This window comes from Diceros bicornis, chromosome 40, assembly GCF_020826845.1.
Source record: "Diceros bicornis minor isolate mBicDic1 chromosome 40, mDicBic1.mat.cur, whole genome shotgun sequence".
Classification (NCBI taxonomy): Eukaryota; Metazoa; Chordata; class Mammalia; order Perissodactyla; family Rhinocerotidae; genus Diceros; species Diceros bicornis.
The window spans coordinates 3,504,023-3,564,970 of NC_080779.1; the positions used below are offsets into that span (position 1 = coordinate 3,504,023).

At 40.5% G+C, this 60,948-nt stretch overlaps 1 long non-coding RNA gene across 2 annotated transcripts; it reads right to left on the reverse strand.

Moving 5' to 3' along the window:
- Window positions 1–39,605: 39,605 nt before the first annotated feature.
- On the reverse strand, window positions 39,606–60,615 carry LOC131399812 (uncharacterized). Of its 2 annotated transcripts, none has more exons than XR_009217238.1 (2): window positions 59,382–60,615; window positions 39,606–40,105 (listed from the first exon to the last, which is right to left on the reverse strand). It is a non-coding gene; the product is annotated as an uncharacterized LOC131399812 (long non-coding RNA). The 2 variants fall into 2 exon arrangements; XR_009217237.1 differs by lacking the exon at window positions 59,382–60,615 and adding an exon at window positions 41,402–41,419.
- Window positions 60,616–60,948: the final 333 nt, after the last annotated feature.

A 60,948-nucleotide genomic window follows, 5' to 3' on the forward strand; every position in this document is an offset into this window, starting at 1 on the left:
GAATGCCCGAATTGGGAATCTGTGTCAAAACTTTGTTAGGAATTATGTGATCCTTACTAGCTGGAAGTAAGGGAGATGGGGCATGAAGTTATTTCTAGGAGTTGGACACATACCAAGTTTAGCTCAGTTCTGGGCATCTTTGAAATACCTATACAAACTTGTTCCTACATAGTAACTTGCCACTTTGAATGAAAATGTGCTTGCTTACAGCAACGTGCTATATGTTCTGAATGCCCGAATTGGGAATCTGTGTCAAAACTTTGTTAGGAATTATGTGATCCTTACTAGCTGGAAGTAAGGGAGATGGGGCATGAAGTTATTTCTAGGAGTTGGACACATACCAAGTTTAGCTCAGTTCTGGGCATCTTTGAAATACCTATACAAACTTGTTCCTACATAGTAACTTGCAACTTTGAATGAGAATGTGCTTGCTTGCAGCAACGTGCTATATGTTCTGAATGCCCGAATTGGCAATCTGTGTCAAAACTTTGTTAGGAATTATGTGATCCGTACTAGCTAGAAGTAAGGGAGATGGGGCATGAAGTTATTTCTTGGAGTTGGAGACATACCAAGTTTAGCTCACTTCTGGGCATCTTTGAAATACCTATACAAACTTGTTCCTACATAGTAACTTGCATCTTTGAATGAGAATGTGCTTGCTTACAGCAACGTGCTATATGTTCTGATTGCCCGAATTGGGAATCTGTGTCAAAACTTTGTTAGGAATTATGTGATCCGTACTAGCTGGAAGTTAGGGAGATGGAGCATGAAGTTATTTCTAGGAGTTGGACACATACCAAGTTTAGCTCAGTTCTGGGCATCTTTGAAATACCTATATAAACTTATTCCTACATAGTAACTTGCAACTTTGAATGAGAATGTGCTTGCTTACAGCAACGTGCTATATGTTCTGAATGCCCGAATTGGCAATCTGTGTCAAAACTTTGTTAGGAATTATGTGATCCGTACTAGCTAGAAGTAAGGGAGATGGGGCATGAAGTTATTTCTTGGAGTAGGACACATACCAAGTTTAGCTCAGTTCTGGGCATCTTTGAAATACCTATACAAACTTGTTCCTACATAGTAACTTGCATCTTTGAATGAGAATCAGCTTGCTTACAGCAACGTGCTATATGTTCTGAATGCACGAATTGGCAATCTGTGTCAAAACTTTGTTAGGAATTATGTGACCCTTACTAGCTGGAAGTAAGGGAGATGGGGCATGAAGTTATTTCTAGGAGTTGGACACATACCAAGTTTAGCTCAGTTCTGGGCATCTTTGAAATACCTATACAAACTTGTTCCTACATAGTAACTTGCATCTTTGAATGAGAATCTGCTTGCTTACAGCAACGTGCTATATGTTCTGAATGCCCGAATTGGGAATCTGTGTCAAAACTTTGTTAGGAATTATGTGATCCTTACTAGCTGGAAGTAAGGGAGATGGGGCATGAAGTTATTTCTAGGAGTTGGACACATACCAAGTTTAGCTCACTTCTGGGCATCTTTGAAATACCTATACAAACTTGTTCCTACATAGTAACTTGCAACTTTGAAGGAGAATGTGCTTGCTTACAGCAATGTGCTATATGTTCTGAATGCCCGAATTGGGAATCTGTGTCAAAACTTTGTTAGGAATTATGTGATCCTTACTAGCTGGAAGTAAGGGAGATGGGGCATGAAGTTATTTCTAGGAGTTGGACACATACCAAGTTTAGCTCACTTCTGGGCATCTTTGAAATACCTATACAAACTTGTTCCTACATAGTAACTTGCAACTTTGAATGAGAATGTGCTTGCTTACAGCAACGTGCTATATGTTCTGAATGCCCGAATTGGGAATCTGTGTCAAAACTTTGTTAGGAATTATGTGATCCGTACTAGCTGGAAGTAAGGGAGATGGGGCATGAAGTTATTTCTAGGAGTTGGACACATACCAAATTTAGCTCAGTTCTGGGCATCTTTGAAATACCTATACAAACTTGTTCCTACATAGTAACTTGCAACTTTGAATGAAAATGTGCTTGCTTACAGCAACGTGCTATATGTTCTGAATGCCCGAATTGGGAATCTGTGTCAAAACTTTGTTAGGAATTATGTGATCCGTACTAGCTGGAAGTAAGGGAGATGGGGCATGAAGTTATTTCTAGGAGTTGGACACATACCAAGTTTAGCTCAGTTCTGGGCATCTTTGAAATACCTATACAACTTGTTCCTACATAGTAACTTGCAACTTTGAATGAGAATGTGCTTGCTTACAGCAACGTGCTATATGTTCTGAATGCCCGAATTGGCAATCTGTGTCAAAACTTTGTTAGGAATTATGTGATCCGTACTAGCTAGAAGTAAGGGAGATGGGGCATGAAGTTATTTCTTGGAGTTGGAGACATACCAAGTTTAGCTCAGTTCTGGGCATCTTTGAAATACCTATACAAACTTGTTCCTACATAGTAACTTGCAACTTTGAATGAGAATCTGCTTGCTTACAGCAACGTGCTATATGTTCTGAATACCCGAATTGGGAATCTGTGTCAAAACTTTGTTAGGAATTATGTGATCCTTACTAGCTGGAAGTAAGGGAGATGGGGCATGAAGTTATTTCTAGGAGTTGGACACATACCAAGTTTAGCTCACTTCTGGGCATCTTTGAAATACCTATACAAACTTGTTCCTACATAGTAACTTGCAACTTTGAATGAGAATGTGCTTGCTTACAGCAACGTGCTATATGTTCTGAATGCCCGAATTGGGAATCTGTGTCAAAACTTTGTTAGGAATTATGTGATCCGTACTAGCTGGAAGTAAGGGAGATGGGGCATGAAGTTATTTCTAGGAGTTGGACACATACCAAATTTAGCTCAGTTCTGGGCATCTTTGAAATACCTATACAAACTTGTTCCTACATAGTAACTTGCAACTTTGAATGAAAATGTGCTTGCTTACAGCAACGTGCTATATGTTCTGAATGCCCGAATTGGGAATCTGTGTCAAAACTTTGTTAGGAATTATGTGATCCGTACTAGCTGGAAGTAAGGGAGATGGGGCATGAAGTTATTTCTAGGAGTTGGACACATACCAAGTTTAGCTCAGTTCTGGGCATCTTTGAAATACCTATACAACTTGTTCCTACATAGTAACTTGCAACTTTGAATGAGAATGTGCTTGCTTGCAGCAACGTGCTATATGTTCTGAATGCCCGAATTGGCAATCTGTGTCAAAACTTTGTTAGGAATTATGTGATCCGTACTAGCTAGAAGTAAGGGAGATGGGACATGAAGTTATTTCTTGGAGTTGGAGACATACCAAGTTTAGCTCAGTTCTGGGCATCTTTGAAATACCTATACAAACTTGTTCCTACATAGTAACTTGCAACTTTGAATGAGAATCTGCTTGCTTACAGCAACGTGCTATATGTTCTGAATGCCCGAATTGGCAATCTGTGTCAAAACTTTGTTAGGAATTATGTGATCCTTACTAGCTGGAAGTAAGGGAGATGGGGCATGAAGTTATTTCTAGGAGTTGGACACATACCAAGTTTAGCTCAGTTCTGGGCATCTTTGAAATACCTATACAAACTTGTTCCTACATAGTAACTTGCATCTTTGAATGAGAATCTGCTTGCTTACAGCAACGTGCTATATGTTCTGAATGCCCGAATTGGCAATCTGTGTCAAAACTTTGTTAGGAATTATGTGATCCTTACTAGCTGGAAGTAAGGGAGATGGGGCATGAAGTTATTTCTAGGAGTTGGACACATACCAAGTTTAGCTCAGTTCTGGGCATCTTTGAAATACCTATACAAACTTGTTCCTACATAGTAACTTGCATCTTTGAATGAGAATCTGCTTGCTTACAGCAACGTGCTATATGTTCTGAATGCCCGAATTGGGAATCTGTGTCAAAACTTTGTTAGGAATTATGTGATCCTTACTAGCTGGAAGTAAGGAAGATGGGGCATGAAGTTATTTCTAGGAGTTGGACACATACCAAGTTTAGCTCAGTTCTGGGCATCTTTGAAATACCTATACAAACTTGTTCCTACATAGTAACTTGCAACTTTGAATGAAAATGTGCTTGCTTACAGCAACGTACTATATGTTCTGAATGCCCGAATTGGGAATCTGTGTCAAAACTTTGTTAGGAATTATGTGATCCTTACTAGCTGGAAGTAAGGGAGATGGGGCATGAAGTTATTTCTAGGAGTTGGACACATACCAAGTTTAGCTCAGTTCTGGGCATCTTTGAAATACCTATACAAACTTGTTCCTACATAGTAACTTGCAACTTTGAATGAGAATCTGCTTGCTTACAGCAACGTGCTATATGTTCTGAATGCCCGAATTGGGAATCTGTGTCAAAACTTTGTTAGGAATTATGTGATCCGTACTAGCTGGAAGTAAGGGAGATGGGGCATGAAGTTATTTCTAGGAGTTGGACACATACCAAGTTTAGCTCAGTTCTGGGCATCTTTGAAATACCTATACAAACTTGTTCCTACATAGTAACTTGCAACTTTGAATGAGAATGTGCTTGCTTGCAGCAACGTGCTATATGTTCTGAATGCCCGATTTGGCAATCTGTGTCAAAACTTTGTTAGGAATTATGTGATCCGTACTAGCTAGAAGTAAGGGAGATGGGTCATGAAGTTATTTCTTGGAGTTGGAGACATACCAAGTTTAGCTCAGTTCTGGGCATCTTTGAAATACCTATACAAACTTGTTCCTACATAGTAACTTGCATCTTTGAATGAGAATGTGCTTGCTTACAGCAACGTGCTATATGTTCTGCATGCCCGAATTGGGAATCTGTGTCAAAACTTTGTTAGGAATTATGTGATCCGTACTAGCTGGAAGTAAGGGAGATGGGGCATGAAGTTATTTCTAGGAGTTGGACACATACCAAGTTTAGCTCAGTTCTGGGCATCTTTGAAATACCTATACAAACTTGTTCCTACATAGTAACTTGCAACTTTGAATGAGAATGTGCTTGCTTACAGCAACGTGCTATATGTTCTGAATGCCCGAATTGGGAATCTGTGTCAAAACTTTGTTAGGAATTATGTGATCCGTACTAGCTAGAAGTAAGGGTGATGGGGCATGAAGTTATTTCTTGGAGTTGGACACATACCAAGTTTAGCTCAGTTCTGGGCATCTTTGAAATACCTATACAAACTTGTTCCTACATAGTAACTTGCATCTTTGAATGAGAATCTGCTTGCTTACAGCAACGTGCTATATGTTCTGAATGCCCGAATTGGCAATCTGTGTCAAAACTTTGTTAGGAATTATGTGATCCTTACTAGCTGGAAGTGAGGGAGATGGGGCAAGAAGTTATTTCTAGGAGTTGGAGACATACCAAGTTTAGCTCAGGTCTGGGCATCTTTGAAATACCTATACAAACTTGTTCCTACATAGTAACTTGCAACTTTGAATGAGAATGTGCTTGCTTACAGCAACGTGCGAAATGTTTTGAATGCCCGAATTGGGAATCTGTGTCAAAACTTTGTTAGGAATTATCTGATCCTTAATAGCTGGAAGTAAGGGAGATGGGGCATGAAGTTATTTCTAGGAGTTGGAGACATACCAAGTTTAGCTCGGTTCTGGGCATCTTTGAAATACCTATACAAACTTGTTCCTACATAGTAACTTGCAACTTTGAATGAGAATGTGCTTGCTTACAGCAACGTGCTATATGTTCTGAATGCCCGAATTGGGAATCTGTGTCAAAACTTTGTTAGGAATTATGTGATCCTTACTAGCTGGAAGTAAGGGAAATGGGGCATGAAGTTATTTCTAGGAGTTGCAGATATACCCACTTTAGCTCAGTTCTGGGCATCTTTGAAATACCTATACAAACTTGTTCCTACATAGTAACTTGCTACTTGGAATGAGAAAGTGCTTGCTTAAAGCAACGTGCTATATGTTCTGAATGCCCGAATTGGGAAACTGTGTCAAAACTTTGTTAGGAATTATGTGATAATTTCTAGCTGGAAGTAAGGGAGATGGGGTATGAAGTTATTTCTAGGAGTTGGAGACATAACCAGTTTAGCTCAGTTCTTTGCATCTTTGAAATACCTATAAAAACTTGTTCCTACATAGTAACTTGCTACTTGGAATGAGAAAGTGCTTGCTTAAAGGAACGTGCTATATGTTCTGAATGCCCGAATTGGGAATCTGTGTCAAAACTTTGTTAGGAATTATGTGATCCTTACTAGCTGGAAGTAAGGGAGATGGGGCATGAAGTTATTTCTAGGAGTTGGAGACATACCAAGTTTAGCTCAGTTCTGGGCATCTTTGAAATACCTATACAAACTTGTTCCTACATAGTAACTTGCAACTTTGAATGAGAATGTGCTTGCTTACAGCAACGTGCTATATGTTTTGAATGCCCGAATTGGGAATCTGTGTCAAATCTTTGTTAGGAATTATGTGATCCTTACTAGCTGGAAATAAGGGAGATGGGGCATGAAGTTATTTCTAGGAGTTGGAGACATACCAAGTTTAGCTCAGTTCTGGGCATCTTTGAAATACCTATACAAACTTGTTTCTACATAGTAACTTACTACTTGGAATGAGAAAGTGCTCTCTTAAAGCAATGTGCTATATGTTCTGAATGCCCAAATTGGGAATCTGTGTCAAAAGTTTGTTAGGAATTATGTGATCCTTACTAGATGGAAGTAAGGGAGATGGGGCATGAAGTTATTTCTAGGAGTTGGAGACATACCAAGTTTAGCTCAGTTCTGGGCATCTTTGAAATACCTATACAAACTTGTTCCTACATAGTAACTTACTACTTGGAATGAGAAAGTGCTCTCTTAAAGCAATGTGCTATATGTTCTGAATGCCCAAATTGGGAATCTGTGTCAAAAGTTTGTTAGGAATTATGGGATCCTTACTAGATGGAAGTAAGGGAGATGGTGCATGAAGTTATTTCTAGGAGTTGGAGACATACCAAGTTTAGCTCAATTCTGGGCATCTTTGAAATACCTATACAAACTTGTTCCTACATAGTAACTTGCAACTTTGAATGAGAATGTGCTTGCTTACAGCAACGTGCTATATGTTCTGAATGCCCGAATTGGGAATCTGTGTCAAAACTTTGTTAGGAATTATGTGATCCTTACTAGATGAAAGTAAGGGAGATGGGGCATGAAGTTATTTCTAGGAGTTGGAGACATACCAAGTTTAGCTCAGTTCTGGGCATCTTTGAAATACCTATACAAACTTGTTCCTACATAGTAACTTGCATCTTTGAATGAGAATCTGCTTGCTTACAGCAACGTGCTATATGTTCTGAATGCCCGAATTGGGAATCTGTGTCAAAACTTTGTTAGGAATTATGTGATCCTTACTAGCTGGAAGTAAGGAAGATGGGGCATGAAGTTATTTCTAGGAGTTGGACACATACCAAGTTTAGCTCAGTTCTGGGCATCTTTGAAATACCTATACAAACTTGTTCCTACATAGTAACTTGCAACTTTGAATGAAAATGTGCTTGCTTACAGCAACGTGCTATATGTTCTGAATGCCCGAATTGGGAATCTGTGTCAAAACTTTGTTAGGAATTATGTGATCCTTACTAGCTGGAAGTAAGGGAGATGGGGCATGAAGTTATTTCTAGGAGTTGGACACATACCAAGTTTAGCTCAGTTCTGGGCATCTTTGAAATACCTATACAAACTTGTTCCTACATAGTAACTTGCAACTTTGAATGAGAATGTGCTTGCTTACAGCAACGTGCTATATGTTCTGAATGCCCGAATTGGGAATCTGTGTCAAAACTTTATTAGGAATTATGTGATCCGTACTAGCTGGAAGTAAGGGAGATGGGGCATGAAGTTATTTCTAGGAGTTGGACACATACCAAGTTTAGCTCAGTTCTGGGCATCTTTGAAATACCTATACAAACTTGTTCCTACATAGTAACTTGCAACTTTGAATGAGAATGTGCTTGCTTGCAGCAACGTGCTATATGTTCTGAATGCCCGAATTGGGAATCTGTGTCAAAACTTTGTTAGGAATTATGTGATCCGTACTAGCTAGAAGTAAGGGAGATGGGTCATGAAGTTATTTCTTGGAGTTGGAGACATACCAAGTTTAGCTCACTTCTGAGCATCTTTGAAATACCTATACAAACATGTTCCTACATAGTAACTTGCATCTTTGAATGAGATTGTGCTTGCTTACAGCAACGTGCTATATGTTCTGAATGCCCGAATTGGGAATCTGTGTCAAAACTTTGTTAGGAATTATGTGATCCTTACTAGCTGGAAGTAAGGGAGATGGGGCATGAAGTTATTTCTAGGAGTTGGACACATACCAAGTTTAGCTCAGTTCTGGGCATCTTTGAAATACCTATACAAACTTGTTCCTACATAGTAACTTGCAACTTTGAATGAGAATGTGCTTGCTTACAGCAACGAGCTATATGTTCTGAATGCCCGAATTGGGAATCTGTGTCAAAACTTTGTTAGGAATTATGTGATCCGTACTAGCTAGAAGTAAGGGAGATGGGGCATGAAGTTATTTCTTGGAGTTGGACACATACCAAGTTTAGCTCAGTTCTGGGCATCTTTGAAATACCTATACAAACTTGTTCCTACATAGTAACTTGCATCTTTGAATGAGAATCTGCTTGCTTACAGCAACGTGCTATATGTTCTGAATGCCCGAATTGGCAATCTGTGTCAAAACTTTGTTAGGAATTATGTGATCCTTACTAGCTGGAAGTAAGGGAGATGGGGCAAGAAGTTATTTCTAGGAGTTGGAGACATACCAAGTTTAGCTCGGTTCTGGGCATCTTTGAAATACCTATACAAACTTGTTCCTACATAGTAACTTGCAACTTTGAATGAGAATGTGCTTGCTTACAGCAACGTGCTATATGTTCTGAATGCCCGAATTGGGAATCTGTGTCAAAACTTTGTTAGGAATTATGTGATCCTTACTAGCTGGAAGTAAGGGAGATGGGGCATGAAGTTATTTCTAGGAGTTGCAGATATACCCACTTTAGCTCAGTTCTGGGCATCTTTGAAATACCTATACAAACTTGTTCCTACATAGTAACTTGCTACTTGGAATGAGAAAGTGCTTGCTTAAAGCAACGTGCTATATGTTCTGAATGCCCGAATTGGGAAACTGTGTCAAAACTTTGTTAGGAATTATGTGATAATTTCTAGCTGGAAGTAAGGGAGATGGGGCATGAAGTTATTTCTAGGAGTTGGAGACATAACCACTTTAGCTCAGTTCTTTGCATCTTTGAAATACCTATAAAAACTTGTTCCTACATAGTAACTTGCTACTTGGAATGAGAAAGTGCTTGCTTAAAGGAACGTGCTATATGTTCTGAATGCCCGAATTGGGAATCTGTGTCAAAACTTTGTTAGGAATTATGTGATCCTTACTAGCTGGAAGTAAGGGAGATGGGGCATGAAGTTATTTCTAGGAGTTGGAGACATACCAAGTTTAGCTCAGTTCTGGGCATCTTTGAAATACCTATACAAACTTGTTCCTACATAGTAACTTGCAACTTTGAATGAGAATGTGCTTGCTTACAGCAACGTGCTATATGTTCTGAATGCCCGAATTGGGAATCTGTGTCAAAACTTTGTTAGGAATTATGTGATCCGTACTAGCTGGAAGTAAGGGAGATGGGGCATGAAGTTATTTCTAGGAGTTGGACACATACCAAGTTTAGCTCAGTTCTGGGCATCTTTGAAATACCTATACAAACTTGTTCCTACATAGTAACTTGCAACTTTGAATGAGAATGTGCTTGCTTGCAGCAACGTGCTATATGTTCTGAATGCCCGAATTGGGAATCTGTGTCAAAACTTTGTTAGGAATTATGTGATCCGTACTAGCTAGAAGTAAGGGAGATGGGTCATGAAGTTATTTCTTGGAGTTGGAGACATACCAAGTTTAGCTCACTTCTGAGCATCTTTGAAATACCTATACAAACATGTTCCTACATAGTAACTTGCATCTTTGAATGAGATTGTGCTTGCTTACAGCAACGTGCTATATGTTCTGAATGCCCGAATTGGGAATCTGTGTCAAAACTTTGTTAGGAATTATGTGATCCTTACTAGCTGGAAGTAAGGGAGATGGGGCATGAAGTTATTTCTAGGAGTTGGACACATACCAAGTTTAGCTCAGTTCTGGGCATCTTTGAAATACCTATACAAACTTGTTCCTACATAGTAACTTGCAACTTTGAATGAGAATGTGCTTGCTTACAGCAACGAGCTATATGTTCTGAATGCCCGAATTGGGAATCTGTGTCAAAACTTTGTTAGGAATTATGTGATCCGTACTAGCTAGAAGTAAGGGAGATGGGGCATGAAGTTATTTCTTGGAGTTGGACACATACCAAGTTTAGCTCAGTTCTGGGCATCTTTGAAATACCTATACAAACTTGTTCCTACATAGTAACTTGCATCTTTGAATGAGAATCTGCTTGCTTACAGCAACGTGCTATATGTTCTGAATGCCCGAATTGGCAATCTGTGTCAAAACTTTGTTAGGAATTATGTGATCCTTACTAGCTGGAAGTAAGGGAGATGGGGCAAGAAGTTATTTCTAGGAGTTGGAGACATACCAAGTTTAGCTCGGTTCTGGCCATCTTTGAAATACCTATACAAACTTGTTCCTACATAGTAACTTGCAACTTTGAATGAGAATGTGCTTGCTTACAGCAACGTGCTATATGTTCTGAATGCCCGAATTGGGAATCTGTGTCAAAACTTTGTTAGGAATTATGTGATCCTTACTAGCTGGAAGTAAGGGAGATGGGGCATGAAGTTATTTCTAGGAGTTGCAGATATACCCACTTTAGCTCAGTTCTGGGCATCTTTGAAATACCTATACAAACTTGTTCCTACATAGTAACTTGCTACTTGGAATGAGAAAGTGCTTGCTTAAAGCAACGTGCTATATGTTCTGAATGCCCGAATTGGGAAACTGTGTCAAAACTTTGTTAGGAATTATGTGATAATTTCTAGCTGGAAGTAAGGGAGATGGGGCATGAAGTTATTTCTAGGAGTTGGAGACATAACCACTTTAGCTCAGTTCTTTGCATCTTTGAAATACCTATAAAAACTTGTTCCTACATAGTAACTTGCTACTTGGAATGAGAAAGTGCTTGCTTAAAGGAACGTGCTATATGTTCTGAATGCCCGAATTGGGAATCTGTGTCAAAACTTTGTTAGGAATTATGTGATCCTTACTAGCTGGAAGTAAGGGAGATGGGGCATGAAGTTATTTCTAGGAGTTGGAGACATACCAAGTTTAGCTCAGTTCTGGGCATCTTTGAAATACCTATACAAACTAGTTCCTACATAGTAACTTGCAACTTTGAATGAGAATGTGCTTGCTTACAGCAACGTGCTATATGTTTTGAATGCCCGAATTGGGAATCTGTGTCAAAACTTTGTTAGGAATTATGTGATCCTTACTAGCTGGAAATAAGGGAGATGGGGCATGAAGTTATTTCTAGGAGTTGGAGACATACCAAGTTTAGCTCAGTTCTGGGCATCTTTGAAATACCTATACAAACTTGTTTCTACATAGTAACTTACTACTTGGAATGAGAAAGTGCTCTCTTAAAGCAATGTGCTATATGTTCTGAATGCCCAAATTGGGAATCTGTGTCAAAAGATTGTTAGGAATTATGTGATCGTTACTAGATGGAAGTAAGGGAGAAGGGGCATGAAGATATTTGTAGGAGTTGGAGACATACCAAGTTTAGCTCAGTTCTGGGCATCTTTGAAATACCTATACAAACTTGTTCCTACATAGTAACTTACTACTTGGAATGAGAAAGTGCTCTCTTAAAGCAATGTGCTATATGTTCTGAATGCCCAAATTGGGAATCTGTGTCAAAAGTTTGTTAGGAATTATGGGATCCTTACTAGATGGAAGTAAGGGAGATGGTGCATGAAGTTATTTCTAGGAGTTGGAGACATACCAAGTTTAGCTCAATTCTGGGCATCTTTGAAATACCTATACAAACTTGTTCCTACATAGTAACTTGCAACTTTGAATGAGAATGTGCTTGCTTACAGCAACGTGCTATATGTTCTGAATGCCCGAATTGGGAATCTGTGTCAAAACTTTGTTAGGAATTATGTGATCCTTACTAGATGAAAGTAAGGGAGATGGGGCATGAAGTTATTTCTAGGAGTTGGACACATACCAAGTTTAGCTCAGTTCTGGGCATCTTTGAAATACCTATACAAACTTGTTCCTACATAGTAACTTGCAACTTTGAATGAGAATGTGCTTGCTTACAGCAACGTGCTATATGTTTTGAATGCCCGAATTGGGAATCTGTGTCAAAACTTTGTTAGGAATTATCTGATACTTACTAGCTGGAAGTAAGGGAGATGGGGCATGAAGTTATTTCTAGGAGTTGGAGACATACCAAGTTTAGCTCAGTTCTGGGCATCTTTGAAATACCTATACAAACTTGTTCCTACATAGTAACTTGCAACTTTGAATGAGAATGTGCTTGCTTACAGCAACGTGCTATATGTTCTGAATGCCCGAATTGGGAATCTGTGTCAAAGTTTGTTAGGAATTATGTGATCCTTACTAGATGGAAGTAAGGGAAATGATGCATGAAGTTATTTCTAGGAGTTGGAGACATACCAAGTTTAGCTCAGTTCTGGGCATCTTTGAAATACCTATACAAACTTGTTCCTACATAGTAACTTGCAACTTTGAATGAGAATGTGCTTGCTTACAGCAACGTGCTATATGTTATGAATGCCCGAATTGGGAATCTGTGTCAAAACTTTGTTAGGAATTATGTGATCCTTACTAGATGGAAGTAAGTGAGATGGGGCATGAAGTTATTTCTAGGAGTTGGAGACATACCAAGTTTAGCTCAGTTCTGGGCATCTTTGAAATACCTATACAAACTTGTTCCTACATAGTAACTTGCAACTTTGAATGAGAATGTGCTTGCTTACAGAAACGGGCTATATGTTCTGAATGCCCGAATTGGGAATCTGTGTCAAAACTTTGTTAGGAATTATCTGATCCTTACTAGTTGGAAGTAAGGGAGATGGGGCATGAAGTTATTTCTAGGAGTTGGAGACATACCAAGTTTAGCTCAGTTCTGGGCATCTTTGAAATACCTATACAAACTTGTTCCTACATAGTAACTTGCAACTTTGAATGAGAATGTGCTTGCTTACAGCAACGTTCTATATGTTCTGAATGCCCGAATTGGAAATCTGTGTCAAAACTTTGTTAGGAATTATGTGATCCTTACTAGCTGGAAGTAAGGGAGATGGGGCATGAAGTTATTTCTAGGAGTTGGAGATATACCCACTTTAGCTCAGTTCTGGGCATCTTTGAAATACCTATACAAACTTGTTCCTACATAGTAACTTGCTACTTGGAATGAGAAAGTGCTTGCTTAAAGCAACGTGCTATATGTTCTGAATGCCCGAATTGGGAAACTGTGTCAAAACTTTGTTAGGAATTATGTGATAATTTCTAGCTGGAAGTAAGGGAGATGGGGCATGAAGTTATTTCTAGGAGTTGGAGACATACCCACTTTAGCTCAGTTCTTTGCATCTTTGGAATACCTATAAAAACTTGTTCCTACATAGTAACTTGCTACTTGGAATGAGAAAGTGCTTGCTTAAAGGAACGTGCTATATGTTCTGAATGCCCGAATTGGGAATCTGTGTGAAAACTTTGTTAGGAATTATGTGATGCTTACTAGCTGGAAGTAAGGGAGATGGTGTATGAAGTTATTTCTAGGAGTGGGAGACATACCAAGTTTAGCTCAGTTCTGGGCATCTTTGAAATATCTATACAAAGTTGTTCCTACATAGTAACTTGCATCTTTGAATGAGAAAGTGCTTGCTTACAGCAACGTGCTATATGTTCTGAATGCCCGAATTGGGAATCTGTGTCAAAACTTTGTTAGGAATTATGTGATCCTTACTAAATGGAAGTAAGGGAGATGGGGCATGAAGTTATTTCTAGGAGTTGGAGACATACCAAATTTAGCTCAGTTCTGGGCATCTTTGTAATACCTACACAAACTTGTTCCTACATAGTAACTTACTACTTGGAATGAGAAAGTGCTTGCTTAAAGCAATGTGCTATATGTTCTGAATGCCCAAATTGGGAATCTGTGTCAAAAGTTTGCTTGGAATTATGTGATCCTTACTAGATGGACGTAAGGGAGATGGGGCATGAAGTTATTTCTAGGAGTTGGACACATACCAAGTTTAGCTCAGTTCTGGGCATCTTTGAAATACCTATACAAACTTGTTCCTACATAGTAACTTGCAACTTTGAATGAGAATGTGCTTGCTTACAGCAACGTGCTATATGTTCTGATTGCCCGAATTGGGAATCTGTGTCAAAACTTTGTTAGGAATTATGTGATCCTTACTAGCTGGAAGTAAGGGAGATGGGGCATGAAGTTATTTCTAGGAGTTGGAGACATACCAAGTTTAGCTCAGTTCTGGGCATCTTTGAAATACCTATACAAACTTGTTCCTACATAGTAACTTGCAACTTTGAATGAGAATGTGCTTGCTTACAGCAACGTGCTATATGTTTTGAATGCCCGAATTGGGAATCTGTGTCAAAACTTTGTTAGGAATTATGTGATCCTTACTAGCTGGAAATAAGGGAGATGGGACATGAAGTTATTTCTAGGAGTTGGAGACATACCAAGTTTAGCTCAGTTCTGGGCATCTTTGAAATACCTATACAAACTTGTTTCTACATAGTAACTTACTACTTGGAATGAGAAAGTGCTCTCTTAAAGCAATGTGCTATATGTTCTGAATGCCCAAATTGGGAATCTGTGTCAAAAGTTTGTTAGGAATTATGTGATCCTTACTAGATGGAAGTAAGGGAGATGGGGCATGAAGTTATTTCTAGGAGTTGGAGACATACCAAGTTTAGCTCAGTTCTGGGCATCTTTGAAATACCTATACAAACTTGTTCCTACATAGTAACTTGCAACTTTGAATGAGAATGTGCTTTCTTACAGCAACGTGCTATATGTTTTGAATGCCCGAATTGGGAATCTGTGTCAAAACTTTGTTAGGAATTATCTGATACTTACTAGCTGGAAGTAAGGGAGATGGGGCATGAAGTTATTTCTAGGAGTTGGAGACATACCAAGTTTAGCTCAGTTCTGGGCATCTTTGAAATACCTATACAAACTTGTTCCTACATAGTAACTTGCAACTTTGAATGAGAATGTGCTTGCTTACAGCAACGTGCTATATGTTCTGAATGCCCGAATTGGGAATCTGTGTCAAAGTTTGTTAGGAATTATGTGATCCTTACTAGATGGAAGTAAGGGAAATGATGCATGAAGTTATTTATAGGAGTTGGAGACATACCAAGTTTAGCTCAGCTCTGGGCATCTTTGAAATACCTATACAAACTTGTTCCTACATAGTAACTTACTACTTGGAATGAGAAAGTGCTTGCTTAAAGCAATGTGCTATATGTTCTGAATGCCCAAATTGGTAATCTGTGTCAAAAGTTTGTTAGGAATTATGTGATCCTTACTAGATGGAAGTAAGGGAGATGGGGCATGAAGTTATTTCTAGGAGTTGGACACATACCTAGTTTAGCTCAGTTCTGGGCATCTTTGAAATACGTATGCAAACTTGTTCCTACATAGTAACTTGCAACTTTGAATGAGAATGTGCTTGCTTACAGCAACGTGCTCTATGTTTTGAATGCCCGAATTGGGAATCTGTGTCAAAAGTTTGTTAGGAATTATGTGATCCTTACTAGCTGGAAGTAAGGGAGATGGGGCATGAAGTTATTTCTAGGAGTTGGAGACATACTAAGTTTAGCTCAGTTCTGGGCATCTTTGAAATACCTATACAAACTTGTTCCTACATACTAACTTACTACTTGGAATGAGAAAGTGCTCACTTAAAGCAATGTGCTATATGTTCTGAATGCCCAAATGGGGAATCTGTGTCAAAAGTTTGTTAGGAATTATGTGATGCTTACTAGCTGGAAGTAAGGGAGATGGGGCATGAAGATATTTCTAGGAGTTGGAGACATACCCACTTTACCTCAGATCTGGGCATCTTTGAAATACCTATACAAACTTGTTCCTACATAGTAACTTGCAACTTTGAATGAGAATGTGCTTGCTTACAGCAACGTGCTATATGTTATGAATGCCCGAATTGGGAATCTGTGTCAAATCTTTGTTAGGAATTATGTGATGCTTACTAGCTGGAAGTAAGGGAGATGGGGCATGAAGATATTTCTAGGAGTTGGAGACATACCCACTTTAGCTCAGTTCTGGGCATCTTTGAAATACCTGTACAACTTGTTCGTACATAGTACCTTGCTACTTGGAATGAGAAAGTGCTTGCATAAAGCAACGTGCTATATGTTCTGAATGCCCCAATTGGGAATCTGTGTCAAAACTTTGTTAGGAATTATGTGATCCTTACTAGGTGGAAGTAAGGGAGATGGGCCATGAAGTTATTTCTAGGAGTTGGAGACATGCCAAGTTTAGCTCAGTTCTGGGCATCTTTGAAATACCTATACAAACTTGTTCCTACATAGTAACTTGCAACTTTGAATGAGAATGTGCTTGCTTACAGCAACGTGCTATATGTTCTGAATGCCCGAATTGTTAATCGGTGTCAAATCTTTGTTAGGAATTTTGTGATCCTTACTAGCTGAAAGTAAGGGAGATGGGGCATGAAGTTATTTCTAGGAGTTGGAGACATACCCACTTTAGCTGAGTTCTGGAAATCTTTGAAAGTCCTATACAGACTTGTTCCTAGATAGTAACTTGCAACTTGGAAGAAGAAAGTGATTGCTTAAAGCAACGTGCTATTGTTCTGCATGTCCGAATTGGGAATCTGTGTCAAAACTTTGTTAGGAATTATGTGACCCTAACTATCTGGAAGTAAGGGAGATGGGGGATGAATATATTTCTATGAGTTGGAGGCATACCCACTTTAGGTCAGTTCTGGGAATCTTTGAATGTCCTATACAAACTTGTTCCTAGATAGTAACTTGCAACTTGGAATGAGAAAGTGCTTGCTTCAAGCAACGTGCTATATGTTCTGAATGCCCGAATGGGGAATCTGTGTCAAAACTTTGTTTGGAATTATGTGATCCTTAGTAGACGGAAGTAAGGGAAGGGGGCATTAAGTTATTTCTAGGAGTTGGAGACATACCCACTTTAGCTCAGTTCTGGGGATCATTGAATGTCCTGTACAAACTTGTTTCTACACAGCAGCTTGCAACTTGGAATGAGTAAGTGCTTGCTCAAATCAACATACCATATGTTCTAAATGCCCGAATTGTGAGTCTGTGTCAAAACGTTTTTAGGAATTATGTGATCCTTAGTAGATGGAAGTAAGGGTATGGGCCATGAAGTTATTCCTAGGAGTTGGAGACACACCTACTTAAGCTCATTTCTGGGAATCATTGCAAGGCCTATTCCAACTTGTTGTTAGATAGCAACTTGCAACTTGAAATCAGAAAGTGCTTCTTCAAAGGAAAGTGCTATTTCTTCTCAATGCACCAAACATGAATCTCTTCCAAATCTTCTTTAGGATTTATGTGATCCTTAGTAGCTGGAAGTAAGGGAGATGGAGCAAAAAGTTATTTCCTGGAGTTGGAGTCATAGCAAGATTTTCTCAGCTGTGGGCATCTTTGCATGTCCTATACAACTTGCTAGACAGCAACTTGCAACTTGGAATCAGAATGTGTTTCTTCAAAGGAACTGGCTATTTCTTCTCGATGCCCAAAAAGGGAATCTGTGCCCAATCTGGTCAGGAAATGTGTGATCCTTACCAGATGGAAATAAGTGAGATGGGGCATGAAGTTATTTCCAGGAGATAGACACATACCCACTTTCGCTCAGTTCTGGCAATCATTGCAAGTCCTATATAAACTTGTTTCTACACAGCAGCTTGCAACTTGGAATGAGAAAGTGCTTGCTCAAAGCAACGTTCTATGTGATCTGAATGCCAGAATTGGGTATCTGTGTCAGAACTTTTTTAGGAATTATGTGAACCTTTCTAGATGGAAGTAAGGGAGATAGGGCATGAAGTTATTTCTAGGAGTTGGAGACATACCCCCTTAATCTCAGTTCTGAGAATCTTTGCAAGTCCTATGCAAACTTGTTGCTAGACAGCAACTTGAAACTTGGAATCAGAAAGTGCTTCTTCAAAGGTACGTGCCATTTCTTCACAAAGCACCAAACATTAATCTGTGCCAAAACTTCTTTAGTAATTATGTGATCCTTACGAGATGGAAGTAAGGGAGACGGAGCATGAAGTTATTTCCAGGACTTGCAGTCATACCCAGTTTTTCTCAGCTGTGGGATTCTTTGCAAGTCTTATACAAACTTGTTACTAGACAACAACTTGCAACTTGGAATCTGAAAGTGTTTCTTCAAAGGAACTTGCGATTTCTTCTCAATGCCCAAAAAGGGAATCTTTGACAAACTTTTTTAGGAATTATGTCATCCCTTCTAGATGGAAGTAAGGGAGATAGGGCTGAAGACATTTCTAGGAGTTGAAACATGCCCACTTTAGCTCATCTCTGGGAATTTTTGCAAGTCCTATACAAACTTGTGGCTAGACAACAATTGCAACTTTGAATCCGAAAGTTCTTCGTCAAAGGAACATGCTATATCTTCTCAAGGCACCAAACGTTAATCTCTAGCAAAACTTCTTTAGGAATTATGTCATCCTTACTAGCTGTACGTAAGGGAAATGGGGCATGCAGTTATTTCCGGACATAGAGACCTACTCACTGTAGCTAAGTTCTGGCAATCTTTGCCAGTGCTATACAAACTTTCTTCTACACAGCAGCTTACAACTTCGAATGAGAAAGTGCTTTCTCAAGGGAACGTGTTATTTCTTCTCAATGTCCTAATTGGGAATCTGTGTCAAACCTTTATTAAGAATTATATAAACCTTACTAGATGGAAGAAAGGGAGATGGGGCATGAAGTTATTTCTAGGAGTTGGATACAGACCCACGTTAGTCCAGCTCTGGGAATCTTTGCCAGTCCTATACAAGGTTGTTGCTAGAGATCAACTTGTTGCTTGGAATCAGAAACTGCTTCATCACTGGAACGTGCTTTTTCTTCTCAAGACACCAAGTATTAATCTCTTCCAAAACATCTTTAGGAATTATGTGATCCTTACACGATGGAAGTATTTGAGATGGACCATGATTTTATTTCCATGACTTGAAGTCATACCCAGTTTTTCTCAGCTGTGGGCATCTTTGCAAGTCCTATAGAACTTGTTGCTTGACAGCAACTTGCAACTTGGAATCAGAAAGTGTTTCTTCAAAGGAACGTGCTATTTCTTCTCAATGCCCAAAAAGGGAATCTGAGACAAAACTTATTTAGGAATTATGTGATCCTTATTAGCTGTAAGTAAAGGAAATGGGGCATGCAGTTATTTCTAGGAGATAGAGACATACTCACTTTAGCTCAGTTCTGGAAATCTTGGCAAGTCCTATGCAAACTTGTTTCTACGCAGCATCTTACAACTTGGAATGAGAAAGTGCTTCCTCAAGGGAATGTGCTATTTCTTCTCAATGCCCTAATTGGAAATCTGTGTCAAACTTTTTTTAGGAATTATGTGATCCTTATGAGATGGACGTAAGAGACATGGGGCATGAAGTTATTTCCCGGACTTGGATTCTTACCCAGTGCTTGCTCAAAGGAACTTGCAATTTCTTCTCAATGCCCATTTGGGAATCTGTGACAAATCTTTTTTAGGAAATATGTGATCCTTACTAGATGGAAGTAAGGGAGATGGGCCATGAATTTATTTCTAGGAGTTGAAGACATACCCACTTATGCTCATCTCTGGGAATCTTTGCAAGTCCTATACAAACTTGTTGCTAGGCAGCAACTTGCAACTTGGAATCAGAAAGTGCTTCTTCAAAGGAATGTGCTATTTCTTCTCAAGGTACCAAACTTTAATCTGTTCCAAATCTTCTTTAGGAATTATGTGATCCTTACTAGGTGGAAGTAAGTGAGATGCGGCTTGAAATTCTTTCCAGGAATGGGTGCTATATATGGCTTGGCTTACCTCAACTCTGGATTGCCAGTCCTATAGTAACCTGTTGCCATACCTGCCCTGAGAAGCCATGATCAAGACACTGTCTTCTGAAAGGCATTTGAGATTCTTTCTCAAGGACCAAAAATGGCATCTTTTTCTTAACCTGGTTTACGTGTCTGATCATTACAAGATGGAAGGGAGAGAGTTCAGGCACAAAGCAATTTTCAGGAATGGATGTCACACCCAGTTTCGCTCAGCTCAAGGTATTACTGCCAGTCCTATACAAACATTTTGCCAGACAGCGACTTGGAACTTGAAGAAAGAAAGTGCCAACTCAAAGACATGTGTAATTATTTCTGAAGTCCCAAAATGGTAGTCTGTGCCAAACTTGTTTAAGTATTATGTGAGCCTTATTAACTTGCACTAAGGGAGATGCGGCATGAATTTATTTCCAGGAATGGGTGCTATACATGGTTTGGCTCAGCTCCACTCTGGATTGTCAGTCCTCTACAAACCTGTTGCCAGAGCTGCCCTGAGAAGCCGGTATCAGAACATTGTCTTTTGAAAGACATGTGAGAATCCTTCTCAAGGGCCGTAAATGGCTTCATGTTCTAAACTTCGTTTAGGTATGTGATCCTTATGAGATGGAAGGGAGAGGGATCAGGCACAAAATCATTTTCAGGAAAGGGTGTCATACCCAGTTTAACTCAGCTCTAGCTATGTTTTGCAGTCCTATACAAACTTGTTGCTAGACAGCGACTTGCAACTTGGAATCAGAAGGTGCCTCCTCAAAGGAACGTGCAAATCCTTCTCAAGGCCCCAAAGAGCATTCTGAGCCAAATCTTGTTTAGGTACTATGTGATCCTTACTAGATTGAAGGAAGTGAGATGGGGCATCAAGTTATTTCCAGAAATGAGTGCTAGACATGTTTTGGCTTATGTCTACTCTAGATTTCCCGTCCTATACAAACCTGTTCCCAGACGTGACCTGACAAGCCTGATTCAGAACTCTGCCTTCTGAAAGTCATGTGAAAATCCTTCTCAAGGGCTGTAAATGCCATCATTTTCTAAACCTGGTTTCAGTGTATGATCTTTGCGAGATGGAAGGGAGAGGGATCTGGTACAAAGTTATTTTCTGGAGTGGGCATCATACCCAGTTTAGCTAAGCTCTAGGTATGATTGCCAGTCCTATACAAACTTGTTGCTAGACAGCGACTTGGAACTTGGAATCAGATACTGCCTTCTCAAAGGAACGTGAGATTCTTTGTGAAGGCCCAAAACGTGAATCTGTACCAAAATTTGTTTAGGTATTATGAGATACTTACTAGCTGGAAGGAAGGTAGATGGGGAATGAAGTTATTTCCAGGATTGTGTGCTAGACCTGGTTTGCCTCAGGTCCACTTTGGATTTCCAGTCCTATACAAACCTCTTCCCTGATCAGCACTGACAAGCCAGGATCAGAACACTGCCTTCTGAAAGGCATGTGAGAATCCTTCTCATGTGCCATATATGGCATCATGTTGTAAACCTGGTTTCACTGTGTGATCCTTACGAGATGTAACGGGGAGAGATCAGGCACAAAGTTATTTCCAGGAATGGGTGTCATACCAAGTTTAGATCACCACTGGTATGATTGCCCATCCTATACAAACTTGTTGCTAGACAGCGACTTGGAACTTGGAATGAGAATGTGCCTTCTCAAAGGAACGTGTGATTCCCTCTGAAGTCCCTAACTGGGAACCCGTTCCAAATGTTGTTCAGTTACTACTTGATCCTTACTAATTGGAAGGAAGAAGTGGCTGTGCAGGTGCCGTGCCCAGGTGAGGCTCACCCCGAGGCGGTCGTGAGGGTGGTGGGTGGAATTGGGATGGCGTGTGTGTTGGCACCAGCAGTGGCGACAGAGACTCAGAGATCAGGGATCTCTCTCTCTCTCTCTCTCTCTGTCTTTCTGTCTCTCTCTCTTTTTCTCTCTCAGGGACCTGAGGAGAGGAGGTTGGCATGCCCTGCCCACCTCACTTACCTCTCCCCTGGGCCCTTCTTTCTCAGGCCACTCCAGGAGCCCTGCGGGCTTGGATTCCACCCATCAGACCAAGGGTACATGCGCAGCCACCGGGACCTGTGGCGGGCCTCAAGAGTCCTCAGTTGAGGCCCCGCCGACTGCCAGGCTCTGACCAGGTGGGGCTCTCTTTCTTGCCTGCCAGATTCATGTGAAGAAGGAATGCCGCCCTTCTTTACTTGGCTTCAGCTGTTGTCTCCCTCCATTCCCCCACTTCCACTCAACTGGCTGGCTGCTTCCCTTCTTTGGAAGCGGTGGTCTGCCCCTGGTGGCCAAAGGCAGACTGGGGTGGGAGGTCAAGGCTCTGTTTCAGCCAGCTGTTTTGTGCCAGGCCTCATTTCTTCCTGGAAAGACAGAACCATAGCGTCACCCCAGGCCTGCACTTTTTGACTCCAACCAGGTGGAGGAAAGGCTCTGTGGAGTCCGAAGGGCTGAGACAGGCATATGGCAATGTAATGAGTGTGGCCCAAGCAGGCCTCAGGCCTAGGGACCCGAGCCCACACTGGGCACACCCTTCCAGCATCAGGTCCCAGCCTCTTCTCTGGAGTTGGGAAGGCCTGGCCTTCCTAGTGCCCAGGTTATGGCTCTGAGGAGAAATCCATGATGGAGGGCATGCGTAAGGTCCTCTGCCTGAGGGTGCAGGTGCAGTGCCCATGGCGACAGCAAGGCTGGCTCGGCTTGCCTGCTTTCTCCAAAGGAGGCTGGCCAACCAGCCAAAGCAGCCACCTGGTCCATGCCCCTTTTGAGTGGACAAGTTCTGGAGGAAAAAGCTCTGGGGCCTGGCACCAAGATTCCTTGGATGTGTGCTGGGCCCCATCAGAGCAGGAAGCAGCCTGGCAACCAGTGTGCCAGACCTGAGATCTGGTCTCCCACACCTGCATCCCTGTCCAACCCAGACCTCTCGAGGGAGGACGATGGTCTTGGCAGTGGTGAGTGAGGTAGGACTGGCAGTAAGACTTTCCTGGGATGCTCCGGGAGAGGGGGCCAGGGGATGGCCTGCCCCTGGCCAGGACTGCGGGACTGACCCAGCTCAGGGCTGTCAGGGGCAGAGAGAGAATCACCCTCTGCCCCTTCCCTTTAGGTTCTTATGGCAGGCCAAATGCTGAACAAATCAGATTATCTGGAGAAAATAATACCAAGCTTAAGCACGTGTGTACATGGGGGAAACCAGGGAAACTGAGTCTCTAAACACAATGGCAGAGATTCTCCTCTTATATCCTATCTTCACCCAAAAACAAAGGAGGATTTTGGGGATGGGGTTTTGGGATTAGAGAGAGGCAGAAGATAATTATCATGGAGTGGGACATGTAAACAATTGTCTGAACCATTTCCCCTGCACTGGGTTCAGGTCCAGAAGGGACAGCATGGAGGTGACCAGGAACTGGCCTCTCTGTGGTGGGGCTGGCCCAAGACAGCAGTGGTGGTGGGTGGAAGTGGGATGGCATCTGAGTTGGTACCAGCCATGGTGACAGCGACTCAGAGATGAGGGATCTCTCTGTCTCTCTGTCTGTCTGTCTCTCTGTCTCTCTCTCGGGCACCTAAGGAGAGGAGGTTGGCATGTCCTGCCCACCTCGCCTACCTCTCCCATGAGCCTTTCTTTCTCTGGCTGCTCCGGGAGCCCTGCAGGCTTGGGTTCAAACTGTCAGGCCAAGGGCGCAAATATGGCTGCCGGGGCCTAGGGCAGGCATCGGGGGTCCTCAGTCAAGGCGCCGCCTGCCCTCCAGGCTCTGACAGACTGGGGTGCTCTCTTGCGCCCACCAGGTACAGGTGAATAAGGTGCACCAACGTTCTTGACTTGGCTTCAGGTGTTGTCTCCTTCCCATCCTCCGCTTCCACTCAGCTCGCAGGGTGCTTCCCTTCTTTGGAAGCAGTGGTCTGGCTCTGGTGGCCAAAGGCAGACTGGGGTGCCAGGCCAAGGTTTTGCCTCAGCCAGCTGCTTCGTCCCGGGCCTCATTTCTTCCTGGAAAGACAGAACCACAGCCTCACCCCACGCCTGAACTTTTCAACTCCAGCCAGGTGGAGGAAATGCTCTGTGGAGTCAGAAAGGCCGAGACAGGCATAGGACAAAGCAGTGAGTGTGGCCCCAGCAGGCTACAGGCCTAGGGAGCCGGGGCCACACTAGACAAGCCCTTCTGATGACAGGTCCCAGCCTCTTCTCTGGAGTCAGCAAGGCCTGGCCTTCTTAATGCCCAGGCCACGGCTCTGGGGAGAAATCCATGATGGAGGGCACACATGAGTCCCTGTGCCTGAGGGTCCAGGTGCCATACCCAGGGCAGACTGCAAGGCTGTCTCGGCTCGTCTGCTTTGTCCAAAGGAGTCTGGCCAACAAGCTGAACCAGCCACGTGTGCCAGGCCCCTTTCAAGGGGACAAGTTCTGGAGCAAAGAGCCCTGGGGCCTGCCGCCAAGTTTTCTGGGGCTTGTTCTGGGCCCCGTCAGAGGAAGAAGCAGCCTGGCAACCGGTGTGCCAGACCTGAGATCTGGCGCCCTACCACACCCGAGTTCCATTCCTTCCCAGGCCTCCCAAGGGAGGAAGACGGACTTGGCAGTGGCGAATGTGGTGGGGCTGGTGCTGAGCATTTCCTGGGATGCCCCAGGAGAGGGCGCCTGGGGATGGGCTACCCCTGGTCAGGTCTCAGGGACCAAGCCAGCTCAGGGCTGTCGGGAGCAGAGAGAGAATCCCCCTCCGCACTTTCCCTTAAGGTTCTTATGACTGGCCAAATCATTAACAAGTCAGGTTAGCTGGAGAAAATAGTACCAAGCTTAAGAACTTGTGTACATGGGAGAATCCCAGGAAACTGAATCTCTCAGCACAGTAGCAGAGATTGTCCTGTTGAATCCTATTTTCCACTAAAGACAAAGGAGGATGTTGGGGGTTAGGTTTTGGGATTTGAGAGGGGAAGAAGACAATTCCCATGGAGAGTGACATGTAAATGTTTCTCTGAACCCTTTGCCCAGCAGTGGGGTCAGGTCCAGAAGGGCCAGAATGGAGAGAATCAGGAACTGGCCTCTCTGTGGTGGGGTTGGAATGGGTGAGGGCGTGGGGGTGGTGGGGGAAGTGGTATGGTATATGAGATGTCACCAGCGGTGGCGGCAGAGACTAATGGTCTGGGATTTCTCTCTCTCTCTCTCTCTCTCTCTCTCTCTGTGTGTTTCTCTCTCTCTGTGTCTCTCTCTCTCTGTCTGTCTCAGGGACCCGACAAGAGGAGGGGGGCATGCCCTGCGCACCTTGCCTACCTCTCCCATGGGCCTTTCTTTCTCTGGCCCCTCCTGGGGCCCTGTGTGCTTGGGTTCAACCTGTCAGGCCAAGGGTGCATGCGTGGCCACTGGGGCCTATGGTGGGCCTTGGGGGTCCTTAGTGAAGGCTCCCCCCATCTGTGAGACTCTGACCAGCTTGGGCATTCCCTCATGCCTGCCAGGTGCAGGTGAAGAAGGTGCACAGCCATTCTTGACTTGGCTTCAGGTGTTGTCTCTCTCCCATCCCCCACTTCCACTCAGCTCGCAGGCTGCTTCCCTTCTTTGGAAGCGGTGGTCTGGCCCTGATGGCCAAAGGTGGACTGGGGTGCGAGGTCAAGGTTCTGCCTTGGCCAGCTGCTTCGACCCAGGCCTCATTTCTTCCTGGAAAGACAGAACCATGGCCTCACCCCACGCACGCACTTTTTGACTCCAACCAGATAGAGGAAAGGCTCTGTGGAGTCAGAAGGGCTGAGACAGGCATACAGCAAAGCAGTGAGTGTGGCCCCAGCAGGCTACAGGACTAGGGAGCCAGGTCCATGCTGGGGAATCCCTTCCAGCGACAGGTCCTAGTCTCTTCTCTTGAGTTGGCAAGGCCTGGCCTTCCTAGTGCCCAGGCCACAGCTCCAGGGAGAAATGCACGATGGAGGGCACCTGTGAGACCCTGTGTCTGAGGGCCCAGGTGCCACACCCAGGGCAGACTGCAAGGCTGGCTTGGCTCGCCTGCTTTGTCCAAAGGAGGCTGGCCAACCAGCCGAACCAGCCGAACCAGCCACATTTGCCAGGCCCCTTTCAAGGGGACAAGTTCCGGAGCAAAGAGCCCTGGGGCCTGCCACCAAGTTTTCTGGGGCGTGTGCTGGGCCCCGTCACAGGTGGAAGCAGTCTGGCAACCTGTGTGCCAGACATGAGATCTGGCAGTCTCCCACACCTGGGTCCCTGCCCCACCCATGCCTACCTTCATCGAGGGAGCACGACAGTCTTGGCAGTTGCGAGTGTAGGTAGTCATTAGAGACTTAACTTGGACTTGTAGTAAAAGAGCCTAACATAAGAACATTGGGCTTGGGCTCTGCCATTTGTAACCTGGGTGAGTTTCCTAGCCTGTGTACCCAGTCTCTTCATCTATAAATTGTGAGAAGAAAAACATCTACTACATCTGGATATTTTGAGTGTTATGTGCGTTAATGTATGTTCAAGCGCAGAATTAACATTCAGAGTGTAGTCCCTGGCTCAGAAGAACTGTTTGATGCTATTATCATAATTATCATTATTTCACGTCCTTATCATCCTCGTAAGTTGCCTGTAAAACCAACCATTATCCACAGTGTCAACAGTTTTCTTCCTGGTCCCTGCTTAAAGGCCTGCAGTTGGTGCCTCGTGCTCTTAATCTCCTGTTTTTATCCCAGTCTTTGTAGGGATACATTTATTCCTTTCTTCTTTGCACTAAGGTGCTGAATTGGGGGCCCACACCCAACCCTGCATGTTCTTTTAATATCCGATGCTTTTGAAACACTTATTACTGTTTACCTGGTGGATTATACTCCCTCACATGAACAACGTACAGAAGATAGGATGTAGGAATCGTTACATGTAGGACTCTGAGTTTATCATAACACAGATTACAGTTGATCAAGGACCAAAGTAGTGTTCCTTAATGCAAAAATCTTCAGAGATGAGTGTGTTCTAATGTGACACCACCTGAAAATAAAGCAAGCACATAAAAGCATAAGTAGTTTTAAAAGGAAAATCACACAACTAAAAGAATTGATCCCATTAAATACACTATTCTATTTGTTTATGTATCAAATTATTGATAGGAAATAGCCAGGTGTAGAGATAGTAGAATTGAAGAATTTCATAGAGAATTATTTAACAATTGTTCATATCTTGTGTTTTACATCTTTGATTAGGGTAATATTTTCACCTTTTCCTTTCCTGGTGTCTCTATCTTTCTCAACTTTTCCAAGAGATATATTTATATTATCCTCTAAAATTTTAGAGAAATTTTTTAAAAGTTCTGAAACATTTTAATTTGTATTAAATTAATGTTGTTGATTTTGTATATTGGAATAGCACTAGATTGCAAGTTAATTAGTGATAATTCGAGATTTAGTTTGGTAAAAGATGGTAGTTGGAATTAATACCAGGATGTTTGTAACCTAGTTTTTCTTCATTATTTGATGTAGTTTTCAAAGTGCCAGAGCTGGTCATTTTTAATATAATAAAGAGTCTCATTTTAAAATATGTGTTCCTGGAGAGGGTGATGGAAGTAAGTAGAAAATAATTTACTGTAGTGACTTGTTTTTCTCTAATGGATCTGTTATAAACCCAACAGCCATATAGCATTCTTTTGTCCAAATGACCTGATGGCACATAAATTTTCTTGCTGTGAATCGAGCAATCTGGGATCACACTATCTTCTCCCTCTTAGTCAGGCTTTCAGTTGTAACAGTGACATTGTCAATAATATAGTGACAAATTTGCACACAGTCTAATATTTACTAAAATATATATATATCAATTGCAAACTTTGATAACATAATTGTTAAGTAAGGAACTATTTGCAGTGCACTTAAGAACTGATTGCTACACATTACTGTGTAGTGACATCATGGTTAAAACCATTCTTTGCAACATGTGGCCCATTTCAATTTTATTTTAAAGGAAAAGGTTCAATAATCTTTCTCTTTTTGAAGAAGAAAGAATTGCATTTCCATCTTAGAAAATTGAGAACTTGTTTTTTGCCTTCGTTTTTGTCTTCAGCTCTTTATATTGCTTATTAATTCACATGTCCAGTTACTTCAGATTCATGGTGCTACCTCCTCTGCCTTTTTCATGGCTCTCACTTTAATTTTTCCATAATCCCGTCTGTGAGAGAGGTTTCTCTCCACCTTCATATATCAAGGAAGGAACTGACCCTTCTTTATGTGAACTTGGAGACAGAGGCCAAAGTGAAGCCTCAGTGCCCCTCCCCACCAGTGAGCGGCAGAAGGGCTGCAGATTCCTGTGAATCTTTTTCTCCCCTCCTGGCTCTCTACATAGTTGGCATTGTCTCCATGGAGGAGCCCAGCTTGTTACAATGGAATTTTTGAAGTCTATAGGAGCTGGCTGAAGGATGAGACTGGCTAGAAAGGACACCAACAAGCAGTGTGTTCCTAAAGTTGGTGGCAGAAACATTAAGAAGAAGAAAACCTTTGCATTTATCTTCTTTTGTCTTTATCTTCTCGCTCTTTGTTTTCCTTTACTTATATGGTACAAACCCTGTCCACCCCCCATGGCGGTTTTTTTTCCCTCAAATCCCCAGTACTTAGCTGTATATCTTGGTTGTGGTTCAACCCCTAGTGGTTCTTTTTCCTAGAGTCCCCTTACATTTTATACATATCTCTTTAGTTCAAATTATTTCTGTACTGTAATTTATCTGTTTATACATATCTGTCTTCCTTGCAGACCCCCAACATTTCAAGACCTTTGGGCACATAGTATATACTTAAGTATTTGAGTGAATCAATGAAGATCTTTTGTGGAATAAGATCTAAATAAATAAAATACCTACCCAGCACACGAATGCAAGCATTTGAGAGAGAGTTTTGTGTCTGCTGAAGCAGGCTGTGGACAAGTTTAGGGGCTCAGTGCCAAGGTTACTCAATAGATTTAGATAAAATGAAAGAGATAATTAACTTCAGTTTTAAAATTCATGGAGAACAGGAGCAGGATATCTAGGTGTGACTCAGGACTTGATCATTCTTGTTGCATCTTTGAAAAATCCAGTGCTTTATCTTTCTATGAACATGTGACTGGCCAAGAGAGTGAACAGAGGACTGGCTTTTAGAAAGGCTATTTTGTCACAGGAAATCCTGGAGGAAAATATATGGAAGGAGAGCTGGTAGAAACATGGCAGAAACTTTTTGTGTAGAAACCCTAAAAATTGTGTTTACATGCTGGCTGAAAGAATTGTAATCCAACTTTTCTCCAATATAGATTTGAGCAGCTTTTAAATATCTAGGTATACAAAAGGATTACAATGGAAAATAGATCAAACCTAAAGGAATTTAGGATGGAACAATGAAATGAAGCTGAAATAAGCCAGTGCACTGAAATGTGTTTCAGAAGGACCTGCAGTTTTTTTTTTTTAATGTTTTAATTTTTTTTTTGTGTGTGTGTGTGAGGAAGATCAGCCCTGAGCTAAAATCCATACCTCTCCTCCTTTTTTTTGCTGAGGAAGACTGGCCCTGAGCTAACATCCGTCACCAATCCTCTTCCTTTTTTTCCGCCAAAGCCCCAGCAGATAGTTGTATGTCATAGTTGCACATCTTTCTAGTTGCTTTATGTGGGATGCAGCCTCAGCTTGGCCAGAGAAGCAGTTCGTCGGTGCGTGCCTGGGATCCGAACCCAGGCTGACAGTAGCAGAGCTTGGGCACTTAACCACTAAGCCATGGGGCTGGCCCGAGGACCTGCAGTTTTTAAAAGTAGTTGGAAATGTATCCCTCAGGTTTAAAGTAGAAAGGGAAATGGGAACAATTCTCTATCATCTCATGTCCATGAGATTAAAAGCAACAGTCTCTCAGAGAAGCAAAACTTTTCTGGCCTCTAATGTCCCAAAAAAGTGTTTTGAATGGTGCCTAATGAAAGAGATTCTGTGTGACGTAATGCAAATACAGTGTCATCAGCTCATTTTCAAGTTTAGTTCAAACACTTTAGGACACGTTCGGTTGAGGCAATGCAGAATTCTATAAGGGGCCAAGGAAGAGGCTGACAGCATTCCCTCTCTCAGCTTCTCACTTGAAGGGAGAAAATGTTCTTGAACAGAATGACCATGTCTCCTAAAGATAATGCTCCATCTTCAATTTTTCTTTTTGTAAACTCAGCCCACATTTCCCCTTACATATGCAAGCTAAAGCCTGAGTGTAGACATCCTTTGTTGGCAATGAGGAGCAGATCCATGCTATTAAATGATCAAATAGGCAGAACATACGGTTGGGCCCTTTCAGGAAAATTACAGGTTCAACCCCACCTTCATTGGTGGAGGACATGGTATACCAGAATTAAAATATCTACCATTTATTATGTAGTTAATCATAAATCATGTTATTTAAATGAAATTTAATGAATTCTTCTTCTATTAAGTTGACTAGACTTTAGTCAACCTGATGTATAATTTTATATAGGTGCATTTTTACTTAAAATGTAAAACTCTTTAGAGACAGCTTCATTCAGTTTTAGAGGTGTATTTTGTATATTTTGGTGTGATTTTATTTATTTTCCTTCATAGCAGAGAGGCACATCCTAGTCTTTTTCTTGCTGCCCTCTCTCTACAAGATAAAACTCATCCAAGTTTATTTTGTTTTTTAAGGCATAGGCTTACTTTGTGATGATACAGAGATCATTTCTGAAACATATTTAGAACTGTGGGGAGCCCAGAATTTTAGATTATGCTCAGAATTTTGTGATGTAACTTCAAAAAAAATGGAACATTTAAAGTTTTGCCAGGAAAGTTTTCTCCTACTTTGCTTCACAGTAATTAAAAAAAAAAAACTGTTTAGTTTCTTAATTCTTCAGAAAGGTGAGTGAAGGATTTGGCAGGTTTAAATGTACCCTTGAGAGAGCTCTCTCTGAGTTACTCTTTCAAAGCAACCATCCCAGTTGATGAATATTTAATGGGGACTCTGTCAGTCCCAGAGATGAGAGAGGCAGTTCCTAAAGCTCCAGCAGGTCCTGGGAGAGGAGAGCACTGATAAGCAGTGCCATCAGAGCTTGGATGAAGCATGGTCATTCTCAAGATGTTAGAACTGAGTGGAGTTCTCAAATGCAGCCCAGGGACTCTAGACCTGAGCCCTGTTCAGAAGCCAGTTGAGTTGTCATTTGCTCTGAGCATGGTGTTGTCGGGGAAGAGGGAGGAGCCCCCTCTTCCCTTTTCCTTAAGGTTCTTCTGGCTGGCCAAATAATTAAAAGACAGGTTAGCAGGAGAAAATAATACCAAGTATAATAACATGTATACATGGGAGAAACCAGGGAAACTGAGTTTCTCAACACAATGGCAGCGATTCTCATCTTAAATACCATCTTCAGCTAAAGACAAAGGAGGATGTTGGTGTAGGTAGTGTTTTCGGATTTCAGAGGGGAAGAATGCAATTCACAAGGAAAGGGCAATGTAAATATTTGTCAGAAAATTCTTTACAGGGCTGCCTATAGAGAATGTGGTTAGAGAGACAGAAATCACAGTAATCAAGAGTATATAAGGCCGGCCCCGTGGCTTAGCGGTTAAGTGCATGCACTTCGCTACTGGCGGCCCAGGTTCAGAACCCAGGTGCGCACCGATGCACCGCTTGTCCAGCCATGCTGTGGCCGCGTCCCACATACAGCAACTAGAAGGATGTGCAACTATGACATATAACTATCTACTGAGGCTTTGGGGAAAAAAAGGAGGAGGATTGACAATAGATGTTAGCTCAGAGCCGGTCTTCCTCAGCAAAAAGAGGAGGATTAACATGGATGTTAGCTCAGGGCTGATCTTCCTCACACACACAAAAAAAGTATATACATTTAAGACCTCTCCTTCTGTACTGATAAGAGTTTCCAGAGACAAGGCCATACCCCCCCTTCCCAGTACATGGAGGGAGATACCTTTACAAATGTAAATATTTGGTAAACAGAACATTGAAAAGAATGGCCTTATTGAGGACCCTGCCAGGCTGTCCATACCCAGAGTTAAATTCCCTTAGGCAGTTAGTGGGGAAGGTCAAATGTCCGCCAGAGAAAATAATCAAAGTAACGTGATATATTTCAGGGTGGTCAATTTTGATTTCCCACAGTGTGTTCTCTCTGCTCGTGCCCCTTTTTGCCATTTCTCATGCTTCCCCTAACTCTTTCTCTTTCCTACACCTTCTTTCTTCTTTTTTCTCTCTTTCTTACTTTTACTCTATATTATATTCCTTCTCCTTGTCATTTTTTTCTTCTTCTCTCATTGTTCTCATTCATTTTCTTTTTATTTTGTAGTACAGTTACTCTGTACATCACTTTCATCTTAAAATCTTGACCCTCTACAACTCCTATACTTCAGCTAGCTATTTTGAAGAGAGTATTTTGATAAATTTCTCTTAGATGTTATAACATGCTGATTCAGGGAAATAAAAACTATCACGAAAGGGATGGGGATGGAGAATGAATTCAGTTCAGGTAGTCATGAAATAAGACAGAGGGAAACTGAGAGCTTAGGTGTGGGTGTTCAAAATATTTCCCGATACATCTGTGTAGTTCATTGGTGTGGTAAACTGCACACAGTCTTATTTACTGTTGGAGCCCAGAAGTTTGCTCCTCTGGGCAAGTCAGCATGTCTTGGCCTATAGAAAAGACTCTAGGAAACACTGCCTGCATTTCTAATGTAAAGAGCTGTTCGTGTTCCACCAGGAGACCCTTTGGGCTCTTCCCTGCACTATCTGAATAGAAACAGAGGAAGAGAAGCTTTTCTCAATCTGCACAAAGCCGGGACCCTATCTTGAGTTTGAGAGGATTTGCATGTGACTGAAAACACAAGTGTTCCAGAGTTTGGATTTGCTTTAATAGGATCTATTGGCTGGCTTTGATGTTAAAGGTCTTTATTCAAAATTGACTACCTCTAGTGCTAAGTTCAGAGTGGAGATTTGTCAGTATAAGAGAGAAGAATCCCTTTTTGATTAACTCAGTGAAATATAGTATTTGGGAATATGGTTATATTTGAAGGCCACTTGTTAATATTCTGTTGCCACAGTGACATCTGTTGGTAAGTGACTACTTCATGTTATTCTTAATGATTTCTGTTTGAAAGACACACCTTGAGCTTGATAAATAAATGGCAAGCAATAGGATATATTGGAGTATATGAGGAAGCCATTTGGGGTAAAGCTAATTCGGCCTGAATTTGTTTTTCCAAAAAGGCCTGTGGCCTGCATTGTGTAACTGCTTTGCCATGTCCCAAAGAGAAGAGTAAATGCCTTTAAGATAAGGATGCAACTTCCCCGCCACTGGCATTGCCTTAAGGATAAGCATTTCTCCCTAATCTAGGATTTGATTGCTGCAGTCATCCTGTGACCACCCAGCTCCAGACAACAGACCTGACACCAGCCAAGCCCATCGAGACAGCAGACCTGCTCCCCGCTGTGTCCATCTATATCTATTCTGGCAGGGCAACCTGGCAGGGCGGATCTTGTTATAGTAAAAGAGACATTGCAATCATATGTGATACTTTCTCTTTGACAGTATGTAACTGCTCTGTACACCCCACTTCTTTGTTGCCCTTCCTTCCTTAGGGAAGGAAGGCCCCGGGCCACGGTCCTCAAAAGTTGGCTCATAATAAACTCACCCCAATTTTGATTTATAGTTTGATTATGGATTATTTACATCGACAAGCTGACATGCAGGAAGTAGTAAAGGCACAGTGGTATCTGTGTTGCCAGATATAAAATCTTTCCTCCCTCTTTCCCTTCCCAGTATGCCCACTCTTCATGGTTTCACCTACTTCCATGCTGTGCTCATTCTTCTGATTACTCCTTTCATTCCCTCCTACAATTATTCAACAAATATTTAAACACCTACTCTATGCCAGGCTTGGGATACACTAAGGAAAAAATTTTCTACAAAATCTCTGTCTTCACAGAGTTTGTTTTTGTTGGGTAAGAGAGATAATGGCTAAGTAGGCAGACAAGTGAATTACATAGTCTATCATGTGATGATCTGTTTCATGAAGAAGGTAAGTGACAGGCAATGGGGAGAGCTAGGGAATGAGTGGGTTGCTACTTTAGAGAGCCCAGGGAGGCTGGAGCAAGGCCCAGAGGGAAGAGACAGGGCAGGAGGACATGCAGATGTCCCAGGGCTGCAGAGATGCTGTGGAGGGACTGTGACTCGGATGTCAGTGGGCAGCAAGAAGCCAGTGTGGCTGGAGCACAGTGAGCAAGAGCAGAAATGCAGAGAAGGTTTGAGATGTCAGGGAGGGTGAGCAGATGAAAGAAGGCCCCTGGGCCCATCAAAATTGTGCTGTAAGTGAAATGAAAACTTTCAATGTCATTTAACTATACGTTATACAATTTAGGTAGTAAATACCTTTTGTTTTTCTATAGCCTTGTCACGTACATCAACTAAAATGTTGCTAAGTTGGGAATGTCTAAATTATCCCCAGGAGTGACTGCTGTATCTTGTCAGGTGTCTGGTCTGCACAGCAGTCGGAGGTGGGAGTGATGTGACAGTCAGGAGATGAAGTCTAGTCTTCAGGTTGCCACCAACTGCTTGTGTTATGTCTCATCTGTAAAACGTGGAGGATGGAAAAGACGAGTGGTTTTCAGACTCCGATCCATGGAGCACTGGGGATTCCTGAAGGCTTTTTGTTTTCCTTCTTATGTTTGTAAACATCGCTGCAAGCTTCACGTAGAAGAAAGTGTCCCCTAGCTTTAAAAAGATTCCTAGACTTGGTTATCCCTCAGGTTTTCCAGTATGAAGAATTTGCAGTCTCACAGACTCCTAAAGGACAGACTAAAGGAGCACAATCCCTTTCTCCCGAATGTCTCTGGTGACAGTGCTCATCATCTCTCATTCAAACCAGAAGGTGATTTGTCAATAGTGAGATGTGGCATTTGAGACCCCATCCTTCAAGATGGCTGAGTTGTCATCTATCATTGTACAGACTTACAATAAGTGAATAATATAAAAAGTGAATGTCTCAGCAGGTACTTTCTGGCACAAAATAGAAACTAGGAATTGAGAAAAGTAATTATGATTGATGTCCGTCAATAAGGGCATAGGGCTATTCTAATTCCAAAAGTAATTAACGGCGTGAGTGTTAGTCACTGTACATATTAAATATATTGAAAAGCAGTCATGTTCTCATAACACAGAAGTATAACTGGAAGATAAACTGGATGTTTTTGGTACTTATAGCTAAAGATATATTTTATTTAGTTCTATTTTCTGATTGAGAAAATGAGAAAATTTATTTTTTAGTATACTGACTATCTTCTTCCTTTCCAACATAGAATCTCAATCTGCTATTTTGGAAACTCTGAAAAAAATGTTCAGATGTTGTTCAACAAGTAAGAAGATCTTGTTAGGATGTGGAATCCTTTTCTCTCTTATTTGTCATAAAATTGTGACAAACTCTGATTTATCTTCCTGTCTGCCCAGCTGGCTAGGCCACCTTGTTTCTCTAAGCCTGCAGGGGAATCCAATCAGGTGGAAGGGGATGTTTTCTTCCACTTAGACTTTGCAGAGGAAATCAACCTTGAAGTGGAACTGAGCACATGCTTTTCAGAAGCTGCATCATTCTCTACCCAGCCAGAACATTGGACCTGACAACAACTGGATCCAGCAGAAAACTGGCCACTCTAGGAGATGTCATGTGGAAATGTGCTTGGTTGGACTAATAATGACAAGGATATGATTTTTAACAAAATCTCTCAGAGCTTTTCTAAAATCAAATAATATTCTTAAGTTGCTTTAGTAGATGAAACATTAGTTAGTGTCTTTTTAATTTTCACAGCTTTTTTTTCTGTTACTAAAGAAGCCACATTTTATGTCTTTTTTTCTTGTACCAAAATGGACTCACTATTAAAAAAAGGAAACCTGCAAGAAAGGAAACACTCATATGGGATAGAAATTGTGGATAGCAGTTGCTACTTTTTATATAAAACTATCTGTTTAATTTATTTATACTTTCTCCCAACTCGGCTTTTGAAAATAACTTAGTATTAGAAATTACCAGTAAGAAGAGGGTGTGCTCTCTTGAGTGTGGTCCAGTAGAAGTCAGGTGACTGAGACATGAGTTCTAGGCCCTGGTCTGTTTCTGGGTAGTGTGTGACAATGTACTTAGGCTCTCTGGAATGTAGTATTCCTTTCCGTAAAATTAAAGAATTTGATGATTTTTGAAAACTTTTCCAAATATTAAATGACTTCTCTTTTAAAAAGAAGCAGACATATCCTCCTTAAACTTAAAAATTATCAAAAATGTTTTGTGACCTTTCACTTGTCAAGAACAACTGATGTCCCTTTAATTATATTTATTGAAAATAAAGATCATAAATGTATAAATTTAGTAATCTAATAAATGAATTAGCATAAAAATGATCCAGGAAAAAATTTATGATCAATCAAGATACTACATTATGAAAGTATTACTGCTTATTACAGTATATAAAATTACGACACTAAAATAGCAGGTTTTTCCAGTTTGTAAGTTTATATTGTTACTCACATATCACTATTAACCCTATTATGTTTTACAAGTAATAAAATATCTTGAAAGGAAAAAACAATAAACCAGCAGCCCTGCATTTCACATGAAAGTTGTGCTCCCCTGGAGGGAAAATGAGGATACAACATTGGTCGAGTACTTCATTTTGTAATCCATTGGTGCCTCTCAAAACTATAGCTATTATTGTAAGAGTAAAGATACTCTTAAGAATAGTGCCACAAAACAGGTTTTCCCAGCTTCTTTTTGTCAAAGCTGAGACCTACATCAGGCTGGGGCACTTGAAGAGGCATGGTGGACTCAGCTGAGGGTTACTTAATTACTGTGAGATGATTAGCAAATAGCGAATAAGATGGAGAAAGATTAAAAAGAGGTAAAGGGAAACAAAGCTGGAAATAAGAATAATAGTGCCTTCAAAATATCCTCTCATTATTTTTATAGCTTTTTTTTTTTTTTTTGAGGCATGACTAGGATAGTATGTTAGATTTTTCTGAATCCTTATCTCCAGGGCATATATTACTGAGTTCTTCATTATATATGAAAATGCCAAAGAAAATCTGGACAAAAGTATTCTATATTATCAACAAGGACAAAACATGTACAACATGTTAATTTATTATTATTATATTATTTATTATATTTTATATAATTTATATATATAATTATATAATTTTATATTTATTATTATATATTAAGATTCCAGCTGTAATAGTCAAGATATATATTCACGTGTGTAAAATTGTGATGATTTTCTATTTTTCTCGGGCTATGAACCGTGGTAAAATATACAGTAATAAGCAGAAAACCTGATGAACTAGGTGATTTAAAACACCTGATATTACAGCTTGGCCATTCGAGGGTGAAATGGATGAATTTAAATTTCACACCTTCTCCTTTCTTTGTAGCCAGTGAAGTGTCTGGAAGACAGAAAACACATAAAACTAATTGAGAGTTAACAGTATTTGGAAGCAGTTGAGGTTAAGCACTCGACAATGATGTTCCTTACTTCTGGAGCTATTGACTCTTTGTTATGAGTTTATTGTATAGGCGCGTTCTCTTAGATGATTTGTGTATGTGTCATAGAAGAGAGACAAAGAAGGAGAATTAACTGTCAATCTACTGTGCACCGGTTCCTTTATTGTATTATCTCATGCAATTCTTACAGTAATCTTTTAAAGTAACTATTATAATTCATATTTAACTGATAAAGAAAACCATGTTTACAAAATTGATCAAGGATAAGAGGGAAGATCTGAACATCAGTCTGTTGGGTTTTATGCCTCATATTCTCTCCACCGTGATAAAAATGGTACTTCAACATGGGTACTCACCGTCTGGCTATTTAATACCAGGTCCTGCCAACAGCATTGGATGAGATGAGATGAGAAGTTTATTTCCAAAGTTATTCTACTATATTTAAACTATATTATTTATGAGTCAGATGTCAAGACATGTTTTAGAGGCAGAGAGAGCAACTGATTAGTTCACCTACACATTTTTCAGGTTCATTATAACTTTCGTGTGCCACCTTGTGTCAACTTTACCAACTTTAGTGCTTCACTGTTCTTCTTTAAAAAACTCACAATTTCACTTTTCTTGTAAAGCACCTTGCTGTTTTCTTCTTAGTCACTAGATGGCAGTTCTGTATGTCTGTAAATTACCACTGCAGCAGGAAACGAGAGGTCTTAAGCCAGTTTACTCTGTACAAATGATGGCCATAGGAGGATTTCTGGTCCATCAAGGCTGCCTGTGTTTTTCCGTGGCCGTAACGGGGATGTCTAGGACAGCTTAGTCAGAGGCACGAAGCAGAGTCAGAAAGCATCCTCTAAGTTCTTCTTCAGATGTGCGTTCAGTCACCTGCCCTCTCACCTGAGTACAATGGAGTTTGTTGAATGTGTTCTGACTCTTACTCTCTCTGTAGTTAATAAGTCTGGGAGCTCCATACCCCTAGAAAAAACACATGACTCATAAAGACTTTTCTCAACTAAACGGAGTTGAGGGTTGTGGTGTTGCCGGAGAGTTTGATGCTTAAAGAAAATACAGCTGGTGCTCATGAGGAAGAAAGAGGGTCACCTACTCCTGGAGGGCTTTTATTGATGCTCCTATAGAATGAGCAAGTTTAAAATAAAACCACATTGCTTAAACCTCACTAACTGATTGTTTTATTTTCAAATAATGTGCTCTGAAAATCTGCTATGTCTAAAAAACTATTTCATAAAACTGACACAATTCTGTTTTTTATTCTCTGGTATTTGAAATACTATTAAAACTGTAACTCCTTTAACATTCTACAATATACAAACAGGCAAATATCAATTATATTCTCTAAAAATGTTTGCTCCCATGCTAAATATTAATATATGGTAGCAAAACTGGTTACCACCCAGTTTTTAACTAATTTTTTGCTTTTGAAATTACATATAAAATTTGTGTTTTGAAGTATTTTCCTAAAACTCAACATCTTTCTGACATAAGTGGACTAGTTGAGAGGTAACTAGAATGAAATTTGATCTTTAAAACTCTAGCTTTATGTAAGAATTGATAATATCAGGCAGTTGAAAGTTGAGTCTCTCCACATTATATTTATTAATTGTGAATAGCCACATCTATTACCAAGTGCTGAATAATAAAAAGAAATTAAACAATATCAGCACTCTTACCCCACATGTGGTACAGTTTATATGCAAATAAATTCTCAAAGGTCAGAGAAATGCTTATGATTTCAGATAACTGGTAATATACTTGCTCATTCCAGTTTTAACCTCATTTGAAATTGACTTAAAATTCTTCTCTTAGGATCCTGGTCTAATCAGTGCCCCCTGCTCCCCTCAATGCCTCATTTGATTGCAAAGTTATCTGGAGAATTTAATATTCTTTTCCATTTGTTCTCTTTAAAATATCTGTGATAGTGATTTTTATACAATGACCAGTTGGTACAATTTATTATTAGTTTCAGAAACATCTTTATTTAGGAACAAATCAAGGAAATGTAGCCAGAAAAACCCAGGACCCTGTCACCGTAGCCGAATCAATGAACGCAATGACCAGGGACCGAGGAAAAGAAAAGTGGTTTAATTTTGCCAGCAAAATGAGGCTGTAGTGGGCACATGCCCCAAAATCCACAGTCCTCCTGAGGCATTAGGAGTTGAGGCTTTTAAAGGAAAGTCTGTGGGAAATAATATATCCTTGGTGACTGATTATTTGTTGGAGGAGGGATCCCAGTCTTCTGGCGCCAAGCCGGCTGTCATTTCTATCTACAGCGGGAGATCTAGGGCTCCATCAACCAATCTTCTCTCATCACCAGAAATTTGGCCTTGGGGTGTGGACGGCAACTGCTGCCAATTAACGATTACAGTTTACAAGGTTTTAGGTGGGGGAGGGGAGCTGCGGCTTTGCAGTTCGGCGTCCTCCCATCAGCCTGCGTTTAGCTGAGTTAGGGGAGCTGCAGGTGTCCTCTGTTTGTCTGTCCCTGTGATGAATGGTGGATTCGGCGCCAGGAAGCGGGAGTTGGGGAGCTTCAGCTTCTTGATAATTTTGAGATCTCAGTCTCCCTGTAACAAACCACAAGAACTGGTAATTAGTCAGAGTTTCAGTTTGTAGACACCTGGGCTTTCAACAATTTATTACCTCCATTTGTCTTGTGGAATTCAGGAACACAAAGGGTAAAACAACCCATATCTACATGTGAATATAACTTAGAGAAGCAGAGAAGGGGGAATGAGTGCTTTTTGATTTAACCCCATATATGGTGGGTTCAATGCTGGGGAACAGATATCAGGGCTGGTATCAGAAACAGATGTGAGGAATGTGGGGTTGCCTAGCTGATGGTGTTTGAGGGATTCCTCATGGGAGTCTTGGCATAGAAAAGTTTAAAGAGTAAAGCATCATTGGTCAGATCAAAAGTGTGGGGTGAACATAATTCTGAAGGAATAATGATGGAGATATAAGAACAAGAAGCCACTTGAATTGCGTTGGAAGGTATTAGACACATCAAAGAGCTGGGAAAAAAACCTTGTTTAATGTAAGTTCTTTCTAAACTCTAAGGCAAAAATTAATATGAATTTACATGGTAATTATAAGCCACAAAACAAAAATTCACAAGACAAGTAAAGAACTAAAGTAGAAACCAGAGTAAGAAAAATAGAGGTTAAAGGAGAGATGGAGAGAGATGGTTGGGGTCAGAAAACAGACTATCCTTGAAGTCTCCCTCAGACTCTGATCATTCTTAGTGCTCAGTAAACACTTTGAGCCCATGAGCCTGGGGAGGGGCAAAGTGAGAGGTGGTTGGGAGGGACCACAATGCAAGGATACCCTTGTGGAGGCACTGACATTGAAAATCAGTGACATTTTGCCAAGGTGTTTACCATAATATATTAAGGATTATTCTGGAAAGTTAAGGATTTTTCTGGAATGTACATTTTCATTTTATGGAAACTCCAACTAGCCTGGAGAACGATTTAGACATTTCAGCTTTAGAAATAAACAGAGGGGTCGGCTCGGTGGCACAGCAGTTAATTGTGCACACTCTGCTGTGGTAGCCCCGGGTTCACAGGTTCACATCCCAGGCGCGCACCAATGCACCTCTTGTCAAGCCATGGTGTGGCGGAATCCCATATACAGTAGAAGAAGATGGGCACAGATGTTAGCCCAGGGCCAATATTGCTCAGCAAAAAGAGGAGGATTGACATCAGAAGTTAGCTCAAGGCTGACCTTCCTCCCCCCAAAAAAAAGGAAAGAAAGAAATAATGAGAATCTTTTCTGTCAGTTTTAAGAATGAAAACCAGTTAGCATCTGGAAAACAGTTGCAATTTGACATGAGAATGTGAAGAAAGAATTAGATGTCACACGTTGTTTTTGCTTTTCTCTGGGGCTGTAGGGCTTGCAGGGGGAATGAAGTTCCATCTTTGCTCTATTGAGTTTGAGAAGGTGTAAAATTCATTTGTGCTGGGCAACACTGTTGACCTGTGGAGAAAGACAAATGGTTCCAGCAGCTGATCTAAAGGAATAACTGAGCTCATAAAAGTTCTTAGCTTATAAAAGGTGCTTCTTCTTTATTGAACTTTACTGGACATCCATTGACCTATATGTGCAAGATATTTGTGGTAGGTATTGAAGAAAATACAAAGAATTATAAGGTTCCAAGCTCCTCCACATACATGAAACTGTTTGCAAGATGTAATTAGGTTCTGCCAAGGTATTTAGTGTATGTTGTATTACAGAACCTAAAAAAATTGGGAATGTTATTCAGAAAATGTAATTAAGGACAGCTCCTTAGGAGAGGTAGACTAGATCAAGTCCTCAAATGGATCACTTTTGGGCAGGTGGAGGGAAGAAAGAATGAGGATTTCAAATGGAAGAAGAGGGGAAAGGTACAGACGTAGAAAGGAACATGGCGTTTGGGCATGGGGGTGGGGAGGCCATGACAGGCACAGTCTTCCTGTGACTGAGAGGCAGCTCAGTTTCCTCCTCCAGGAGCCCAGCACTGCTTCCCACCTCCTGGCCTCCTCCACCTGCAGACCCCCGGCCTGAACCAAGGCCTATTTATCTGGATCGCTGCCCAGTCTCCCAACAGGTCCCTCTACTTCCAGTCTTAATTTCTTCTAATCTTTCCTCCACAATACCTCCAGAGTTACCTTCTAGAATCTAAATTTGCTTAAATCTGATATCTGCTTAGACTGCTACAATGACTGCTCAGAGCATCCGAGAGAACATTCAGACTCCTGAGCTGGACACGCAGGTTTTCTCTTGCTGTCCTCATCTTTAGCCTCATCACCCACTGTTTCCTACATGTTGGCTTTTTTCCAGCCTTAAAAATACCCCCATACTCTGAAATCCTTAGCATCCTTTATATCTGTCTTTTTATATGTGTTTCTTCTGTCTTCCTACCCTCTTTTTTGATCAACTTAATTCCTATTTCTCAATCTAAACTCATGTCAAATGTTCCTTCCTCTTGGACACTTTTCCTGGGAGGTCTCCATTTAGAGACCCCTTTTGATGTTGCCACTCGGGGACCTTGTACTTATCTACTTTTTCTTAACTGTTGTTTTTTTCATGTCTCATTGACAGTGAGCTCCTTAAAGCTGAGACTATCCTTCTTCTTCATAAATAAATGGCAAGCAATAGGATATATTGGAGCATATGAGGAAGCCATTTGGTGTAAAACTAATTAGGCTTGACCTTGTTTTTTTTTCCCCCCCAAAAGGGGCCTGTAGCCTCTGTTCATCCATTGTATATCAGCTTTAAGCAATTAACATGTCCCAAAGACAAAAACAATGACCTAAGGTGCTGATGTGATAAATGCAACTTCTCCCACATTGGCATTTCCTTAAGGATAAGCATTTCTCCCTAGGCTAGGATTTGATTGCTGTGCTCATCCTGTGACCACCCAACTCGAGACAACAGCCACATCCATGGAGACAGCAGACCTGATACCTACTGTGTCCATCAATCAACGTGCTGAAAGGTCAATGTCACGGCTATTATAAAAGGAACATTGCAATCACATGTGAAACATGCTCTTTGATGGTATATAACCACTCTGTACACCCCACTTCTTTGGAGTACTCCATTTCTTAGTGAAAGGACTCTCCCCGGCTATATGGCCCTCAAATGTTGGCTCATCATAAACTCACCCCAATTTTGATTTATAGATTGGTCATGGATTATTTGTGTCAACATTCTATTTGTCCCTCCAGTATCTAAACACAGTACCTGACACCTTTGGGGCACTCAGAAAATGTTTGATGATTGAATATGTATGTGAGAGACCACACTGACTGGAGAAGAAGAGGCTTTTCGGGGCGTGCTAGAAAATTCGCTCACATTCCTACCACAGTGGTTGAGGCTGTGTGCTTTGGACCAGTTTGTCTGGGCACCAATCCCAGTTATTCCACTTTTAACTGGGGAAACTGTGCAAAGTATTTACTCTCTGAGATTTAGTTTTCTCATCTATAAAATGGGGCTACTGAGAACTCCTGTCTCATAGGGTTTCAGTGAGAATGAAATGCATTAACTTATGTAAAGTGCTTAGAAGAGCTCCTGGCGCATAGTAGGCACTAAAATGTTAGCTGTGGGGTTATCATTATTGCTCTTATATCTGAACGATACTCTGGTTTTGAAAAGATGCTTTCATAATATAGTTGATCCTCATTATTTGTGGATTCCGTGTTTGCACACTTGTCCACTAGCTAAAATGTACTGACAGCCTCCAAATAAACACTCTCAGGGCTTTCATGTCCATTTGCAGATAAGCACAAAGTGGTGAAAAACTTGAGTCACTCGACATGCACGTTCCCAGCTGAGGGTGAACAAGGTGACGCTCTGCCCTCTTGTTTCAGCCCATACTGTAAACAAGTGTCCTTCTTGCAGTCTATTTAGTGCCTCATTTCTCATCTTTTTGTGCCTTGTGTTGGTGACTTTGCTGTTCAATATGTCCCCCATGTGTAGCGCTGCAATGCTGCCTGGTGTTCCTCAGGGCAAGAGATTGTGACGTGCCTTTACAGAGAAAGTATGTGTGTTCGACAAGCTTCTTTCAGACATGAGGTACAGTGCTGTTGGTGTGAGTTCAATGTTAATATATCAACAATATATTTTAAATAAGATGACTTTAAAGAGAAACACACAGAGAATAAGGCTACGTATTGATCAGTTGAAGAAAATGTAACTAAGGCTTGCAGCAACCTAACCCTGCATTTCTCGTAGGAGCAGTGGGTCATATTCACTGACTCAGTGTTCACAGTGACTTTATAGAATGTCACACTGTGCATAACAAGCATCATTGTGCATATCTTATGTAATCCTCACATACTCCTTTATAGTAGGCAGGGTAGGGAATAGGTTGTCCACATTCTACAGGCTATTCCAGACCTTATGAGCCAAATAGAGAATTTAAAATGTCTTGTGCTCAGCATAAGAGCCATGAGATTTTGAGCAAGGAAGATCTATGATGAACTGATGTTTAAGGAAGAATTACCTAGCAAGAGAATATAGTATCAAGAGGAAGAGGGAGAATTGAGCCAGAAAGGAGGACCAGTTGTTAAACTCTCCAAGTATTGCCAATGCTAGACGAGGAGATTCGGAGCTAAGGTGCTGATGTGATAAAAGAAAAGTAGCAGACAAATGATGAAATAATGGATTTGGTAACCATATATAGGGTGTAAGTTAGGCTGTGGTTCTCAAAATGGGGTCCCTGGACCAGCAGCATCAGCATAACCTGGGAACTGGGTAGAAATGCAAATTCTCAGGTGCTGCTGCACACCTGCTGAACTGGAAACTCTGGGGTGGGGCCTGGCAATCTGGTTTCAACAAGGCCTCCAGGTGCTTCTGCTGCCCATCAAGTTTAAGAGCCAATGAATTAGAAAAATGATTCAAACACGTCACCATGCCCAGGTAAGCGACAAGGCAGAGAGGTGGTATTTGTTTGGAAGATAAGATGCATTTTAAACTTTAAGAAAAAGTAGTTCAACGTCTGTTTCATCATAAGGATTCCAGCATTTAAGATCTTTTAGCTCTCTGCATTTAAGATCTTTTTTCCACAATATGTTTTCCTTTAGAGAGCCCCTGGTAAGTTATTTACCATTTACCACATGTTCTGAGAATCCCTTCTTTCTTGAAATACCCTTTCAGACGTGAAAATGTACTTTATTTTTGTACACAATCTCCTCTATTTAAAATTCGGATTTCTCTTCTTATAGGATCATGTACGGCACATGCAGCCTTACTGTAAATTTGGAATGTCATTGGTTTGTTCCAAAACCTTAGAATGTTTTAGAATTTAGAACAAGATGAAGAGAGAATTTATATGTTTCTCTGTAGGACTCATATTTTTCAGATGTCTAGAGGTATCCCAACTTGCCAGTAATGTGGCCTTAGATTTAGCAGAACTTGAAAATCCTAATATAGTAGGAAGTGAATTACTTCTTTTTTTTTAAGATTTTATTTATTTATTTTTTCCCCTCAAAGCCCCAGTAGATATTTGTATGTCATAGCTGCACATCCTTCTGGTTGCTGTATGTGGGACACAGCCTCAGCATGGCCAGAGAAGCGGTGCGTCAGTGCGCTCCCGGGATCCGAACCCTGGCCACCAGCAGCAGAGTGCGTGCACTTAACTGCTAAGCCACGGGGCCGGCCCAAAAGTGAATTACTTCTCTCGTATTAACATTTACAAAATAAATGATCACAATGTTAACTTACCAATAAGCACTTTCCATATTCCAGTCTCTGAAAGTATCTTGCTTACATAATAAACAAGATAAAGTTTCAAAGATGAGCCAAATAACTTTTCAGCAAAAGCTTGACTTGAGTCTATCTTGGCTTCCTTTTTGACAGTTTTAGCCTTAATGTTACAGTATTGTTTTCTTTTTCTAGGAATCAGATAACCTTGTATTTGGTGAATATTTTAATTTTTAATGGCCACTTGTATTTTGTGATACGCACGTGTTTAAACAATCTATAATAACCCACCATTACCACCCATATATAAGATTATACAGGAATGGAAGAATTTTGGCTGACACTGTATATAATTGTTCAGCCAAGGCAGATGGCAGACTCTACCACTTACAATGATTTAGGGGTTTGAAGCAGTATTTTTAAATACAAATAATCTCAAAATTGGTAATATACAAAATATAATACTGTGTTAACTAACCAAAAGAGTTAAATTTGTTACCTTTCCTCCATTTATAAGGATGCACCCATTATATAGATTCTGTACAAAATTGCAAAGATCACTTTTTTCCTTTTCAAAGTTTATTTATTTTAATTTTTAATAGTGAGAAGCTTAGTGTTGGGTAAACTGCTGCACAATTACTGGAAATGCTGAGAGTCTTTTTGAAAAGTGTAAAAGTCTAAAGACAATGAAAAGTACATTTCTCCAATGTCAAGTCCTTTGAGCCTCTGTCTAGTAGTACACTGAAGAGATGGAAGATTAAGTACCAGCACAGGACACAAGAGAACAGGCTCCCAACTTGAGTCCTTCCCACTGACCACAGTGTGCCTGGCAGACGCTTGGAGATTAAATCTGGTCTTTGTCCATGGGTAGGCCCTGAGAGGAGGATTTTGCTTAAATGACCAAAGAATAGGCAACATTTTTTCTTGATAATAAGTAATACTTACCATATAAATTTCTTTATAAATCTCTGAATAAAATAAAAAAATATAACCCGTACAGAAATCAACTCTTACTGACAAGCCCCACAGCCTTCTCTAGAAAGCTCAACAGAAAATGTCACAGCTGACTGTGAATTGGTCTTCTCTGAAAGCCAGCCAGCCCTTCACTGATAGCTTTGGATGAGGAAGGCCAGATACAATTCTTTGAAGATGTTTAGCTGAATTCAGAACCAAAAATCCTACCTCCAGTTGGCTCCTCTGTGAGAATGGATGGCCGGCCTTATTTCACAGGCTGGGCAGATGAGGTTTCAGATGAGCTCTGTTCCCCAGGGATGGAAAAGCTGGATTGTGACATTGATTCAGAGCTGACATTTTGCAGATAAAGATAGGGTCATAGAGGGAAACAAATATTTCAGCAAATTGGATTTTTGTTCTCTACAGTGGGAATAATTTAACAAGCAGATAGTCTCTCACTCCAACTTCTCTTCCCTCTTCTCGATCTGTAATATCGCTGTAAAAATTCTCTCTATAAAAATTTCAGTCTTTTTTCTTTGCAGTCTATTTATTATCATCTTTACGAATTCTTTGACTTCACCACCTTCTTGGCACCACAACGCTAGCCATTGAGATATTAGTATAGATTCGGTTTTGCAATTTCATCCTCTTATCTCTATTTCCTCTGCCATTTCTTGGCTTTAGTTCTTATTGTATTTTATGCTTGAAAACATTTGAAGCTTACAAAGTATATCAGTTCCTTATTTTCTCAACTTTTTATTATCTAAGTGCCCTCAACTATCACTTTTTTAAAAAAAGAAGTGAAATACATAACAGAACAATACACTGTAATAAACTGACCACTTGTAAAATTAAGTTCAACCTGAAATCCCTCCCCACTTAACAGAGACCATCTTTTATAATTCACCATGCTTTAGTTTGGGCAGGGTCAGTTTATCAATGATTTTTGGATGTTTTAAACCACATGAGAGAAATACAGTGTAAGGTAAAATTGTTAATCTTGCAGAAGTTGTAGAATTTCCTGATGGTTAGGGAAATCAATGGCGGAGAACCTGAATCATAGGAAAAGTAGTTAATTAATTAGCACCTGACAGAGTTTGTTAATTTGGTAAGGATGATGATAAGACATATATGTTGAAAAGATAACTTTGCATATCAGAGTATTGTCAGAGGCTACTGGGAAAATTCGTAATGTTCTCAAATACTACAAAAAATGACCATTTTTTGATAAAAGATGTCATACATGATGGTATCATATACTTCTGTCAGAAAATTTGTAATGAAGAAAATGAACACTTGAGTCATTTTAATTCTAACAATTTTTTCATGCCTATTATTAGGTTAAAAAAATTTTAAGTAGTAAAGTGGTAAGTAATGTACTTGCTTCATTTTTAATTTCTTTTAGGAAAACAACTTTTTCACATTTTTAAAAAATATTTGTATTTATTTTATGCTGAATTTATTCCTGGGCACAAAGCCTTTTTTTTAAATTAAATAACACCAATTCTTTTCAAACTCTTTCAAAAAGTTGAAGAGGAGAGACTATTTCTAAAGTCCTCCTGTGGGGTTAGCAGTATGCTGATATCAGAGCCAAAGACACTAAGAGAAAATAAAATGACAGGTGTTTGAAACTACAGAAATAGAAAACTATAATAGAATACAATAGAAGAGAAAAGTACAATTTCTATTGTAGAAAAGTACAATATCTTTGATGAATATTGATACAAAAATCCTCAATAAAATAGTAACAAACCAAATTCAGCAGCATATTAAAAGGATTATACATCATTTTTAGGTGGGATTTATTCCTGGAATGCAAGGATGTTTCAATATATGAAAATAAATCAATGTAATAAACTACATTAACAAAATGAAGGAAAAAATAAAAAGATCATCTTAATGGATGCAGAAAAAGCATTTGACAAAACTGAACATGCTTTCATGTTAAAAACCCTCAGATATAAGGAAGCTACTTCAACATAATAAAAGCCATATATAGAAATTCACACAGAACACCATATTCATGGGTGAAAGACTGAAAACTTTTCCTCGAAGATCAGGAACACGGCAAGAAGGCCCACATTCACCACTTCTATTCAACATGGTATTAGAAGTTCTAGACAAAGCAATTAGGCAAGAAAAAGAAAGAAATAGCATCCAAATTGGAAAGGAAGAAGTAATATTATATTTGTTTACAAATATTATCTTATATGTTGAAACCCCTAAAAATTCCAGAAAAAAATTTTTAGAACTAATAAATTCTGCAGAGTAGTGGGACACAAAATCAACATGCAAAAATTAGTTGTTCTTCTATACATTAATAATAAGTAATCTGAAAAAGAAATCTACAAACATTACATTTTTATTTACAATATCATCAAAAAGAATAAAATACTTAAGACTCAACTTATTCAAAGAGGTAAAAGTTCCAATGATGTTTTTTGCAAAAATATAAAAATATGTCCTAAAATGCATATGGACCCTCAAGGGACCCTGAATAGCCAAAACAATCTAGAAGAAGAAGAACAAAGTTAGAGAACTCATACTTCCTGATTTCAAAACTTACTACAAAGTAATCAAAACAGTGTGGTACTGGCATAAATACACACAATATACTAATGAAATAGTATAGAGAGCCCAGAAATAAACCTTTGCTTATACAGTCAAATGATTTTTGACAAGGGTGCAAAGACCATTCATTGGAGAAAGGATAAGTTTTTCAACAAATGGTGCTGGGAAAACTGGATACCCACATGCAAAAGAATGAGGTTGGATGCTTACCTTACACCATATACAAAAATTAAGTCAAAATAGATCAAAGATGTAAATGTTAGAGTTGAAGCTATAAAATCCTTAGAAGAAAACACAGGGTAAAAGCTGTGTGTCATTGAGTCCAAATGCCATTGCCAACAATGATTTCTTTAATATGACACTAAAGACATAAGCAACAAAAAAATAACAAATTGGACTTCATCAAAATGCAAAAGTTTTCTGTATCACAAGATACTATCAACAGAGTAAAAAGGCCACCCACAGAATGGTTGAGAATATTTGCAAATCACATATCGGATAAGGGATTAATATCTAGAATATATAAAGAACTCTCACAACTCAACAATTAAAAAAACACCCAATTTAAACATGCACAAAGGACTTGAATAGACATTTCTCCAAACAAGATAAAAAATGGCCAGTACACACATGAAAAGATGCTCAACATCACTAAGTATCAGGAAAATGCAAAATAAAACCACAATGAGATACATCTTCACACCCATTAGGATAGTTACTATCACAAAATCAGAAAATAACATGTTGGCAAGAATGTTGAGAAATTGGAACACTTGTGCTCTGATGGTGAGAATATAAAACTGTGGAAAACAGTATGGTAGTTCCTTCAAAAATTAAAAATAGAATTACCATATCATCTAGCAATTCCACTTATGGGTTCTGAAATAATAGAAAATATATTTATTGGTCTCTGCCTCTAGTTCCTGGCACAGAGCTCCTAAAACCCTTGTAATTTCCTAAATGATAAGAGCACTAGGAGCATCTCTTGTTCTAATATTTGTCTTTGACTCCATCCCTGACACAGAGCTCCTAAAACCCTTGTAACTTCCTAAGTGATAAGAACACTAGGAGAATCTTTTGTTCTATTGAGGCAACTCTGGGTGGGCTCCTGGATGGCTCCTGGATGGGGGCTGGTCACCAGACAGACCAAGCCCTGATTAGAAGCTTGGAATATTTAGCCCTACTCCTTATCCTCCAGACAGGGGAGAGGGGCTGGAAACTGAGTTAATAATTGATCATGCCTACATGAGGGAGCCTCAGTAAAAATCCCAATAGAAGGAGGTTCAGAGAGCTTCCAGGTTGCCAATGACAAGGAGTGACTGGAGAGTGGTGCACCTGGAGATGGCATAAAAGCTCTGTGCCCTTTCTCACATACCTTTCCCTATGCGCCACTTCCATCAGGCTGTTCTTGAGTTATATCCTTGTATAATAAACTGGTGATCTAGTAAATGTTTCTCTGAGTTTTGTGAGCCACTCTAGCAAATTAATCAAACCCAAGGAGGAGGTTGTGGGAAGCTCTGGTTTACAGCCAGTCAGTCAGAAGTACAGGAAACAACCTGGGCTTCTAACTAGCATATGAAGTTGAAGTGAGGTTGGGTGGGTGTGCAGTCTTATAGGACTGAGCCCTCAACCTGTGGAATCGGATGTATCTCTGTGTTGACAGCATCAAATTGAGTTGAATTATCTGACGACCAGCTGACATTCCAAGAATTGCTTGTTGGAGGTCTGGGGAACCCTCCCACATGGGAGAAAATGAATCTCAGAACACCATTTATGGGTATACACCCTAAAGAACTGAATGCAGAGGTAAAAAGACATATACATACACCCCTGTCATTAACAGTGTTATTCAAAATAGCCAGAAGCTGGAAGCAAGCCAAGTGTCCATCAACGGATGAATTGACAAAAAAAATGTGCTGGATACACACAGTGGAATACCATTCACCCTTAAAAAGGAAGGAATTCTGACACATGCTATGGCATGGATCAACCTTAAAGACTTTATGCTAAGTGAAATAAAGCCAGCCACAAAAGTAAAATAGTGTATGATTCTACTCATATAAGGTACTTAGAGTAGTCAAATTCATAGGAATAGAAAGGAGAATGGTGGTTCCCAGGGGCAAGAGGGAGAGACAACAGGGAGTTGTTGCTTAATGTGCACAGAGTTTCACTGCAAGGTAAAAATAGTTCTGTGGATGGTTGGAGGTTATAGCTACACAATAATGTGAATGTACTGAATGTCACTGAACTGTACACTTAAAAATGGTTAAAATGGTCAATTTTATGTTATGCATATTTTATGACCATTTAAAAAAATTAATTATTTCCAACAAATAAACAAACACTAGCTACATGCAATAGCATAGATAACTATCACAATCATAATGCGGCATAAAAGAAATTATATTCAAAAGGCAATATATTTTATAATTCAATTTATATAAAATCCAAAAAAGACGAGGTCTGGCTTCCAGTAATGGTGGAGTAGCTTGTTGAACTAACACTCTCACAGATAACAATGATAAAATCTGCATAAAATATTATATATATTTATAGAGAATCATTTATCTATATGTAATATACATATAATAAATGTGTATGTGTGTGTATGTATAAATCTCTTCCAAAGCAAGCAGAACTGAGACAGAGTCTTCCCTTAAGTGATGGGAATTGCACCAGGAGATATTTGCAAGCTTGAGTCTTTTGCCTCAAAGCATTCCAAAATCTGTACATGGCCCAGACAGGGGAAAAACTACAGTCTTATTTGTAATGCTACAGGACATATTTTGGGGCTGGCAGAGTAGCTGGAAAGTTAGGGGAGAAATTCTGGAAGGGAGGGACACACAAAGAGGAAAATCTCAAAATATGTATGAATGTCTCCCCCCAACACACACCAAATTGGCAGATCTTTGAACAACACACATGCACGGTAGGCCCCAGAGGGCCTTGTGTAAACAACAGTTGGAAGATGAAAGACCTGAATGAGGATTTCAGCTATGCTCACTGTAAAGGAGACAGGATTGGAGTTTCAGTCCAGCCAAGTTAACTCTCTGCTAGAAAAACAACAACACTCTTCAAAGGAATACAATAGAATCCAGAGTCTCTATAACTATCATTCATGGTTTCCAGTACACAATTTTGAAAAATCATGAGATTTGAAGAAATAGGAAAATGTAATCCATATATGAGCAAAAGCAGGCAGTAGAAGCTATCCTCAAGGTGTTGCAATTAGCAAACAAGGATAAGAGAGTAACTATTATAAAGATGATCATGGTGGTAAAGAAAAATATTCTCATAATGAATGAACAGATGTTGAAACTCAGCAGAGAAATGGAAATTACAAAAAAGTACCAAATAAGAAGATGAAATAAAAAAATACTTTTGAGTTTACCGGTAGATGAGAAACAGTAGAAGAAACATGAAGATAGAGCAATAGAAATTATCTAGCCTGAAGAAAAGAATGTAAAAATTTTGAAGAAAAATGAAGAGAGCCTTACAACCTGTGAGATGATTGAGTCTCCAGCAGAGGGGAGAGACAGAAAAATTAAATGAGGCAGAAAGGCAAATCAATAAGTAATAGCATAACTTTCAAAATTTGGTGGAAAATCTAAAATTTTAGATCCAAGAAAGTCAGGAAACCCACAAAATAAAACACAAATTAAAACCATACCTAGGCACGTGATAGTCAAGCTGCTAAAATCCAAAGATAAAGGAAAATCTTGAAAGCAGTCAAGGAACTACATATATACATGGGAAGACATTACATACAGGGAGAAATAATGTGAATGATGGATGATACATTATCAAACACAAAAGAGACAAATCAATAACAAAATGACATCCTTCAAGTGCAAAATGAAAACCCAAAAGTCAACACAGGATTCTATATTTAGCAGAACTCACTTTCATAAAGGAAGCAGAAGCCACAATAAGAGACCGCACACATATTAGATAGCTAGAATAAAAAATCAAATTGCAAATACCAAGTGCTGGTGCGGACTAGGAGCAACTAGAACTAGGAATGCAACATGATAGTTGCATTTGGAAAACAGTTTAGCAGGTTCTTATAAAGTTAAACATACATTTATTATATGACTCAGATATCCCCCTCCTAGGTATTTACTGAAACAAATTAAAAACTAATGTTTAAACAAAAACCTTTGTGTGAATCTTTATAGCCATTTTATTCATGATTGCCAAAAGCTGGAAATAAACTAAGTGTCCTTCATCAGGTGAGTCGAGAAAGAAGCTGTGGTGCATCAGGACATTAGAATAGTACTTGGCAATAAAAAGGATAAACTCTTGATTCACACAACAACATGGATGAATCTTGGAGGCATTTCTCTAAGTGAAGGAAGCCAGATGCAAAAGGCTATATGGTATATGATTCCATTTACATGACTTTCTAGAAAAGGCAGAATTACAGAGATGGAAAGTGATCAGTGGTTGCCAAGGGATGGAGTGGGGGAAGCGGTTGACTACAAAGAGACAGTATGAGAGAATTTTGGGGGTGAAAAAAACAGCTCTATATGGTACTGTAGAGATGGATACACGACCATAAAGTTGTCAAAACCCGTAGAACTGTACACTGCAAAGAGTGAATTTTACTCTGCAAATTTTAAAAATCAATCAGGATGCTGGGGAACTCAGATGGAATGCAGCAACAAATGAATCTCACTGTATTACAAGCACCTGACATAACCACACAGAAGGGGTGGGGGTGAAAGGTCCTGACCTAAGTAACTTTGGAAGACAGTGCTTTGACGGGATACTGTAAATCTAAAGTACTGGACAAAAACACTGTACACTAGGTGATAAATGTGTTTCTCATAAGGGTATGGATTAGCAATTCTGAAACTAGTTGACACATTAGTAAATATATTGTAGATAACTGGAGTTAAGTTTCTCACTGTTGGTAAAAGAAGTTACATATAAACAAAAGGAGAATGCTAGAATAAAATCTGTGGTGCTGGATTGGAGTTGGAAGTATCAGTATAAATCCATGTCTCTTTTAATATCTCTATCCAGATAGATAGTTAGATTGATAGATAGATGGATAGATCAACAGATAGATGTGTATACCTGAGTTTATATTCATACATACATTTCCAAGCTCTGCTGAGTGGGTCTAGAAGCAGTTACACTCTAGTATCAATGAGCACACCTAGCTCCCAGATCTGCATTTATATCATTCTCCAATAAAAAGAAGCAGGTTTTCTTGGAGAAGTGGCTAATTCTAGGGCTGGAGATGGAAAATACAAGATGAACCTGGAACACCTTGTAATGCCAGAAAGTAGGAAAGTGCTTTAAAAAAAACACAGAAAATGATGAGATGTGTCAAAAGGAATCAATCTGAAAGACTTCCCAATGGCTCAAGCTGGAAAATTGTGAGCAACAAAATAAATAATGGTAGCATTGGATTATTACCCAGAGAACAAAATAAATATCCATGAGTCGATACTGATATGAAATAGATTAAATAAGAAAGGAAGAAAGAAAGAGAAAAAAAAAAGAATGAGAGAAAGAGAGAAAGAGAGGAAGAAGGAAGGGAGAAGTAGGGGGGGAATCTTCCTCACAGAATTCCAAATAAAAACGTGGCTGGATAGCATGAAATAGAAAATTGCCACTAGAACACCACAGTAATAATTACTGTGAGCAAGACTGACTGAAGAATGCAAAAACTGTGGGTGAAACTTAAAGAAGAAACAGTACATTTGCAGAGCCTCAAAGCATCTCCCTCCAAATACTTAAATTTTTTCTCTTAATTTCTTTAAAAGATCTATGACTATTTAAAGCAAAAATTATAACATTGTATTGTGGGATTTACAACATGGGTAGATGTAAAATTTATGACAACAATAACATAATGGACAGACATAGGTAAATGGAACTGTTCTGTAGCAAGGCTTCCATATTTTACATTGATTAAACTGGTGCACTATTAAGTCTAGGTAGGCAGTGATATGTTAAAGATGCATATTGTAATCTGGACCAACCACTAAAAAATGCAAAGGTGTGTCACTTAAATGCTAATAAAGGAATTAAGAAGCAAAAAAAAGGGTTTGTACAAGAATGTTCACAGGAGATGACCTGCAAGACGAGCGCACTGTAGGGCAACCACAGAGCAGAACGCCCTCAGCCATGCCAAGGAGCAAACGCTGACACACACATGCTGGGTGAGTCTCATCAACCTCGTGTTGAGGGAGGCAAGCTGGACAGAAAACAAAACACTTGGGATGATTTCAGCCAAGATGAACCTATGATGAAAAAACCAGAGCAGTGGTTGCCTCGGGGGAAAGACAAAATTGCCTGGGAAGGAACAGGAATGAGTTTTCTGGGGGTGATGGAACTATTCTATTCTTAAAGGGGTGAAGGTTATATGGGCATGTTTATTTGCCAAAACTGTACAGTTGAGAGTTGTGTCTTTCAGTGTGCGTACATCTTACACCCCCCACACACAACGGACTAAAAGAATAATAAAGTGAGGTGGGAATGGGATGGAATGTGGATGAAACAAAATTGGCTGACAGTTAGTAGTTGTTGAAGCTGGGTGACGGGCCTACTATGCTATTTTGTTTATTTTGTATATTGTTTAAATTGTTCTGTAATAAAAAACTCGTATAAGAAGACAAACTCGATATACAGTGTTTGCTGGTAAGATATCGCTTACCTTTTGGGAGGAAGGAGGGAGAAATGGATTGTTGGCGCTGGAATGAAGCTGGTGCTAGTTCTTGGTCACACAAGTGTGCTCACTTTGTAATAATTCTTTGAGGTTTACATGGATGATTTCTTCATATATTTCTGTACTCATGTTATACATCAATAAACATTTTAAATCCTTCATATTTGCACAAAGATCCTAACTCAATATCTCAGAATAACAGCAATGTTTTGTTTTAAAGTGGAACACGTTCACTCATGACATCATCAGATGGATCTATTAATGCCCTCATCCTTGCGTGGCCCCCTGGGTCTTTCCATTTTTGCCTCAATTTGGCAAGTGGCATGGCTTTGAGTTTTTATGATGGGTATGGGCCCTTCAGGTGGGCGAGGTCCAAGGGAAGGATCTCTGCAGCGACCTTGACCACGGGAACCAGAGGGAGGATCATGGCAACCTGGAGGGATGGAGGGGATGATAGGACAGGTGGCCTTGTAAAGGCAAATTCCAGAATCCCAGGCACCCAATATTTCCATTTTAGATATAGAATTTACCCTTCAAATACTGGCCAGGAAGTTTCCAGGAGGGCTGCAAGCATCCTCAGCAATAGCCAGGCTGGTGAGCCCCACCCCTACCTGAGTGCTGGCCTCAAGGGATGTAGCCCAACCACACTGCGCATACTCTGGGGGGTGGGCAGGGCATAGAGAGTGGTCATGGTATAGAGAAGAGGCGGAATAGAGAGTGGGGTGGAGAAGCAGAGGGATGGGGACCAGGGGCGGGGGGACAAGGTAGGAGTTGGGGCCCCTAGCTGTGTATGCTGGGAGCTTTTGTCTCTTAAACGCTCCCAGCTGGGAGCTTGCAGGACCGCAGGACTACAAATCCCAGGAGGCTGTGAGCATGGGGCGGTGCCTAACCCTGGGGGGAGGAACAGGGCTGTGTGCGCTTGGCCGAGGGACACACCGCCCTTGACTCAGGACTCTGGTCCTGCACCCGCTGCACGTGGACTGAATCCCAGAGGGATGCGACGGGACGAGCGGGACCAGGGAGTTAGGAGGATGTGGCGGCTGCATGGGCAGCCAAGGGCCTGCAGCGTGCAACTGGTTTTGTCCAAAATAGAAGTCGGACTCGTGCCTCTTCCACACCGCCTTCCTCCGTTGTTTGATTCCTCCTCCCACCTGCGTGCCTGTGGGTCTTTCCACAGCCCCCTACCAAGTCCAGGGCCAGGTGCTTCTCTAAAATGCTTATGGGAACTGGTTTGACATCCCAGAAACTTTCCACTTTGCCTGCTGCCCTCTGCCTTCTCCAGCCAAAGTGCCATCCTTTCATCAGCTTTTGAGAGAGATTCCCCCTTGTGGCTGGTCTTGCAAGTACAACTTAAGAGCTTTGCTGGGTGGTAACACTGGCTCTTTCTTGCCTTTTTCACAGGTGTGGAAGTTAAGGCATCTGTGAGGTTAATCACTGGTTTCCCCAGGATCTGCTAAGAGCAGAGGAGAACAACCCAATTCCCAGGCAAGTATCTAGTAGGCCATTTTCACCAACGCATTCCAGGGCAGTGGCCTCCAAAGCAGCAACCTTAAGACGAGAATAGCTTAATCATTTTGCCCTTTAGATTGATCACCTAATCTCAGCTCAGGCCTGAGTGGCCAGTCTCTCAGGGACACGAATGGCGACTCTGATCACTCAGGAAGAGACTAGTCATCCAGCTTTGGGAGAGGGATGTTCAAGGTAGACAGCACTTGGGCAGCATTTGAAACCCGTCACCTTTAACATCTCTGCTTTGGATTCTGGCAAGGTTCCCACATAAACATGCCTAGGGATAGTCAGAGGTACCATATTCTTTAAAAATTGATTAGAGTTGTGAAAGGAACAGAGCATAAAATATCTTGCTTATTTGCAAAAGATAAAATGCAAGCAAGACCTTCCTGTTAATTTTTTTCTGCTCATTCTCTTAGCTGTACTGTATGTTTGAATGCAGAAACAAAAAACTTGAATTGCCAAATTCTCTTTTCCTGAGATTGGTAAATTAACTTAAATGTCTTATTGAAACCTGTGGAGGAATGGTTAGCAGCTTTCATGATTTATGTCGTCCCTAAAAATCTGGGCGTTGATCTACATGAAAAAAACTCCCTGTTTATATTACACATCCCAATAGGTTACATTTCCGATTCCTGAATGTGGGATATTATCAAAACAACTGAAAAACCTGGTCATGGAAACTGGACCCTGTCACTTTGTCAAGAATTTGCCTCTTTATGAATTAATGACACATGAATTCTTTAACATTTTTGTAAAGAAAGAATGAGAGTGTGTAGTGTCTCTGAATGTGGTAAGATAGGGAAGTCTTGTTAGACCACATCCTCGGGTTCTTCTCTCGTGTTCAATAGGCCCAGGTGATAGTCCGTGTAGTCAGGTGCAGCGCCGCTCCCCCAGCCCCCAGTGTTCCATCCTACTCTGGCCTGTGCCCTCTTCAGGGGGTTCTGATGACACTGGTCCACAAGTGTTGGAAGGAGACATTGTAACATGAGAATATTCATCATCTTAAAACAAGGATTAATGGAGAGGAAAGTCTCAGGGTGTGTGTGCTCTGATGCACTGCTGTTGGGGTATGGCCGCAGTGACAACTGTGCTCCCAGCAGTCCCCACAATAGCAGTCTCAGGCGTTTGATCTCCTGGCGCAACCACAGCAGCTGTTGACAGAGCTGGGAACTCATCGTGGTTCAGTGTCTTCCATCAGATTTTGTCGCTCTGACCCTCCTCTGCTTGCCCCATTCCCACGCCTATCCGCTGTGTTGATTGCTTTGTAGTTGTTTCCTAGGAGCCACTGTGTGTAACTCTATTTCACAGTGTCTTTAGGGACCCACTCTCACTACACAAGTCACTGTACAACAGCCCCTTATCCTGGTGTAGCCCATGTTTATCCTCTCCAGTGGAGCTGTGAAGAACCCTGCTTAGTCGGAGCTCCTCTCATTCTCATGCTGCTGGGGCTGCTTACGAAGCTGGGCATCTCATCTTTGGTCATCAACATTATTCTTTTCATCGATTTTCTGAAGTCAGAGACGACTTTGTTAATAATGTGACACTGATTCTAACAGACACTTTTATGTATCTTCCCCAACAGCTCTGTGACGTAGGCCTGTGATCCCCATTTTACAGGGGGGGGACACTGAGGCTCAGAGAGGTTGAGTAGCTTCCTTCACTTCACACAGTTTCTTGGTACATTTTGAGTCTCCACCTGGAACTCCGCCTCTCAGGTGTGTGCACTTAGCTGGTGTTCCACTTTGTGCCTCTCTGCCAGCCTCTCCAAAGGCACATGCCCCATCCTGAGTCCATTTTCTGCTTGATGGCAGTCACCCTGCACAAACCGGCCCCATGCAGGGAGTGGATTAGTCTGGCATGGTCCTCCAGCTTACCCTGGGGAGGTTCTAGGTTTCTTGGGAGAGCTGGAGCAGTGGAAGATACTGACCATCACTCACCTGGAAGGTTTGTTATGTAGAAATACTCCACTGACTTTTTGCAGGTGTCATGTCTTCTTTGTCTTCATTGCTTCTCTGGGCTTTCTCTTACAGTCCGTGCTGTGCAGTAACATACAGTACAGAGACTGGGGAACATAATGTTGTTGCCCTGCACCAAACGGTCACATTACTCATTTTTCTAATTATGAAAGAGTTACATACTGTAAAAAAAGTGAAATTACCCAGATCTGTGTAGAGCAAAGTGAAACCTCCCCCATCCATCCCTTTCCCTGCAAACTCACTCCCCTACTCAGAAGGAACTATTGTTAAGAGTTTGCAGCTTATTCTTCTGGGCATTTCCTATGAATTTATAAATACACATAAAGTTTTTTTAACATAAATGACATAACTACATCATTTTGCAATTTGTTGTTTCCCAAACCATATATCATAGATGTCTCTCCTTATCAGTGCTCGCCACTCTAACTTAGTTTTTTAGAAGTTTTAGAGGTACTCCAAAGAACAGGAATACCATGATCTGTTTATCTCTTCTTTGATAGAGATGGGATTATGTCCAGTTTCACTATTATACATAATGCTACAGTAAGATCCTTGCATGGAGTTTATTACACTGCTATTCAACTGCTCAATTTTCCTTGTTTCCTCTTGGTCAGAGACTATGATATATTTTTAACAATTTTATGGGAATTATTATTGTTATTATTATTATTATTTTTTGTGTGTGAGGAAGATCAGCCCTGAGGTAACATCCATGCCAATCCTCCTCTTTTTGCTGAGAAAGACTGGCTCTGAGTTAACATCTGTTGCCAATCCTTCTCCTTTTTTTCCCCCAAAGCCCCAGTAAATAGTTGTACGTCATAGATGCACATCCTTCTAGTTGCTGTATGTGGGATGTGGCTTCAGCATGGCCGGAGAAGCGACGTGTTAGTGCATGCCGGATCTGAACCCGGGCCACCAGTAGCAGAACACTTAACCACTAAGCCACGGAGCCAGCCCTATGGGAATTATTTTATAGGGAATTTAATTTTATCACTGAATAAAGACATTTATGAGGAAACTGGACTTTAAGGTCATCCATCTCAGTATTCTGGAGAAAAATCATGAAACTTAGAAGGTATGAGGCTTGCTCCATCACAATCTAACAAGTCATGTTAACAATTTAAAGTTGAATGTTTGAATAGCCACTACTCTCTCTGTTCAGAGGAAGAATGACTTTTTCTTGTCTACAAAACATCTGACTCCAGGGGCTCTCAGTTGTGCTTCAGAGAGGGTAAGATATTGGTGTTGTATCTGTTTCTCTTCAGCTGTAGGCTGCATCTTCTAAAGATCATAGAATTGAACATGGTCCAATAAATGTATATGATTTGGGTCAAAAATTCAAAGTAATGAACCCAAGATAGGAATCCATAACTTTGGTTCTTAATAAAGAATTTCCTTTGATATCCTCAAGTCTCTGTGATTACTGTGTATACATGAATGAAATATCCCTCTGTCCATTTCTTAAGTTGTTTCCATTGACTTTATGGATTTATCCTCTAATCCAGATTCTAAGTGTGAAAGAACATCT